General features: G+C 32.2%; 4 protein-coding genes and 1 pseudogene across 7 annotated transcripts; 2 read left to right on the plus strand and 3 right to left on the minus strand.

Annotated features, from left to right (window-relative positions):
- Positions 1-15595: 15595 nt before the first annotated feature.
- LOC115723089 (uncharacterized) lies at positions 15596-15943 on the minus strand. The gene has a single exon (XM_030652505.2). It carries the CDS (start codon positions 15941-15943, stop codon positions 15596-15598), a length of 348 nt encoding a protein of 115 aa, XP_030508365.2.
- Positions 15944-20217: 4274 nt separating this feature from the next.
- LOC115721842 (mitotic-spindle organizing protein 1B) lies at positions 20218-30808 on the minus strand. Of its 4 annotated transcripts, none has more exons than XM_061104291.1 (3): positions 30668-30808; positions 26340-26372; positions 20218-20747 (listed from the first exon to the last, which is right to left on the minus strand). In XM_061104291.1, exon 3 carries the CDS (start codon positions 20743-20745, stop codon positions 20545-20547), a length of 201 nt encoding a protein of 66 aa, XP_060960274.1. In that variant the 5' UTR covers positions 20746-20747; positions 26340-26372; positions 30668-30808; the 3' UTR covers positions 20218-20544. The 4 variants fall into 4 exon arrangements, with proteins under 4 accessions (XP_060960274.1, XP_060960275.1, XP_060960272.1 ...); XM_061104292.1 differs by lacking the exon at positions 30668-30808 and adding an exon at positions 30500-30639; XM_061104289.1 differs by lacking the exons at positions 26340-26372; positions 30668-30808 and adding exons at positions 21190-21238; positions 21350-21586 and having other exon boundaries at positions 20218-20776.
- LOC133029029 (mitotic-spindle organizing protein 1B-like) lies at positions 25816-30639 on the minus strand (annotated as a pseudogene).
- An 11354-nt stretch (positions 30809-42162) lies between the features above and the next one.
- On the plus strand, positions 42163-46096 carry LOC115721805 (receptor protein kinase TMK1). The gene is made up of 2 exons (XM_030650884.2): positions 42163-44904; positions 45202-46096. The coding sequence occupies exons 1-2, from the start codon at positions 42588-42590 to the stop codon at positions 45732-45734; spliced, it is 2850 nt and encodes a 949-aa protein (XP_030506744.2). The 5' UTR covers positions 42163-42587; the 3' UTR covers positions 45735-46096.
- Positions 46097-54124: 8028 nt separating this feature from the next.
- On the plus strand, positions 54125-57513 carry LOC115721816 (U-box domain-containing protein 21). Its single transcript, XM_030650896.2, has one exon. The coding sequence runs from the start codon at positions 55911-55913 to the stop codon at positions 57267-57269; it is 1359 nt and encodes a 452-aa protein (XP_030506756.2). The 5' UTR covers positions 54125-55910; the 3' UTR covers positions 57270-57513.
- Positions 57514-72089: the final 14576 nt, after the last annotated feature.

Consider the following 72089-nt stretch of genomic DNA (forward strand, 5'->3'; position numbering starts at 1 on the left):
TTTAAGGGGAAGTGCTGTCAAAATTTTGAAAAATCTTGAAAGTTAGAAAAAAAATTTGGGTGCTATGGGTCCAAAGAGGTCAAGGGTTAATGAAGAGGGAGCTTCATCATCCAACCCATCTAGGGGACGCCCTAATCTAGATAGAGTTAGGTTTACCAACATAGAGGCTCAAGAGCGGTTTTTGAAATTGAAAGATAGGGCATTCATTGAAGATAGAGGGATAGACATAGTCAACCTAAGCCAAACCGCCAACATTCCCCCTGCTTTTGCATCTATCAGGGATCAAATCCTACAGAGGCAGTGGACTAAGTTCGTCGATGTCACTGAGCGTGGTAATCAAACTCTAGCTTTGGAATTTTTAGCCAACTGGCCTGAAAGAGAAGAGGGCAAAGTTAGAGTTAGGGGGGTTAGAGTGCCTGCTACCGCAGACGCTATTCATGCCCTTTATGATCTCCAAACTTTCACTTATGAAGAACAACAATTGAAACAACAATTCTATGAGAGAAGTACGAATTATGTGGATATGGCTGAGACTCTAGGGTATCCTGGCCTTAGGTTCCATGAGCTTAGTGGAGTACCATACCAATTGTACCGATGTGAACTCAACCCAGTGGCCAAGGCTTGGCTTTACTTTGTTAGTGCAAGGATGCTCCCCAACAAGCATTTTTCTGATGCTCAAATGGACAGACTTAAATGGGTTTACGGTATTATGAAAGGGTATAATTTGAATGTGGGGGATATTGTTCGAACGACCTTTGACATTATGGTTGAGGGATCTTCCGGTGGAGGACTGGGGTTGGCTGGAATAATCACTGACCTCTGTGAGAAACATGGAGTACCACAGTACTCATATGATACAAAGGTACCGCCCCAGCGCCCTATTACTTTGGCGACTGTTCTGCGCTTCAAACCTCCTCATCCTCATGGTCAACCGCCAGTTCAAGGAGGTCCTCCGGCAAGAGAAGAAGAGGAACGTGAGGACATCGAACCACCACGTCTTGTCGGGCCTCTTGACCCTGCCATGCAGTACACTCACAATCAGCTGAATTATCTGATTCAGCAGAACATTCATATGCAAAATTACATGGCCCAGAGGAGTATCTTCGATGAGCAGCAGGTGGCTCAATTGAACACCCTTGTCACGAGGATGAACATCGGTGTGGATGATCCAAACTATTTTCCCATGCCACCCCGTTTCAACCCTTATGACCAGCTACCGCCGCCAAACCCCTTTTAAGGGGCTCAGGTAAGTTTCTCTCACCCTGGTTTATTTTCACACATTGGGGACAATGTGCATTTTAGTTTGGGGGGGGAAACTTAATTTATTTTTTCGCGTTTATTTGTTTTAGTTTAGTTTTTTTTTTAGTCTTGCGTGATAGCTAAATTGAAAAATGGATTGAATTGTTGTTATTCACTTGTGCAATGGATTGAAACATAACTGTGTGCTTGACTTGCAACTGTTTGAATTAAATTGGATGTGTGCTAGGAAGTGATTCATGTAGATTTAAAACATTTGCTATTCTCACATATCACTTGTGTTCTATTTGGATTGTGGAATGATTGATTGAACATGGAATAGAATTTGTTTGACATACTCTCTTGAAGCGAAATCCTTGATGATTTTTGTTTGGAAAGTGATTTAGGCAAGTTTTCTTTGGAACGATTGAGCCTTTCAAGCCTACTTAGAAAAGTTTTATCCATAGTATACCCAAAGTTGAGCCTTAGCCTGTTTTAAAAATTTTTCACCACTTCACGGAGCTGAATTCGTTATTCTAAACTCTTTTCACCCTGAACATATTTTATTATGCCATGAGCCTTGACGCAAGTTTGGGGGGGAATAAGTGCTGTAAGTGAAAAAAAAAAATATAAAGTGTAGGAATGAGAGATTGAAAAAAAAAAGGAAAAAAAAGAATAATATTGTGTGTTGTGCCTATAAGAAAAATGTGTCTTCTTGATGAAAAAAAGTTAAGAAAATTATGAGGCACACACATAAGGAAAAAAATTGCAATCTCTTATTTCTGTTTTTGGGATATATGGAAAGTAAGCAAAATAAATGTCTAGGCTTGCTTGGTTAATTGTGCTTATGGTATAGTATAGCCTAAATGACTTCTTACCTACCCATGTACCTAAGCCATGTGATTTTAACCGAAAAAGACCTATTGATTCCGAATAGAAATTTGTCAACATTAGTGGAGAGGAGTATGTCATTCAAACTTATTGATCATGTGTTAGTGGGAAGTTGGAGAGTTAGAACAGTTGTGATATTGATGGGAATTGCGGTGCTTTATGTTTGTATGAATTACTTACTTGTAAATTGCACATTCAACTTAGTTCTTAGAGTTGGCAAGTTGAAATTCTGGTTATTGATGGATTGAAGTTGTGCAGGTGGTGGTAACAATTTAATTGTTGGAAAGTTCAGCTATCATTGTCAGTTTTTTTTTTTTTCTTAGATTAGTCTTAGTTTACTCGGGGACGAGTAAAGAGTCAGTTTGGGGGAGTTTGTTAGGCTATTTTTAGCCTATGTTATGGATCCGATTTATGTGCATTCTTAGCTGTGTTGGGACGGAATTACGCTTGTTTTCTATGTTTTCAGGTTCTTTGGAGTAAAAGAGGTCTCGGGTGCAGAAATTCATTGAAAGACGTGCTGAGCCGAAGAAAAACTCAAAAATTGAGTTTTTCTATATCTGGCCGCGGCGATGAAGAGGCTCGCCGCGGCGAGATACGAGAAACAGAGAGAGGCTGAAATTGGCACATTCTCGCCGCGGCGAGAGGAAGCATGGCCGCGGCGAGATCCCGTACGGACCGGGGGTATTTTCGTCCATCGAACCCTAAATTTCAAGTATAAATAGAAAACTGCGATTGGAAGTCAGGGAGAGCGATTTGGAACCCTAAAACACAGCTGAGAGCGGCAGGAAGAGCGTAGAGATTCAAGTGAAGATCCAGAATTCACCCTCAAACAGTTCTTTTCTTTATTCCTCTTTAATTTATTTATGTTGAATATTGCTATAGGAATGGTTATGGATTTGTTTCTGAACTAAATTTCCCATTTAGGGAGGATGATGATTGTTGTTTAATGTTTTCCTAGTTAATGTTTAATTACCATTCCTCAATTCTTGTGTGTGTGAAATTATCTTAATTTGTGTTTAATTTCATGTTTAAGATTGATCACCTTGTGCATGCTCTATGATCTCAATTCAAAATCTGAAAAGTGAGAATTGAGAATGCTAAAATTAAGATAATCGATGTTCTATGTGAAACGAAAGTATTTACATGACTTATGTGACAAGTAGATTATTGCTTAATGCTGATTTCATGTTAGTTTAATTAAGGAATTAATTAGATAACATGTGATTTAGAATCTAGAAGATCTGAAAGGAGCTAGGTTATTTCATAATCTGTCATTCACTCCAAGAATAGGATAGTAATTAATCATTAACAATTTGGGTAAACAACAACAGGATTCTCCTCCCTATTGTCTCATCTTGCTCAACTTTAAACTGTGTTATTAAGTTTTCTGAATTTCTTTCAAATTTTACTGTTTTTAAACTGTAATTACTTTTGATTTACCGAATAGAATCATAAGTATAATTTAGTGGTACTTAATCCAATTCCCTGTGGGATCGACCTCACCTGTGTGAGATTTACTACTTGATTGCGTATACTTGCGTAGTGTTAAAAAAATATAGCAACAGCCCCTTCCTTGAAGGTTTCTTCCGGCGCCCCTCCCGAAACCATTGACTTAGTGGATGACGAGGAGGTGCTTCCGGGAGAAGGCCAGGGGAAAGGGTGGGACTTCTCGGAGGAAGCCGCCGAGGGTGCTGGAGAGCCTCAAGCCCTTCCAGTGGTAGCAGAGGAGGACGAGGAGGAGCCTGAAGTGGCTCTGATTCGCAAGCGTAAGGGCAAGATGATTGCCCAGGACGAGCCGAAGAGGCCTCGGAGGGCCGACACTCCCGCTCATGGCCTAGACGGCGGGGTTTCTCCGATGGAGGAAAATCCTGCTCCTCCTCACATTGAGCTTACCCCGATTCCGGGGGATGAGGCAAGGCAGGAGCTTCGCATAGCCAAACACAACTACGCTATGGATGAGTACTCCCGGGGATATGCCGAGGTGGAGGCTCTTAGGAGGATTCTGCGAGCGGAGGTTGAGGCGAGCATCAGCCATCCGGACTATCATGATCCGTGGAATCTCAACTTGGATCCTTTGGCAGACTGGTTCCGTCCCCTCCTAGGGCCCACTTTGGCTCCCTTTGCCGCGGAAATGACCGGTGAGTTCGCTTCTCAGCTTACACGCTGTGCGCCCAAGCGGTTTGCCACTTGCGCTTCCCTGAACTCCATCTTCCAGGTCCAGGACCTCAGCCATTCCCTCACAGTGGTAAGTACTTTGCAATTTCTTGCGTTTCCTTTTTTGGTGTTTGTATTTTGTTTTCTTCCTTTGAGAAATTTTTCCTTATACCCCGTTATGGTTCAGCTTGCAGCTGAGGCTGGTCGCCTCTCCAAGAACATTATAAGCCATGGCTTCGCTCTGTCCGATTTTGGGGACATGAACGACGTCAAGAAGGTCCTCCAAGACCTTACAGCGGAGAGGCAGATCTACCAGGAGGCTGCCGAGCGCCAGGAAGCAGCGGCCAAGGCCAAGGAAGAAAAAGCCAAGGCCAGGGAAGAGGAGGCCATCCGGAGGGAGGCTCAGGCGGAGGACATGATCCAGGCCGAGGCCCAGCGGAGAGGCAGGATGGAGGCCCACCATCAGGAGGAGCTAAGGGCTCAAACCGAGGCTGCCGAGAAGGCTAGGCGAGACCTTCGGGAGGCCAGGGAGGCTTTGGATGAAATGGCCGCCAAGGTGAGGTCTCTAGAGGAGACTCACCAGTCGGATATCGAATCCAAGGCCGCTCTAGCTGCGGAGTTGAAGGAGCTTCGGGACTACAAAGATCAGTCTATCAGGAAGGCCAAGAGGGCCGAGCTCCTTTCTCCTGTCTCCTGCGCCCGGTGCCCGAAGCGCTTTGATGATGGTGTCTACATGGCTTGGGCCACCAATGATCAGAGTATCAAGCTTTCTTTTTATCCCAAACCCGAGGACATGATTGCCAAATTTCGGGAAAAGAAGAAGAGACTTGATGCTGAGCTTGAGGCACGGATCGGATCTCGTCTTCCGCCGCGGGCTGACTGAGCTGCCATATTATTGACCCAGATTGTACCCGTTCTCTTTATAACTCTTTTTTTTTCTCTTTGTACATACTTGCTGCTGCCTTAGAACAATTTACATACAGGCAGCAGCTTTTATTTGAAGGGGAGACAATTTAAGGCCTGTCCCCGGGCCATTTATATGTGTATGACCTACCCTTCGGGTTAGGATATTTTATTATTTTTTTTTTATTTATATATATGTGCGATCTTTTTTCACACTTTATATATTTCCACCTGTCCTTTGGCTCAGGGTTTCATACTTACGCTCTTTATTTTTGCGCATGTTTTTTGACCTGCCCTTTGGGTCAGGATATTTTACTTAGCTTGACCTGCCCTTTGGGTCAGGATATTTTACTTAGCTTGACCTGCCCTTTGGGTCAGGATATTTTACTTAGCTTGACCTGCCCTTTGGGTCAGGATATTTTACTTAGCTTGTTTTTGTTTGTCCGTGCGGTATACCCTAGTACCCCCCTGAGTGGCATAGAAACTTTTTTTTTAAGGCACTCAGTTTTATTTAATACAGAGGAGGCATACATTTGGACGGTACAAACCCTTTGAACAAAAGCTAAGTTTAATTCGCTACTGGTAGTATTTTCTGAGGTGATCGGCATTCCAGGCTCTTGGGACAGTAGTTCCGTCCATTCTTTTCAATTTGTAAGTGCCAGAGCCGATTTCGTCCTCGATTTCATATGGTCCTTCCCAATTTGGTCCAAGTACCCCCACTCCGGGTTCTTGGGTGGCTGGGAAGACCCTTCTTAGGACCATGTCACCAATAGCGAATTTTCTGTTTTTAACCTTGGAGTTAAAATACTTGGTCACCTTCTTTTGATAAGCAGCCATCCGTATTTGGGACTCATCCCGGAGTTCTTCGACTTGATCCAAAGCTTCTTGGAGCAGGGCCTGATTAGTGGCCGGATCGTAGGTCGTTCTCCTGTGGGATGGGAATAATGTTTCCACCGGGACCATTGCTTCACAACCGTATGCCATTGAGAACGGCGAGTGACCGGTTGTGGTTCTGGGGGTCGTCCGGTAGGCCCACAATACCCTTGGCAATTCTTCAGGCCAGTTATTTTTACAAGCCAGCAGCTTCTTTTTCAAGGTGACCTTTAGGATTTTATTGACTGCCTCACTTTGGCCGTTTGTTTGAGGCCGGGCTACCGCGGAGAAGCTTTTCACTACTCCGTGTTGGTCGCAGAAGTCAGTAAATTCCTCGCAATCAAATTGCTTTCCATTGTCTGAGACTATTTTGTGAGGTAAGCCGTATCGACACACTATGTTTTTGATAACAAAGTCCAACGCCTTCTTAGCGGTTATTGTCTTCATAGGCTCAGCCTCTGTCCACTTAGTGAAGTAGTCTACTGCTACTATTGCATACTTTACTCCTCCTTTTCCCGTAGGTAGAGACCCGATGAGATCTATGCCCCAGACCGCGAAGGGCCAGGGGCTTGTCATCAGCGTGATCTCATTTGGAGGAGCTCTCGGTATGTTCGCGTACCTTTGGCACGAGTCACACTTTTGGACATAGTCTATACAATCTTTTTTCATTGTTGGCCAGAAGTATCCCTGCCTCAATATTTTCTTTGAGAGGCTGGGTCCTCCCGTATGATCTCCACAGAACCCTTCATGGACCTCCAGCATGATTTGTCTAGCTTCAGGGTCCGATACACACCTTAAATAAGGCATGCTGAGTCCTCTTCGGTAGAGAATTTGATCCATCATTACATAACGATGAGCCTGATACTGAATCTTTCGAGACAGTGCCCTCTCTTGGGGCAACTCACCTGTGGTTATGTATTTTATGATGGGGACCATCCAGCTGGGTTCTTGCCCAACCGTTTGTGTGGTCTCTCTTATTTTGATGCTTGGCTCTGCCAAGCGTTCCACTGGTACTACCCCCAGCTCTTCGATCTCACTGTCCGAGGCTAACTTAGCCAGACAGTCCGCGTGAGCGTTCTTTTCTCGGGGGATTCTTTCTATTTTGTAGTCGGTGAACTCGTGGAGCAGTTCTCGGACTATTGTTACGTACGCGGCCATCCTTTCGCCGCGGGTTTGGTATTCTCCGGATACTTGGTTTACGACCAGCTGAGAATCGCTGTAGACTTCCACCCTCTTGGCTCCTACAGCTTTAGCCAACCTTAGCCCTGCTATCAGGGCCTCGTATTCGGCTTCATTATTCGAAGCTGTGAAGTTGAATCAGAGTGCTGCCTGGAGCCGCAACCCAGTAGGTGATATCATGGCTACTCCGGCTCCTGAACCGTTTTCGTTTGAAGCTCCATCCACAAATACCCTCCAAGTGGGGATGGGTGGCTCCGGAGTATTGGCTGTTGCCTCGGCTTCATTACATTCGGTGATGAAGTCCGCCAAGGCTTGGCCTTTTACGGAAATCCGGGGCACGTAATGTAAGTCAAACTGACTCAGTTCCATTGCCCATTTGAGGAGTCTTCCGGAGGCTTCAGGTTTCTGGAGGACTTGCCGGAGTGGATGATTGGTCAAAATTCTGATCGGATGGGCTTGGAAGTATGGTCTCAACTTCCGTGATGCCATCAGGAGGCAGAATACTAGCTTTTCAATGACCGGGTACCTTGTCTCGGCCCCTATCATGCGTTTACTAACATAGTACACGGGGTGCTGGATCTTTTCTTCCTCCCGGACCAATGCAGCACTGACCGCATGTTCGGAGACGGCCAAGTAAAGGAACAAGTCTTCTCCAAGGACGGGCTTTGATAGGATAGGAGGTTTGGCCATATGGTCTTTTAACCTTTTGAATGCCTCCTCGCATTCATCCGTCCATTCGAACTTTTGGCACTTCTTCAGTATGTTGAAGAAGGGTATGCACTTGTCCGTGGATCGTGAGATAAAACGGCTCAGTGCGGCTACCTTTCCGGTCAAACTTTGCACGTCCTTGTGTTTCTTGGGGGATGGCATGTCCAAGAGAGCTTGGATTTTCTCCGGGTTTGCCTCGATCCCCCTTTGGCTGACTATGAAGCCCAGGAATTTTCCCGACTTGACCCCGAAGGTACACTTTTTCGGATTGAGCTTCATGCCGTATCTCCGGACGACTTCGAAACATTCTTCTAAGTCGTTTGCATGGCTATTGCATGCTTTGGATTTGACGAGCATGTCATCTACATATACTTCCATGTTTCGTCCCAGGAGGCTTTTAAACATCCGGTTAACCATTCTTTGATAGGTTGCTCCGGCGTTTTTCAGTCCGAAAGGCATGACTAGGTAACAGTATACCCCCTTATCGGTCCTGAAGCTAGTGCACTCCTGGTCTGCCGTATGCATCTTTATTTGATTGTACCCAGCATAGGCATCCATGAAAGATAGTAGTTTAAATCCGGATGTGGCGTCCACCATCTGGTCAATCCTGGGCAGCGGAAAACAGTCCTTTGGGCAGGCTTTGTTTAGATCTGTGAAATCTATGCAAACCCGCCAAGTCCCGTTTGGCTTGGGCACCAGGACCGGATTGGCCAGCCATTCCGGATAGTATACGTCGCGGATCATGCTATTGGACAAAAGTTTATCCACCTCTTTCTCTAAGGCCTCGGCTTTCGCCGAGTCGAGCGGGCGTCTCTTTTGCTGTATAGGAGGCATGTCCGGGTTGACGTTGAGGACATGGGTGATGACATGAGGGCTGATGCCGGTCATGTCCTCTTGGCGCCATGCAAAAATGTCAATGGCGCCCTTCAGTGTTTTTATTATTTTATCCTTTTCCTCCGGATCTAGGCCTCTCCCTATCCGGAGTACTTTGGTGGAGTCGTCGTTGCACACTGGTATTTCTTCGACGTCCTCCATTGGTTCTACGACCCTTTCGGATCCTATACGAGGATCCAACTCGTCTTCTTCAGCCTTCTCTGCTTCAGGGGGCCCCCGGACCATGAGCACTGGCAAGTGGGTGGCAACGTTGTAACATTGCCTGGCCTCTCCTTGATTTCCCCTCACCGTTCCGACTCCGGCTTCCTGGGTAGGAAATTTTAGGCGACTCCGGCTTCCTGGGTAGGAAATTTTAGGCATAGGTGTCGGATAGAAGTTATTGCACCAAAGTCGACGAGGGCCGGTCGGCCTAAGATTGCGTTGTAGGCTGTTGGACAGTCTACTACCACGAAGGTGCAATACTTAAACGTGCTCTGGGGAGTGTCCGGGCACAGGGTAACTGGAAGCCTGACTTTTCCCATCGGGATTAGAGTTGTCCCGTTAAACCCTGTGAGCTGCGATCCGCTAGGAGAGAGGTCCCGGTCGGTCAACCCTATCGCAGTGAAGGCCTCTTTGAAGAGCAAGTTCACGGAACTTCCATTATCAATCAGGACCCTGGCCACCACTTTATTTGCAATGGGGGTCTCTATGACCAGCGGGTCGTGATGAGGAAAGCGCACCGTCTTGGCGTCTTCTTCCGTGAACGTTATGGGCTGGTCCATTAGCCGAGGCCTTTGAGCTGGGAGTTGAGTGACCTCCCACACCTCACTGTGCCTTGCGGCCTCGGCATATCTCTTTCGCTCCTTTCGAGTGTTTCCTCCGATATGGGGACCTCCGGAGATCATGGCTACCCGTCCATTAGGCCGGGGCGGTAGTCCGGGTATATGCTGGGTGTCACCTGCGGGAGCAGCTGGAGGCAATACTCCTGCTGTACCCCCTGGTGTTCCCGAAGGCATGCCCCCTGCCACCTGCCCCGGGTTAAGGTGGGGTAACCTATTCTTGATCCACTCATAGAGGTGGCCCAACCGGATCAGATTCTCAATCTCATCTTTGAGATTTTTACACTCGTTGGTGCTGTGGCCAATGTCGTTGTGATATTCGCACCTTTTACTCGGATCTCTCCGGGAGCTGTCCCTGTACAATGGCTGGGGCCTCCGGTAATGCGTATTCTGCCTTGTGGCAAAATAGACACGTTCCTGAGAGTCCGTGAGCTCTGTGTACTGGGTGTATTGGGGTGTGTACCCCTTCTTTTGGCGCTTCTCCCCCGTTCGGGTGCTGCCCTTGGAAGATCTTTTGCTTCTAGACCCTTGGGTAGGGCCTGTTAAGCTAGCGGTTGGGGCAGCCTGTGAAGGAGCCCGTCCATTCACCCCGGACGGATTGCCGTAATGGGAAGATGCCGGGGGCAGAGCTTGGCCTTGGTTGTATCCGGGAGTAGCAGAAAACTGTATGCCACTAACCGGAGGGGTCGCGGTCGGGACAGTACCCGAGGGCGATACTCCTGGCATGTATCCTGCTATCCCGGTGGGATAATAGCCTCCGTAAGCCACGATCTGGGCTTCTTCGAGGTTAATATATTTTTGGACTCGCTTCTGGAAGTCTTGAAGGCTAGCAGCGCCTTCTTGCTGTAATTCGTTCCAGAAGGGAGTCCCAGTGCGGATTCCTGCTTGGAGAAGCGCAAGCTGTTGTCCGTCATCGACCTTCTTGGTCTTCGAGGCTTCCTCTCGGAACCTCTTGATGTAATTTTTCAAGGTCTCGGTGGGTAGTTGCTTGATGTTAGTCAAGGCACTAACTTCCAAATTGACCTTCCTGGCGGCGACAAATTGTCTCCGGAAGTTGGTTTGGAGTTTGTTCCAACATCCCACCGATCCTGGTTCTAGTTTCTTGAACCATTCCTCCGCCGAACCGCTCAGAGTGAGGGGGAAGCATAGGCATTTGGCGTCATTGCTGACCCGCATGACTGTCATGACTCGGTTGAATCGTGACAAGTGATCACTGGGGTCGGAGTTCCCAGTATATGCCGCCATTTCGGGCATTTTGAAGTTTTTAGGGAGCTCCGCCTCCAGGATATGCTTGGCACAGGGCTCCCGGTCCTCACTGTCCGAGTCGGAGTCATCTCCCTTCTGCCTCCGGGAGACTCGGGCAATATCTTTTCGAAGGATGGCAAGCTCTGCCATAATCCCTTCGTTTACAGTACCCGAGGAGACTTCGGGTCTGTATCTTTTTTGATCAAGATGATCCCGGAGGTCACCTTGATTCCCATTGATTTGATTTCTCAGATCAATGGGTGGACATCTCTGTCCTCCTCTTCCTCTACCCCCCGGTTCCTGGTGCACGGAAACGCTTTTCCGGTCCCCTCGATCCTGAGGGCCAAGACTCCCTCTTTGGGGCTTGCCCCTCTGCGGACCTTTCCCTTTAGGGAAATCTGAGCGGACCTTTCGCGGATCCTGCGCCTTTTTCTTTCGACCAGGGGCAGAAGTAGGGTTTTTTGCTTGGTTTTCCTAAGCAGGGTGCCTTATAGGGCTAGGTTCCCTAGGCCTTTCTTTGCTGGGAATTAGGCGAAGACGTAGCTGGCTCTCCGTCGAGTCCAGCGGCCATTGCCTTGGGATGCACGTGAATGCCAGCTGCCTCCATGGCTTTCTGCATGGCTAGCATCACCTCATGCATCTTTTGATTTTGCACTTTCTGAGCTTCGATCTCAGCTTCGTGATCGATAGCTTTTTGTCTGAGGAGCACCAGCTCTTGGTAGCTTCCATCATCGTAAGCGTACTCGTCGAGGTGTTCCTCGTGGTTTTCATCTGGAACTTCTTCCTCGGACTCCTCTGCTGCCCTTGAGGCTACATCCTCTTCATTGGGATCTTGAGCATCTTCTAGAGGGCGAGGGTGACGTGTAGCTCTTGTCTCCACCATTATTGTGAAGTTAAATGCTTGTTGTGAAGCAGCTTTCCTCAGCTCTCAATGAAAGCACCAAAATGTTGACCGAGGTTTTCGGCAACTAGTAAAATATGAATGTAACGATGAGCTGTAAGAAAGCGAGATGAAGACTTTTTACGTGGTTGGGGCGTTAATGAGCCTTAGTCCACGAGCCACTGCTATTTATGGATATCTTTAATACAGATTCTACACTTGGGAGAATGTTTCTCTCTTTAATACAAAGAATGTTCTTGGTGAGTTTTTTCTCTTCTTGCTCTTGAGCAGCCAAGATTCTCCGACCCCATTAAATGAGCTTTGAGGGGGTATTTATAGTGTTTTGGTGGGGTAATCCCTAGAATTGTTCTTACAGATGTGTCTGTAAGTATCCATAAAGTTGGGCATTTCCGATGAATATACCATGGGTGATGCATGGTCAAATCCCTAGGTGTTGTAGGGTTTTTATGGAGAATGTCCTTTTTGTCTTATGATTGACGTGACTCTTCGCAGAGTAGCCGTCGCTAGACTTAAATGATCATTACTGTAGCGCTGCTGTTTGGGGGTTGTGCCGTCAGACTTTATTGCGTGTTACAGTCCCAACACGCTTCCTCCCATGCAGCATTAAATGCGACTTGATTTCTCGGGAGAAACCTGACACCTCCCGGAGTGCCTTCAAGCTATGCTCGCTTCCGGAAGTACCTTATACTCCGGATACATCTTCCGGGACCCATGCGAATAGCGCTTCCTGGTGTCATGAAAAGACTTAGCAGTTCTTCTTAAGTAATTTGATCCACGTGTCCCTTCTTGACTGGTCCACGTATATTGGGCGAATTTAGGAGCAACAGTTACTATGAAGTTAATTTTCGTTATTTTTTAGTTGTATTCTTACTTTTTACTGAGAAAATGTATTTTTGTAATTTTAAAATTTTATTAACGTATTTTTATAAATAAAATATAAAAAAGAGTATTTTTAAAAATTATCATAAATAATGATATGAACTATCTAAGACATTTTATATCTATTCTATATAAAGTGTGCCTATATAACTGAAATTCTTGGTTTATGAGAAATTTATAGGTGACTTTTTATTTTTATTTAATAAAATAATAAAATATTATTTATATATAATAAAATAATAATAAAATAAATTCTATTAATATTTGAATTGATATTTAGCAATCCATTTTATTTATATTATTTAGAATAATTTATTGTGGTTCAAGATCATAATGAACAGAAAAAGTGGCAAAAACACAAATGTAGTTCAAAATCATAGTAAACTAAGAAAGAATGAAAAGAGATTATTAAGCATTAAATATTCTCAGTAAACACACTCAAAGAATCGCATTGAGATAGGAAAAAAAATACCAATTGTGATATATATAAATAAATAAAAGCGAAGAATATTATATAATTATTTATATTCTATATAAAGTATGCTTATATATCGGAACTCTTAGTTTATGAGAAATTGACTTTTTATTTATATTAAAAATAAAATGATTTATTAATAAAAATAAAATGGTTTATTAATTTTGAAAATACAATTTTAAAAATTAAAAAGTAAAAACAAAACCAAACCAAACAGATTTTTTAAAACTACCTACCAATCAAAAATTTTCGTGTGGACTCATCTTTTAAATTTTTAGAAACATTAAACTTTTTTAAATTTTAAACTAATCAAGCATTTGTATATATGTACAGTTTGATAATAGATATATATGGGGTGGATTTTTAAATAAATTTAATTTTGTAGGTGAAAAAAATGACAAAATTGGTTGTAAATCACAAAGAAATAATTGAGGTTGAAAGGATGAGTAGGGAACCGAATATAAAATAAAATGATTTATTAATAAAAATAAAATGGTTTATGAGAAATTCACGGTTTAAAATATTTAATTTGATATCTTAATTATTAATAAACAATACCATAAATATACATCTACGATCATATAAGAATTTTATTCTAAAACTATACGATCATAGTTTAAGTGGTCAAGGTCCAAAGAAAAATAATAATTTCTTATAATCTGAAATCAAGACACGAAAAACAGAAACTAATTGAATAGGACTCTATTCAATTGAGGTGTCGACCATGCATGGTAAGTAAAAAGCTATATATTAAATTTTATACCATGATACAATTAAAAATTAAATAAAAATTTACTACTATTTATATATTATATATATATTGCTAAAGATGCAAAAGTATTGCATTTATATATCCCACGATGTTTCAAAAATACTTTGAAAAGTTCATCTTGAATTAATTATTAATATGTAATAAAAAATATTAGTTATTATACTATTACGTACTTCAAACAAAGGAAAGTTCTAGTGGTGCTTCTACTTTCTAATCATAAACCTCAATTTTGGCTTCTTTAACCAGCTGCCACACACAACTTACTTACTCTGAATTTATAACCATTTACAATTTTTTAACACTCAAAAAGTTACTGAGTTTGTTTTCTATAGCTCTACTTATTAAGGTAGAAAAATATTTTTAGATTGACTCCATTCTGTTTATTAAATTAATTATTTTCAAGTTGACACATTAACTTAAAAATGACACAATAATAACCTACTACAAAGTATACACTTATATTCATTCTATTTATATTGAGAATCAAAACTTTAATCTTCTTCACTAGATTAGCCAGAGACACATAATATTTGGACATAAACACAGGACACAATATTATAACTCAAACTCAAAAACACTTAGTCGAAACTTGAATGAATAATGTCACTCTTTTAAGTTTTAAGACTGTATATGACTAGGCAATTTTAGTTATTGTATTATTATTCCTGCTACTTAGTTGATCATTTTTAGATTTTTGATGTGAAATTTCGTATTGTGAGCTTTTTAGAGTTTCTTATAGACTTCAATGAGTAATAGATTTATATAATTATACCTGGAATAAATTTTCATAATGTTGTTTGGTGGATTCCTATTTTGTTATTAGGTAACATAATATTATTATTCGTTAGGTCTGTCACAATTATTATTAAGTGAGAATGAATCAATTTAAAAATCTTTTACTATATTGAAAGGTGAGATTGATTTTAATATGAGCTTAGTTATATTTAATTTTATTTTGTATATCTATTGTTTTATTTGAAAACAGGTGAATAAATGACTATACTATATACAACAATTAAGGACATCACTCCAACTACAGAAAGTTGGAAGAATAAAATGAAAGTGTTAGAAAAATTTGAAAAGCGGACAAATAAGAGTTCACCACTCAAATATCAAAAGCTTAATGTTAGCAGACAAAAAAGTATACAATCAATTAATTTACTGTTGAAATTGTCAATACTCTACTAATAAATGCTATATTTTTCTGAATTTTGCTTGTACTCGCATTGCAATAAATTATTATTTCATAAATATTTTTTTTTTAAAAATGAACACAGGGTAATGATGTTGAACCTAATAACTAATAATATTTTTTTTAATTTTTAATTGTATCACTTTTTAATAACGTAGAAAAAAACTAGCATAAAATTTAGTATACGTGCCTCGCACGTAACTTTTTCCTAGTATATATAAACATATATAAAAGGCTAAAGCATGAGAATTGAGACTACTTTTGATCAAGATCATTATAAGGTTTAAACAGATTACACTGGAAGTAAATTACACAAGGACCATGAGCTCAGTGATTTATACATGGTTCAAAATTAACCCACCAAGTCTGACAAAATCGATCGGCTTTACTTTTCTCAAATCTATTCAAACTTTCTTAAAAAAAATATAATAATAAATTATCAAGAAGTGAGGACCCTTGTTTTGAACTCCCCAATTCACTCATTTGAAGGCTTTACAGGTGGTCGAACATTTTCGGTGGAGGAAGCACCTGGAGGGGTTGAGGTTGAGGTTGTTGAGGACTCCTCAGCTGCAACAATCTTGCGCAATCTTTCCTGAAGAACTCGAACTCTGTCTTCGGTCTTTCTTAGCTTCCTCCATCTATAAGCCATATAAAGAGTAAAACCCCCATAGACAACAATGTAGGAACCCCAAACATAAGGGTATGTTTCTGCATTCTCTTTAATTTTCCGATACTGATTCACCAACATTCCACTCCACCCCACATCATCAGTACTAGTTGCTTGTTTATCTTCTTCTCCTCCTTTATGCTCTGTAGTTTCCATTGCTTCTCCTATCGATCAACCTCTTTCTTCAAATTCTGTTTCACACAAATTTGTTGTACAAAGTTAGAACGCCTGAACAAGAACAGGAATTAGAGAGAAAAAGTAGTCCCTCAACACATGTTTGAATGGCATATTGTATTGAGTTGTATAGTACTACTTTTATACAATACTAAATTTGGTATTATAATGTCGTATTAAAATATTATAAAAAATTACAAATAAAAATAATATTTTTAAATCATATATCAAACGCCATATAAACCCCAACACATACTCATTCTCATTCTAACCCCAGCCAATTTCTAAAGGGAAATTTCATTTTTTGCCCTTAATAAAACTCCTAATATCAAAATTTAGACCTTTCACTAATTTGTACAAATTAATTCCATTGATTACATGAACTTCCCATTTTACCCTTTTATTAAAAAAAATAAAAAAAATTGTTAAAAACTAAAAAAACTTCCCTCTCTCTTCCCTCTCTCTCTTCCCTCTCTCTTCCTCTCTCTCTTCCCTCTCGTGCACCCCTCTCTCTCTCTAAAAAAAATTGAAAAAACTTCCCTCTCTCTTCCCTGTTGAATATTTATTTCTCTGTGGGCGGTGGTAGAAAACCGGAGCACACCCCAATCACTCAAGAATCTTACACCATTATAATGGATAAATTGTGTTTTAAGCATTTTGTTAGATTTTATGTAGTTTGCTTTCGTTATATGTGTCGTATTTATTGGAACTGGTATTTTTTGGTTTGAAATGGTAGAGATCTTGCAGATCTAGTTTTCTGTCGAAATTTGGGTTTTCCAGATATTATCGACAGTTTATCGATAGAATATCGATGCTATGTCGATATCCTGCTAAGAAAGGTCAGGGATGACCATTATCGACATGTTGTCGACAGTAGGGGTGTTCATAAAAACCGAAAAACCGAAACCGACCATCAAACCGACCAGACCGTAACCGAATTTTCGGTTCCACGTCATCACCGAATTTGGCGGTCGGTTTCGGTTTCGGTTTTTTTGACACGGCGGTCGGTTTCGGTTCTTGAAATAAAAAAATAGTTTAACCAAAAAACCGTCAAAACCGCCAAAAACCGCCTAAAACCGCCAAACCGAAAACCGCCAAAAACCGTACGGTCGGTTTTAAACGGTTATAATTTCTAAACGGTCGGTTACGGTTTTCGTAAAATAAAAACCGTAACCGACCGGTCGGTTATAAAATTTTAAAAACCGACCATAACCGACCGATTTTCACCCCTAGTCGACAGTTTGTCGATATCATATCGATTAAAAAGCAAATTAACCCTAAAATTGAAAGTAGTTTGACCAATAAAATTGTCTGTGTTGTTAATGTATATCGATGGGATGTCGTAGGTGTATCGATAGGATGTCGACACAATGAGAATAAAAACATTTTGACCTAAAATGTCTATAATTTGTTGACGGTATATCGATATTTTATCGACAATGTGATTTAATTGTTTTCTGTGTGATAATATCGACCTCATGTCGACATGATGTCGACATTGTGTCGACAATTTTGTTTGCTAAATAGGCGTGATCATACTTGGAATATCGATAGCATGTCGACAGTATGTCGATATGTTGGCGACAATGTGATGTAATTGCTTTCTGTGATTGCTAAGTGTGATATCGATTGATTGTCGACATCATGTCGATAGTGTGTCAACAATTTTGTGTCGACAAATTCTCAAATAAATTATGTATGTTAATTTGCTTTTTAATCGACATGATATCGACAAACTGTCGACAACATGTCGATAATGGTCATCCCTGACCTTTCTTAGCATGATATCGACATAGCATCGATATTCTATCGATAAACTGTCGATAACTTCTGGAAAACCCAGATTTCGACAGAAAACTATATCTGCAAGATATCTACCATTTCAAACCAAAAAAATACCAGTTTCAACAAATACGACACATATAACGAACACAAACTACAAAAAATCTAACAAAATGCTTAAAACACAACTTATCCATTATAATGGTGTAAGATTCTTGAGTGATTGGGGTGTGCTCCGGTTTTCTAACACTGCCCACCGAGAAATAAACATTCGACAGGGAAGAGAGAGAGGGAAGCTTTTCAGTTTTTTCTAGAGAGAGAGAGGTGCACGAGAGGGAAGAGAGAGAGGAAGAGAGAGGGAAGAGAGAGGGAAGTTTTTTTAGTTTTTAACAATTTTTTTTATTTTTTTAAAAAAAGGGTAAAGTGGGAAGTTCATGTAATCAATGGAATTAATTTGTACAAATTAGTGAAGGGTCTAAATTTTGATATTGGGGGTTTTATTAGGGGCAAAAAATGAAATTTCCCTTTGCTAAATAGGCGTGATCATACTTGGAATATCGATAGCATGTCGACAGTATGTCGATATGTTGGCGACAATGTGATGTAATTGCTTTCTGTGATTGCTAAGTGTGATATCGATTGATTGTCGACATCATGTCGATAGTGTGTCAACAATTTTGTGTCGACAAATTCTCAAATAAATTATGTATGTTAATTTGCTTTTTAATCGACATGATATCGACAAACTGTCGACAACATGTCGATAATGGTCATCCCTGACCTTTCTTAGCATGATATCGACATAGCATCGATATTTTATCGATAAATTGTCGATAACTTCTGGAAAACCCAGATTTCGACAGAAAACTATATCTGCAAGATATCTACCATTTCAAACCAAAAAATACCAGTTTCAACAAATACGACACATATAACGAACACAAACTACAAAAAATCTAACAAAATGCTTAAAACACAACTTATCCATTATAATGGTGTAAGATTCTTGAGTGATTGGGGTGTGCTCCGGTTTTCTAACACTGCCCACCGAGAAATAAACATTCGACAGGGAAGAGAGAGAGGGAAGCTTTTCAGTTTTTTCTAGAGAGAGAGAGAGGTGCACGAGAGGGAAGAGAGAGAGGAAGAGAGAGGGAAGAGAGAGGGAAGTTTTTTTAGTTTTTAACAATTTTTTTTTTATTTTTTTAAAAAAAGGGTAAAGTGGGAAGTTCATGTAATCAATGGAATTAATTTGTACAAATTAGTGAAGGGTCTAAATTTTGATATTGGGGGTTTTATTAGGGGCAAAAAATGAAATTTCCCTTACCTTTTCCTTTCATATTTTTAACCTCAATTTTTCCTACCAAATAACTTTTTTTTAAAAAAAAATCATATTATTGCACACATTGTATAAAAATCCATAAAATGTGTAATTTTCACTTTATTTTATCGTAAAATTTACAAAGTCTTGTATTTTGCTAGGCTTAGTTGTACTCTAACAATTTACAATTTGGCACTAGACTTAGTAAAATTTATGGTAATGCGGAGAGTTGCGCTATCTGTGGTGAAAATATTGATTCGTTTGTTCATCTCTTCTGCCTTTGCTAGTTGGCTAGAGCTCTTTGGTTCTCTAGTCCTTAGTCAGTTCATAGTGAGTCTCTCGGTTTCACTAATCCGCGGAAGCTGGTTTGTTGGCTGCTAGACCCCCTTCTTCCCCACGGTTCTTCTAATGACGACTCTCTTTCTTTTAGCAGATTCAGGATCTATCTTTGCTTCGAATTGTGGGAGGCTCATAACCATGCTTTCCATGACAAAGTGGTTCCCAATGCAATAGGTGTCTTGTGCAAGATTAAGAAGTGTCTTGCTTGTCTTTCAGCATTTGGAGGGGGAGTCCCCTGGGTCGCACAACATCAGGGAACAAAGTGTGAATTTGGTGGAGAGCGAGTTTCGAGGAAAATTGTGCATCGAGCGGCGACTGATATAGTGGTTAAAGATGCTAAAGGTCTTCTTGTGGTTGTGCAGTTCAACTGTCTTCCTCCGATCCTTTGGAGGCTGAAACTCTGGCACTTTCTCAGGTTGTGAGCTTGTGCATGTCTCGGGGCTGGCATGACTGTTTTGATTTCGATCCCACAAGGCACCAATTGGAGGCTTGCTCAAAGTTGTTAGAGCTTCTGGATGCGATCTCTGGTGTGAAGTTGCTGTGGGCAACTCGTGCCTTCAAATGGGGAAGCTCATAACTTGGCAGCTTGGGCATTTACTTCTGCTTCTTCTGGTTTTCTTTTTCGGCTGGGGAGTTGGCTCTTCTTGTAGCCAATTAATGTAGTGTTTGTTTTTTTTCTGGTCATGTTGTAAAATCCAATCAACAACATGATTCATTGTTCAATTAAGCTGTTTTTTTTTTTAATTTGGGGTTTTGTCAATCTTCATTTATATATGTACCAAATTATGTTTCTAACATTTATCCAAAATCACCAAAGTAGAACAAAGATAGTTGAAGATTAATAAATGACCAGATAATTTTTGCCTTGTTCAACTAGAAACTCTAAAAAGGGGTATACAATACAATGTAATTTTAATCAACACAACAACAAAGTTTAAACAGATTGACTCTAAAGAAAAACAATCCACACATCAAGTTTAATAAACTAAATAAATTCTTGTTTGTTTTTCAACCAATCTGACATTGATAAATTCTAATCAACACTCTCGAATTCATTTCCCTAGTTTCATTTAGCCATTAACACAAAAACCAAATGAGCTTCAGTAATCATTTTTTGACACAAGCAAAAGAGAACCTGTTGAATTCAAGTCTGAGATGAAGAGTTGAGGGTTTCTGTTCGGAGTTCCTTGACGAGAGCAGCTAATGCTTCAGGATTGAGACCCAAATCACAGAGAGCAATGAGAACAGAAAGGGTGTGACGATCAAGGCCGGTGTCAAGCATATTCGACATGTGAAATGCCAGGTCTAGAGATTCCCTAGCAGTTTTTGCAGCCTCAGCATCCATGTATGTATGTATTATGCTTTGTTCTCAAAACCTGAATGAAATACCAACAATTTTCATTCTGAATCAGATTAGAAAGTTCTCTAAATCAATGCAATTTTCCAACTTTAATGGGATTGATTAAACAAATAAACAAAATATGAAGATGTAAAAGAAAAGAGAAAAAACCAGTTTAACAACTTTGGTGAGAGTCTTCAAAATATGAAGAAATTCCCTTTGTATTTTGCTATTACAAAATAACTCAAATTGAACTATTTTTTCAAACTAGTAACACTTCATACAAAGCATAATCAATAAATTTAAGGGATAACGAAACCCTAATACTCTCCACCCTAACCTATCTTCCTCCTTCTTCTTCTTCTCCATTATCAACCACCACCACCACACTAGAACTAACTAAAATCATAAAAAAAAAAAAAAAAAAAAAAAAAAATTAGCACCACAAACCTCGACGATGCAACCTGTGGGACAAGTATGAAGGTCTAAGAATGGTGACCTGTAGAGAAAATAGAATAATAAGAGAAGAGAGACATATCTGAATTAGAAATAAAATGCAGAAAACGAGGGCTAGGCCATTCTCGACCGGCGATCGTGGAAGGAACCTCACCGTTAGCTTTGCAGCTCCCGAAATTTCTCGATCTCTCACGATTCTCTCTTGGCAGCTCCAATGGTGTGCAGTGTAGCAGATCTGACGAAGCAAAGATATATAGAGAAAGTGATCGAAAGAGAGGGTGCTCTTTGTTCGAACGAATGAGAGATTTGGGAGTCTAACTAAAAAAATTGGAGATTTTTTAATTTACAGTTTAGATTTGTAAGAGGTTGCAGTGCTAGTTGCAGATTTCTATACGATTTTTTATTGCGATTTAAGTTGAAATTCTTTGCAATAATAATTTCTATAGAATTTCATAAAAATACAAAAAAATATATATATATATTTAGAAGTATAAAAATAAAAAAGCTTAAAAAATTAATGATCATCTTAAGCCATCACTAGTTAATAAATTTTAATGATCATCTTTAATATATTAAATGAGTGATACATTTGTATTATTATTATTATAGTGCGTGGGTGAAGAATAGGATAAATATATAGGGAAATTTCATTTTTTGCTCTTAATAAAACTCCTAATATCAAAATTTAGACCTTCCACTAATTTGTACAAATTAATTCCATTGATTACATGAACTTCCCATTTTACCCTTTTATTAAAAAAAATAAAAAAAATTGTTAAAAACTAAAAAAACTTCCCTCTCTCTTCCCTCTCTCTCTTCCCTCTCTCTCTTCCCTCTCTCTTCCTCTCTCTCTTCCCTCTCGTGCACCCCTCTCTCTCTCTAAAAAAAATTGAAAAAACTTCCCTCTCTCTTCCCTGTTGAATATTTATTTCTCTGTGGGCGGTGGTAGAAAACCGGAGCACACCCCAATCACTCAAGAATCTTACACCATTATAATGGATAAATTGTGTTTTAAGCATTTTGTTAGATTTTATGTAGTTTGCTTTCGTTATATGTGTCGTATTTATTGGAACTGGTATTTTTTGGTTTGAAATGGTAGAGATCTTGCAGATCTAGTTTTCTGTCGAAATTTGGGTTTTCCAGATATTATCGACAGTTTATCGATAGAATATCGATGCTATGTCGATATCCTGCTAAGAAAGGTCAGGGATGACCATTATCGACATGTTGTCGACAGTAGGGGTGTTCATAAAAACCGAAAAACCGAAACCGACCATCAAACCGACCAGACCGTAACCGAATTTTCGGTTCCACGTCATCACCGAATTTGGCGGTCGGTTTCGGTTTCGGTTTTTTTGACACGGCGGTCGGTTTCGGTTCTTGAAATAAAAAAATAGTTTAACCAAAAAACCGTCAAAACCGCCAAAAACCGCCTAAAACCGCCAAACCGAAAACCGCCAAAAACCGTACGGTCGGTTTTAAACGGTTATAATTTCTAAACGGTCGGTTACGGTTTTCGTAAAATAAAAACCGTAACCGACCGGTCGGTTATAAAATTTTAAAAACCGACCATAACCGACCGATTTTCACCCCTAGTCGACAGTTTGTCGATATCATATCGATTAAAAAGCAAATTAACCCTAAAATTGAAAGTAGTTTGACCAATAAAATTGTCTGTGTTGTTAATGTATATCGATGGGATGTCGTAGGTGTATCGATAGGATGTCGACACAATGAGAATAAAAACATTTTGACCTAAAATGTCTATAATTTGTTGACGGTATATCGATATTTTATCGACAATGTGATTTAATTGTTTTCTGTGTGATAATATCGACCTCATGTCGACATGATGTCGACATTGTGTCGACAATTTTGTTTGCTAAATAGGCGTGATCATACTTGGAATATCGATAGCATGTCGACAGTATGTCGATATGTTGGCGAAAATGTGATGTAATTGCTTTCTGTGATTGCTAAGTCTGATATCGATTGATTGTCGACATCATGTCGATAGTGTGTCAACAATTTTGTGTCGACAAATTCTCAAATAAATTATGTATGTTATTTTGCTTTTTAATCGACATGATATCGACAAACTGTCGACAACATGTCGATAATGGTCATCCCTGACCTTTCTTAGCATGATATCGACATAGCATCGATATTCTATCGATAAACTGTCGATAACTTCTGGAAAACCCAGATTTCGACAGAAAACTATATCTGCAAGATATCTACCATTTCAAACCAAAAAATACCAGTTTCAACAAATACGACACATATAACGAACACAAACTACAAAAAATCTAACAAAATGCTTAAAACACAACTTATCCATTATAATGGTGTAAGATTCTTGAGTGATTGGGGTGTGCTCCGGTTTTCTAACACTGCCCACCGAGAAATAAACATTCAAACAGGGAAGAGAGAGAGGGAAGCTTTTCAGTTTTTTCTAGAGAGAGAGAGGTGCACGAGAGGGAAGAGAGAGAGGAAGAGAGAGGGAAGAGAGAGGGAAGTTTTTTTAGTTTTTAACAATTTTTTTTTATTTTTTTAAAAAAAGGGTAAAGTGGGAAGTTCATGTAATCAATGGAATTAATTTGTACAAATTAGTGAAGGGTCTAAATTTTGATATTGGGGGTTTTATTAGGGGCAAAAAATGAAATTTCCCTTTGCTAAATAGGCGTGATCATACTTGGAATATCGATAGCATGTCGACAGTATGTCGATATGTTGGCGACAATGTGATGTAATTGCTTTCTGTGATTGCTAACTGTGATATCGATTGATTGTCGACATCATGTCGATAGTGTGTCAACAATTTTGTGTCGACAAATTCTCAAATAAATTATGTATGTTAATTTGCTTTTTAATCGACATGATATCGACAAACTGTCGACAACATGTCGATAATGGTCATCCCTGACCTTTCTTAGCATGATATCGACATAGCATCGATATTCTATCGATAAATTGTCGATAACTTCTGGAAAACCCAGATTTCGACAGAAAACTATATCTGCAAGATATCTACCATTTCAAACCAAAAAATACCAGTTTCAACAAATACGACACATATAACGAACACAAACTACAAAAAATCTAACAAAATGCTTAAAACACAACTTATCCATTATAATGGTGTAAGATTCTTGAGTGATTGGGGTGTGCTCCGGTTTTCTAACACTGCCCACCGAGAAATAAACATTCGACAGGGAAGAGAGAGAGGGAAGCTTTTCAGTTTTTTCTAGAGAGAGAGAGAGGTGCACGAGAGGGAAGAGAGAGAGGAAGAGAGAGGGAAGAGAGAGGGAAGTTTTTTTAGTTTTTAACAATTTTTTTTTTATTTTTTTAAAAAAAGGGTAAAGTGGGAAGTTCATGTAATCAATGGAATTAATTTGTACAAATTAGGAAGTGGTCTAAATTTTGATATTGGGGGTTTTATTAGGGGCAAAAAATGAAATTTCCCTTACCTTTTCCTTTCATATTTTTAACCTCAATTTTTCCTACCAAATAACTTTTTTTTTAAAAAAAATCATATTATTGCACACATTGTATAAAAATCCATAAAATGTGTAATTTTCACTTTATTTTATCGTAAAATTTACAAAGTCTTGTATTTTGCTAGGCTTAGTTGTACTCTAACAATTTACAATTTGGCACTAGACTTAGTAAAATTTATGGTAATGCGGAGAGTTGCGCTATCTGTGGTGAAAATATTGATTCGTTTGTTCATCTCTTCTGCCTTTGCTAGTTGGCTAGAGCTCTTTGGTTCTCTAGTCCTTAGTCAGTTCATAGTGAGTCTCTCGGTTTCACTAATCCGCGGAAGCTGGTTTGTTGGCTGCTAGACCCCCTTCTTCCCCACGGTTCTTCTAATGACGACTCTCTTTCTTTTAGCAGATTCAGGATCTATCTTTGCTTCGAATTGTGGGAGGCTCATAACCATGCTTTCCATGACAAAGTGGTTCCCAATGCAATAGGTGTCTTGTGCAAGATTAAGAAGTGTCTTGCTTGTCTTTCAGCATTTGGAGGGGGAGTCCCCTGGGTCGCACAACATCAGGGAACAAAGTGTGAATTTGGTGGAGAGCGAGTTTCGAGGAAAATTGTGCATCGAGCGGCGACTGATATAGTGGTTAAAGATGCTAAAGGTCTTCTTGTGGTTGTGCAGTTCAACTGTCTTCCTCCGATCCTTTGGAGGCTGAAACTCTGGCACTTTCTCAGGTTGTGAGCTTGTGCATGTCTCGGGGCTGGCATGACTGTTTTGATTTCGAGCCCACAAGGCACCAATTGGAGGCTTGCTCAAAGTTGTTAGAGCTTCTGGATGCGATCTCTGGTGTGAAGTTGCTGTGGGCAACTCGTGCCTTCAAATGGGGAAGCTCATAACTTGGCAGCTTGGGCATTTACTTCTGCTTCTTCTGGTTTTCTTTTTCGGCTGGGGAGTTGGCTCTTCTTGTAGCCAATTAATGTAGTGTTTGTTTTTTTTCTGGTCATGTTGTAAAATCCAATCAACAACATGATTCATTGTTCAATTAAGCTGTTTTTTTTTTTAATTTGGGGTTTTGTCAATCTTCATTTATATATGTACCAAATTATGTTTCTAACATTTATCCAAAATCACCAAAGTAGAACAAAGATAGTTGAAGATTAATAAATGACCAGATAATTTTTGCCTTGTTCAACTAGAAACTCTAAAAAGGGGTATACAATACAATGTAATTTTAATCAACACAACAACAAAGTTTAAACAGATTGACTCTAAAGAAAAACAATCCACACATCAAGTTTAATAAACTAAATAAATTCTTGTTTGTTTTTCAACCAATCTGACATTGATAAATTCTAATCAACACTCTCGAATTCATTTCCCTAGTTTCATTTAGCCATTAACACAAAAACCAAATGAGCTTCAGTAATCATTTTTTGACACAAGCAAAAGAGAACCTGTTGAATTCAAGTCTGAGATGAAGAGTTGAGGGTTTCTGTTCGGAGTTCCTTGACGAGAGCAGCTAATGCTTCAGGATTGAGACCCAAATCACAGAGAGCAATGAGAACAGAAAGGGTGTGACGATCAAGGCCGGTGTCAAGCATATTCGACATGTGAAATGCCGTGCAGAGATTCCCTAGCAGTTTTTGCAGCCTCAGCATCCATGTATGTATGTATTATGCTTTGTTCTCAAAACCTGAATGAAATACCAACAATTTTCATTCTGAATCAGATTAGAAAGTTCTCTAAATCAATGCAATTTTCCAACTTTAATGGGATTGATTAAACAAATAAACAAAATATGAAGATGTAAAAGAAAAGAGAAAAAACCAGTTTAACTTTGGTGAGAGTCTTCAAAATATGAAGAAATTCCCTTTGTATTTTGCTATTACAAAATAACTCAAATTGAACTATTTTTTCAGACTAGTAACACTTCATACAAAGCATAATCAATAAATTTAAGGGATAACGAAACCCTAATACTCTCCACCCTAACCTATCTTCCTCCTTCTTCTTCTTCTCCATTATCAACCACCACCACCACACTAGAACTAACTAAAATCATAAAAAAAAAAAAAAAAAAAAATTAGCACCACAAACCTCGACGATGCAACCTGTGGGACAAGTATGAAGGTCTAAGAATGGTGACCTGTAGAGAAAATAGAATAATAAGAGAAGAGAGACATATCTGAATTAGAAATAAAATGCAGAAAACGAGGGCTAGGCCATTCTCGACCGGCGATCGTGGAAGGAACCTCACCGTTAGCTTTGCAGCTCCCGAAATTTCTCGATCTGTCACGATTCTCTCTTGGCAGCTCCAATGGTGTGCAGTGTAGCAGATCTGACGAAGCAAAGATATATAGAGAAAGTGATCGAAAGAGAGGGTGCTCTTTGTTCGAACGAATGAGAGATTTGGGAGTCTAACTAAAAAAATTGGAGATTTTTTAATTTACAGTTTAGATTTGTAAGAGGTTGCAGTGCTAGTTGCAGATTTCTATACGATTTTTTATTGCGATTTAAGTTGAAATTCTTTGCAATAATAATTTCTATAGAATTTCATAAAAATACAAAAAAAAATATATATATATATTTAGAAGTATAAAAATAAAAAAGCTTAAAAAATTAATGATCATCTTAAGCCATCACTAGTTAATAAATTTTAATGATCATCTTTAATATATTAAATGAGTGATACATTTGTATTATTATTATTATAGTGCGTGGGTGAAGAATAGGATAAATATATAGGGAAATTTCATTTTTTGCTCTTAATAAAACTCCTAATATCAAAATTTAGACCTTCCACTAATTTGTACAAATTAATTCCATTGATTACATGAACTTCCCATTTTACCCTTTTATTAAAAAAATAAAAAAAAATTGTTAAAAACTAAAAAAACTTCCCTCTCTCTTCCCTCTCTCTCTTCCCTCTCTCTTCCTCTCTCTCTTCCCTCTCGTGCACCCCTCTCTCTCTCTAAAAAAAATTGAAAAAACTTCCCTCTCTCTTCCCTGTTGAATATTTATTTCTCTGTGGGCGGTGGTAGAAAACCGGAGCACACCCCAATCACTCAAGAATCTTACACCATTATAATGGATAAATTGTGTTTTAAGCATTTTGTTAGATTTTATGTAGTTTGCTTTCGTTATATGTGTCGTATTTATTGGAACTGGTATTTTTTGGTTTGAAATGGTAGAGATCTTGCAGATCTAGTTTTCTGTCGAAATTTGGGTTTTCCAGATATTATCGACAGTTTATCGATAGAATATCGATGCTATGTCGATATCCTGCTAAGAAAGGTCAGGGATGACCATTATCGACATGTTGTCGACAGTAGGGGTGTTCATAAAAACCGAAAAACCGAAACCGACCATCAAACCGACCAGACCGTAACCGAATTTTCGGTTCCACGTCATCACCGAATTTGGCGGTCGGTTTCGGTTTCGGTTTTTTTGACATGGCGGTCGGTTTCGGTTCTTGAAATAAAAAAATAGTTTAACCAAAAAACCGCCAAAAACTGCCTAAAACCGCCAAACCGAAAACTGCCAAAAACCGTACGGTCGGTTTTATACGGTTATAATTTCTAAACGGTCGGTTACGGTTTTCGTAAAATAAAAACCGTAACCGACCGGTCGGTTATAAAATTTTAAAAACCGACCATAACCGACCGATTTTCACCCCTAGTCGACAGTTTGTCGATATCATATCGATTAAAAAGCAAATTAACCCTAAAATTGAAAGTAGTTTGACCAATAAAATTGTCTGTGTTGTTAATGTATATCGATGGGATGTCGTAGGTGTATCGATAGGATGTCGACACAATGAGAATAAAAACATTTTGACCTAAAATGTCTATAATTTGTTGACGGTATATCGATATTTTATCGACAATGTGATTTAATTGTTTTCTGTGTGATAATATCGACCTCATGTCGACATTGTGTCGACAATTTTGTTTGCTAAATAGGCGTGATCATACTTGGAATATCGATAGCATGTCGACAGTATGTCGATATGTTGGCGACAATGTGATGTAATTGCTTTCTGTGATTGCTAAGTGTGATATCGATTGATTGTCGACATCATGTCGATAGTGTGTCAACAATTTTGTGTCGACAAATTCTCAAATAAATTATGTATGTTAATTTGCTTTTTAATCGACATGATATCGACAAACTGTCGACAACATGTCGATAATGGTCATCCCTGACCTTTCTTAGCATGATATCGACATAGCATCGATATTCTATCGATAAACTGTCGATAACTTCTGGAAAACCCAGATTTCGACAGAAAACTATATCTGCAATATATCTACCATTTCAAACCAAAAAATACCAGTTTCAACAAATACGACACATATAACGAACACAAACTACAAAAAATCTAACAAAATGCTTAAAACACAACTTATCCATTATAATGGTGTAAGATTCTTGAGTGATTGGGGTGTGCTCCGGTTTTCTAACACTGCCCACCGAGAAATAAACATTCGACAGGGAAGAGAGAGAGGGAAGCTTTTCAGTTTTTTCTAGAGAGAGAGAGAGGTGCACGAGAGGGAAGAGAGAGAGGAAGAGAGAGGGAAGAGAGAGAAGTTTTTTTAGTTTTTAACAATTTTTTTTTTATTTTTTTAAAAAAAGGGTAAAGTGGGAAATTCATGTAATCAATGGAATTAATTTGTACAAATTAGTGAAGGGTCTAAATTTTGATATTGGGGGTTTTATTAGGGGCAAAAAATGAAATTTCCCTTTCTAAAATATCTGGCACATTGTTAGAAAAATTACAAAGTTCATGAAACCGAAAAAAAACACCTGATATACTATCAATCAGTAAGTTTTTCCATCGTGTAATCACTCACACACATAAAATTCACAACTCTGATCTGAACCAATATTGGGTATTTCTAAATTTTCATTGGATTTTTTAAGGACAGAGTCAGAATTGGAGCCTCTTGTAACGGTTTATTATGTTGACATGTTTGGTAACCTGTCAATGCCTTTTTTTAATTTCTGCAACTATACTTATTTTTATACGATGCGTGATGCCCTTGGAATAAGCAAGCCATTCTATATTACTCTTGGAATAAGCTTCTTCCCAAGAGTAGAGAGAGACTTATGACTAGATTTTATCCTGATGGTGAGGAAACTCTAGTGGGGTTGGCTTGTAATATATCAACTCACAAGTTTAATGTTGTTTTAGTTGGTTATATTTTGGTCATAGACCAGATGGGACAAATGTATGCTTAGTGTTTGATTCTGAATCAAACAAGTGGATGAATGTGTTTCTTATCAAGATGATCAATTTACACATAAGAATAAAACCTGGAAAGTGGAGAAACGACAGAAATGGCTTCCCCACTCAATGCAATTCCAGGTCGAGGCACTGGAGACAAGGTTCTTCTAACAGATGCCTTTTAACTATGATTAAAAAGAAAATCATTAAATGCCTTCTTACTCACTTCACAAACCCCCATACACTGGTCTTGAAAAGAAATAAATATCAGCTAGCTTCTTCCTCAATCTCCCATACACTGGTCTTGCAACTAAAGCTCAAACTAAATAATACAAGTCAAACAGAGCACAAAAGTTGGAAATGACATAGAGAAGAAAGAGTAATTACTCATACACAATTTTATAGTACCTAATAAAGATTTTAGCCTGTACCAATCAAATTGAATCACAACAACCTAATTCCTAATTTCTGAGCAAGAAAAATTTGATCATGACCCATGAACACACCCTTCACATCTCCCATGGAGACCGGGGTCTGTACGCGAGAGAGAGAGAGAGAGAGAGAGAGAGAGAGAGAGAGAGAGAGAGAGATACCTGGTTCTGCAGAAGTGAAGAGGAAGGAGGGGACGGCTAGGGCTTCACCAGACAGCCCTATGATTAGGTTAGACAAAGTTGTGCACCAAAAAGCCCCTTAAGACAAAGTTCACATCGTCTCTTCGTATTCGATCGTCATTAGCAGCCTCAAAATCGAAAGTAGAGTACCTATTGTGAGTGAAAGGGAATTCCTACTCCCCGATCTCCGATCTAAGGTTGATAATTTAAGTAGAGTAGGTGTTGTGAGTGAAATAATTGTTAATCCGGCAATGAGTGAAACGGAATTCCTCGTGTCCGCTCTCCGATCTCCGATCTGACGTTGATAATATTTCTAGGGTAAGGTGATGAAGAAAGCCAAAAGGGGAGATTGAGAGAAAGAGAGTTTGAGTAACAGTTTGAATTGGGCTATGACTTTATAATTGGGCTTCTCATATTGGGCTAACTCAATCACTACGCCATAGACCATACCCAACCTTTTATAATCTTTTTTTTTTTATTATTATTCATCACTTGTTTTTTTAAGAAAAATAAAAATTCAAACTTTTACTTAGGGGGTGTTCATAAAATACTCGATCCAATCTAATCTAATCTACACAGTGCAGATATCTGCACTTGTGCTGATTGGATTGGATTGGAAAATTCAAAATCCACACTTGTGCGGATAGTAACCGATTCAATCTAATCCACACATATTTATAAAAAAAAAATTATGTATATAATTAACATTTTAATGTAAAGAAAATAGTAATTTAAAAGTTTAATACATGTAATACAATTATATTTTAAAACTTAAAAGATCAAATGTATATTTCATTCTTATGTGTAATTTTTTTCAACATACAATTTAAAACAAAATTAAACATTTCTTTACACATACAATTTTTTTTTCATCATTTGAATTTGTTATTTCTTATTTAATTTATATTAATTTGTTGTTTGAGACTTAATATAACAATTATTTAATTTATTTTGTTGTTACTTATGTGAAAAAAAAATATTTTTTCATAAATATTAAAAAGTAACCAATTTAAAATAATCGATCCAATTCGTACTTTTGTAGATTGGATTGAATTTGAGCTATTACGCGAATTGGATTGGATTTGAGCTATTACGCGGATTGGATTGGATCCAAAATATGAAATCTGCACTTAGTGCGGATCGGATGCACTATGAGAAAAATAGTGCGGATTGGATTGGATGAACACCCCTACTTTTACTTAGATCAATTTTTACATGATTACATGAGCATGTTTGGTATTATTTATTTTTTGTCTTCAAAAAAGTATTTTTAGAAATGAGAACAAAAAATTGTTTTTGGAGTTTTCAAAATACAAGTCGCGTTTTGTTAGTGTTTTCTAAAAACAATATTAACCAAAAGTGAATTAGTTTTTAAAACAGAAAATAACATTTTGTTGTTATAAAAATTTTAATTTTTTGTAACTTTGTTTTCTAAAAACTGTTTTCAAAAAGCAAAGCCAAATAAGCCTAATTGTTTTCAAAAAATAATTTTCTGTTTTTAAAAACAAAAAATAATTTTTTAGTTATGATGCCAAACATGTACTAAGTCACTGGTTTTTGGGTTACGTTTAACTATGAAAAATGAAAAATAAGAGAAAGTTAAAAGACTTGAGTTGTTGCTCATTGGGAGGGAGGGGTTGTGTCGTCATTGGGGAGGGATGAGCTGTGTCGCTTCCATTGTTGGTGAAGATGTCGTCGGCGACTTAGGGAGGAGATGGTCTTCGTCGTCAGCGAGTAGGGGAGAAGATGTCGTCGTCTCCGTCGTCGTCAAATCGCTAAGCAGCGAATCACCGTCGTCGTCCACTCTCTGAGCAGTGGGCAGCGACTTTAAAGAGGGATGAGGTGAGAGAGAGAATACGATAGAGAGAGAGGGATCTTATGAGATTTAGGTTTTTGTTTTTTTCAAATGTCTTTTATATATGCTTTATTTTTTGGTTTTTTTTTCTTTATTTTGGTTTTTGAAATATAATATTTTTACGAAGTGATTAAAATCACTCATGAATTTACGATGCAGACATCCGCAGCGCTAGAACCTCCTCGAACAAGGATAGCTCATCGTCTAACCGTAGAGCATGCTTTGCCAAACCATGGGCTGCTAAATTCTCGGAGCGAGCCACATGGGACAAAACTGTCCCCAAAAATGTAGACAATAAAGTTATGACATCTTCAAGCAACGGTCCTAGCTCATTGAAATACATATTTCCACTATTAATAGTCGTCACCAAAGCTAACGAATCTGAATAAACTGTACGAATTGGGAGGCCACACAAGTGAGCCCAGTTGAGTCCAACAAACTGTGCTAAAGTTTCAACCTGTAAAACTGAAATGCCACCTGAAAATAGCAAAAAACCAGAATAAAGCTTTTATTAGAAATTTATCAAAATGACCAGAATCTACCAAACACCAAGAAATAAGCAACCAAAACTCCACTATAAAATTACTAGGACTAGCCAAAGGGATTATCCTTTGGCTAGAAGCAACTAAATTATAGTACTCTACTTCTTAACCTTCTTAAGGTCACTAACCTTTACTAAGACCCTATCACCTCATATAGATTTCAGTATGTAATCTAGTAAAAACATGAACCTAAACCCTACCTTATATGTATATTAAACTTACCACTTGGACCAATTCAAGGGGTTGGGAGGTTCTAGAATCAGAGATGGAATATGGTAGTTTGTGATTTTTACCCCTTTTACATGTCTCACAGAATTTTAGGTCTTTTATGTTAATTGGTATGTTCAGTCCAGCTAAGATTTTGGCAAGAACATTGGGGGCAGGATGACCTAACTTTTAATGTCACAAATTAATATTTGATTTTTCAGTAAGATAAAGAACTGAGCTAGTGACATCAGATTTAAAAGAAATCTCATTTTTATTAATAGGTAAACTATTACATGAGGAAGATGTTGTTGAAACAACACTTTTATTATAATGCTCAATAATACAAGATTTAACTTCTATGGGACTAGTAGGGACTGTAGTGTAAGACACTGCAGTAGACTTTGGCTTAGACTGTGCTGTGGCAAGGTGACAATCAAGCTAAAATTTAGATGATGGAAATGAACTGTGAGACAAAGTGTATAAGCCATTTTTAAGCCTCCCCTTGAGCAAGACTCTCCATGTTACTTTGTCCTTAACAGAACAACACTTGAAGTGAAATTCTAACAAAATATTATTATCCTATTATCCTCAGTAAGCTTAGACACACTAATTAGGTTCTTGGTAATTTGAGGAACTTTAAGGACATTTTTAAGGTGTAAAGAAACATGAGATGAAGGGAGAGAAGAGTTACCAATGTTACTGATGGGGAGACATTTTCTATTCCCAACATCAAGGGTGTTTGATCCTGAGTATGGGGTTTCAGATTCAAGATATTCAATGTCTTGAGCAATATGGTTCTTTGCTCCTGTGTCAGCATACCAATCGGGGTCACCTGCAAATTCTTGAATGGCAGAGCTGGAATAAGCTTGAGGATCTTCTTGATCATCAATTTCAGCAAGATAGGCACGTGACTCATTGATCTTGGGTGTCACAAAGCCTTTGTCAAATCTGTAATGACATATTGCTGTTGTATGTCTAGATTTGTGACAAACTTGACACATGAGGTGTGGAATAGAAGGGTTGCCACGACCATAAGATCGTCCTTGAGATCGATTATATGCAGAATTGCCACGACCTTGAGCAGCATAGGGACGATATCCATGGCCAGAATTGAACGAGAGTTATGGACAGTGAGATTGGCCATCATTTCAGATAACGAATCATTCAAGGTGTAATGTCTTTCCAGCCTTCTCTCATGGGTTAGTAACATAGATTGAATTGATTCTAAAGAGAAATTATCCACAAGACTTGTGACATGAACCACAATGGGATCATATTCAGGTCCCAAACCATTTAACATATGCATAATCAAGTCACTGTCATCAAGAGGATGACTAGAAGTGGATAAAGAATCGGCAAGAAGTTTCACTTTATCATAGTAATCAGTAATAAAAAGATTACCTTTCTGAATTGTGGAGAGTTGAGACTTTATTTGAAGCAATCTGGCCTTGGATTGACTGGAAAATCTCTGTTCCAGAGCACGCCAAGCATCATAGGATGAGTTGTATTGAGCTAACGATCCAAGAATCGTTTCAGACATGGAAGATCAGAGCCACCTAAGTAACAATTTATCTTTTCTTTTCCATGTAGTGCATTTTGGGTTGATGTTGCCATTAACAAGAGTGCGAACTGGAGCAACTCCGGTAAGAAGAATGTCATCGAGGCCGTGACCGATGACGGTAGGGATATTGACTTGCGATTTCCACGCAAGAAAGTTGGTTCGATCGAGTCGAACGGTGAGAGAGGAATTCAGAGAATTCTAGAATGGATTCCATTGATGAGTTGGTGAAGAAGCTGGAATCAGAGCAGCAGAGGGCTGAGCAGTGGGTTCGGGGTGGCAAGGATCCATAATCGACGTTGGTCAAAAGCTTCCTGATACTATGTAGAATGTGAGCTCATTTATGCAATCTAACAGGACTCAATCACAGAAAGAAATCACAAAACTTGCAAAAATTAAGCAAACCTTGAAAGAGATATGTTATTTATAGAGAGAGCCAAAGTTTGTTACAAGGTAAAAACGGAAAAACAGAGCAAAAGAAAACAGCCAAAACAAATTGTTACCATAGTAAAACAATAGTATTAACTAACTCATTAACTAACTCTAACTATGGTTAACATAGTCCATTGTTTTGTTTTTCGTCTCATTGTTTATTGGTTGAATTATTGTTCTTGCCGAGTTGTGTTTCACAACAATAGCTTCGGTAAAATTTGGTGAAAGTTTGAGCAACTACTCCAATAATTAAAGTTACCCAAAAGTTGTTTGTACTTATATTGGGCAAAATTGCCTAATTTTGATTAAAAGAAGTTGGTAGGGTCAAGTAAGTAACAAAATATATTACCCCAATGGAGTGGAGTTGCTCAAAGGTGTAGTGGGCATTTAATAATCTCACAAGCTTAAATTGCCTCAACTTGGGTTATTATAAGTCACCATCATTTAATTTCCATTTATTACTATATTTATATTTATGTGTATATACATGTATATATAGCTCTCAAGCACGAAGAATTAATGAATTAATTAATGGAAGAACTCAGTCATGACTCACATATTTTCTCCTTCATATATAACTATATCTATTGATCATTTTACAATTATATATTTTTCATTTATTTATTAAAACTAAATTATAGAGATGTATAAAAAAATGTAAGTTTTTCTTTTTGGTTACGAATTTTATACTACAAATAAAAACTAAAAAGGTATATAAAAAGAAAAACTAATTGTAATTTAATTTAAACATCATTAAGGGGGTTGATACACTACTAATATTAGAGAAAAATAGAAAATAATAATCAATTGGTTATGGCCCCCGTTAGTTGGGTTTTATAAGTTATTTTTCTGACTTTTGAAGTTAAATCTAAAAATATTTCTATTATTAGTTGGGTAACTAATAAATTTTAGTTTTTAATTTTAATTTTTTTAATAAAAATTAAATATAGTAACTTTCTTAGCAACAATTTTCTGAAAAGTTAATAGAAGAAAGCAGAAATATTATCTATATTAGTTTTATATTGGATAATGTGTATTAATTGCTCTTTAGTTTAGTAATTTATTAGTGTAAGAAGATATTTAGTTGTTACTTGTTAATTAGTGTGTGAAGAGTGATGACCTTGTTTTTTCCTTTTACTAAATTAATAATGAATAGGAGTATGTGAGAAAAAAAATTACAATTAATTAATTCAAACATCATTAAGGAGCCTTACCAAAAGAAAAATATATTATTAAAGAGTGCTTATATATATTTATAAATTTATACAGAACTACTCAAATTTATTATATTTTCATTTATGAATAAATGAATTATAATCACGGGTCCATTTATTTATTTTTTATTATTATTTTTGAATAAACACTACAAAAAATCTTACTTTTAGTCACAATAAAATTTGTGACTAAAAGTAAAAATGTTGTGACTAATTATAAATCATCATTCTTATGTTGTGAATAAAAGTTCAGTGGCTAAAAGTATTAGTCACAAAAATTACAATTTGTTGTGACTAAATGTAGTTTTAGTAACAATACTTGTTGTGACTCAAACTAAATTAGTAACAACTTGTATCTAAATATTATGCTTTAGTCACAAGTAACATTTTGTTGTGACTAAAAGTCACATTTAGTCACAAAAAAAAAAAATATGTTGTGACTAAATAGTTATCACTAAAAATGACAGTTTTTTGTAGTGAAATTACGGATCCATTTATTGATATAAACTCATATTAAACAAAATTTTCTTCAACTTAATTCAATTAAGAAAGAGTACTACGAAAACGTACACCATTATTAATAGTCTTAATATCATGCACATACATATTATTTTTTTTGGCAGAAATACATAAATTATAATGGGTACATATATATTGGGAAGAAACAAGCACAAAATATATGGCAAATTAAATAAAATTTTGAGTGTAGGTAGGTATTTAAAGTGTATAATTAAATGGATTAAATTGCAACAACAAAAAATTGGTAATAATGTAATTCTAAAGGCCCTTTGCCAAAGCCTATATCCCTTCATTGCCATATAATGATTAAATGAAAAAAATTATCTTCTTGTTTTTTTTTTTTTTTGAAATATATATACATATAATAAATAAATATATTTTTCTTAATAACTATAAAAGAGTAAAGAGAATAAATTATTATTCTTTTAAAAAAATTATATTATTATCTCTTTTTCTCTTTCCATTTACATATGATATATGTAAGGAAAATGACTATAGAAAAAGTTATATTATTCGTTTATAAATGGTAAGAATATTTTTTTAAGGAAAAAATAAATATAGGGAGGGTGGGAAACGAGATAATTAAGATTTCTAGTAAGAAAAAAATAAAATTAAAATGTACGATATTGGACAATATATATATTCATTTATTTATTTCAAAAATATTAATTTATTATCATTTGTTACCTTATAAAAAAAATCTTATTATTAGTCATACTGCTGTAATATATATAGATATATTAATTAGTGCTAATTAGGAATCAATTAATTAACGAACATTTTCATAATTTGACTTTCAACAAAATCAATTTATTTGTCTTTGTTTTTATTATTCTTTTTTTTAAAAAAATTATATATAGCCTACAACTTCTAAATCACAATAAAATAATTGATTTATTTACAATTTAAATTGTCTAATTCTAGTTTCAGATCATGTCTGGAACAACTAGTAATTAACTTATAAGAATGTTTTATAATTATTGGATTAAAGAGAGACAGGTGGTACGTTCTAATTATTCAACAAAATAATAATAACTAACTAATATATTTGTTATTAATAATAATTTTATTTTGTAAAGAATATTTATATATATATATGATTGTGATCTCTTTGAGAAGCTTGTAATAGGTATTTTTAATTTAATTGTACTTAGATGTTAATTAATTACTCTAAAAGTCAAAATTTTGACTGAAACACTCAAGGAGAACATGCTTCGGCTTAATTTCTGGGGATTTTGTGGACTATTTACAAGTCAATTCCAGAATTAATATTCCTAATTTTATGAATTATTTTTTACATTTAAAATTATTTTTATACAATTTTTTTGGAATGACTCACTCAATTTTATTATCATTTTCTAATAAAATATATATAATCATTTTAATTAGTACACAAATGACATTCTTGTGATGTAGCTGTGAAATATATATAAATTACTGTTATTTATACATAAAATAATTAATTAAAGATAGATAGAGATAAAATTAAGAATAATAAGTCCAAAATTGTGTCAGACACTAATTAATGATATTGTCAGAAACTGTTGTTTGTTTCATAAAAGGAAAGTAAATAGGAAGCCAAAACAAATCTTAACTCTCTGTTTTTTTCATGATTAAATTTAAATATTTAAATTAATACTAACATTACTTTTAATTTTTTATTAATTGAATATACATATAAAATTTGTTATGTGTAAATTTGAATCATCATGGTCGGCTATATTTAAGTAAGATTATTATATTTAATTACACTATAAAAATTTATATAAGAGCCCTAATGTTTTTTTTTGAAACAAATAAATTAAATATGAATAGCTGATTATATTAAGAGTAATTTTATTTATATTTTTATATTCTTTTGTGTTAAAGTTTGATAATTTTTTTTAATTTTGTTTTCATATATTTTTATTTTTATTCTAATAAAATTTTATATATTTTTTATTTTAATTATTTTATCTATGTAAAATATATCACATTTTATGCTACATACAAGAGTATGTTAAAAGTGATTTAATCTATGATTATACAATTGGCCTACTCCTCATCTTTTTTTTTTTTTTTGCAGCTAGAGTTCCACTAATTCATTTTGGGCCGTTGAGATTACGAAGCTACTGCATGAGTATTTTCTTGCTTGGTTGTCAGTTATAATTAGATTAGTCGGTTATTATTGAATTAGATCGATTTATGAATATTCCTATGACTAAATATGTGCTATAAATCATTCAAAAAAAAATATACGTTATAAATGAAGATTAAAATAGTATTTTAATGGAAATTAGAGATGTGTTCCAAGTATACTCATTTAGTTTGATATTTATTAGAATTTTTTAGATAATTTAAATTTTTTTTTCTATAATTATACAAATTGTAATTATTTAAAACTATTTGTAAGTTTTTAGAAATTTTTTATAATTTAGCGTGTTAAAAATAAAATTCAAATTATCTCAAAAAAAAAAAAAAATTCAAATATTTTATTGCTAATCTTAATTAGATTGAGACTTGAGAGGATTAATATTAATATTAATAATAATGAAACAAAAAACGTAGGTCAATCACTTTTTAATATTTATAGTTTACATATGAGAATTAGTGAATTAGTTGAGAAGAATCGTACAATTCTAACCAATAAAAAGTTGACATGTTGAAACTTTTTATTTTAAATTATTTATTTTTTATTTGTCAATCAAACCTTTTTTATTTATTATTTTTTTTTTTTTAGACGGTGAAAATGAAATATAAATAAATAATTAAGTAAATACACGTGGAAACTTAAGGAAGAATTTTGTGCATTTATTGTAAAATTTATTAGGACAGGTAAGGGCATGTTTGTCAACCAACAAATACTGTCTTTTTATTTATTTATTTATTTTGACAAAAAGAAAATACTATGTATTTAATGAATATTTTATAATTAAATTACAGAACGAATCTGCTCAATATTTCCTTTTCAAGAAAATACTTTCTTTTTTCCCTTCAAATTAGATTTCTTTTGTTTAAAAAAAAATTTAGACAGGATTATTTTTTTTTTACCAAATTTTGCAATAAAATCAGACACTTAAAAAATCTTGGAATAAATTTAAGTGAATCTAGATTATTACATACTTACCTTTTCTTTTTATATACCTGATTTGATCATTAATATTTTCTAAGTAACAAAACATTAAATAGTTTTTCATCAAAAAGAATTAAAAAAAAAAAAACTGAACAATTTTGTTTTAGAAAATCATTAAATAATTTAATTCAATTATTTTAGATAAGTTTAATAGATCAATATTATTTTCTCATCAATATATATCTTTCCAAATTAAAAAAGGTAAATATTATTTTAGACATTATATTTTGCAAAAATTATTAATTGAATTTTCTATTTTATGTATTTTTTAAATAGTATTAAATGGTACTTTGAATTATTCTTCTATTAAAATAAAACTTAATAATAATTTAATATAGATTTTTTTATGACAAAACTGATTATATTTTTTTTTATCTACTCATGTTAGAAATTATTTTTCAAATTAGTTATATTAGAAGACAAAATATAAAAAAAATTAAGGTGAGAGTCATATTTATATTATTTTAAAAAATATAGAATATATTTTATCATTTAACAAAATAAAAATAGTAATTTTTATAAAACACATTGTCTAAAATAATATTAACGAGTAATATATTAATATTTAATTGTCTTACTTAGTCATCTCTCAAGCAGGCCCGGCCCTGGGCATAGGCGAACTAGGCCTGTGTCTAGGGCCCACTTATCCCAGGGGCCAAAAAAAAAATATTTACCTTTTAAAATTATACCATTTTTTTTACTAATTTTGAAAAATACCATATTTTTTTCTAAATAAGGGTCCAAAATAATTTTTTTTTTTTTATGGCCCACTAAAAGCCAGGGCCGGCCGTGCTCTCAAGTCTTAACCTTTGCAAGTTTTAGGTTAATAATTTGGTTAAAATCAAAATTCCAATAAACTCATTTTCACTCAAAATTTGCAATTTTCCAATCCACACCACTACCCATGTGATCTTTATCAATATTATTATTATGACACGTAATTGGACATAATACTCATATATTTATATATTGATAATTTAGATTGATTGATAATCTAATTATATATTGTTTATATATAATATAATACAATTAAGAGTGCACATGGCATTAAAATCACAATAATTTTACGTATCATGTTGACCCATGATCCAATCTAAGTGTATCTTTTGAGCCATTAAGCATATAATATATACTATTTCCCTTTTTATATATAAATCAAATTATAAAAAATATATATAAGGTCATACAGCAAAGAGTGAGCTGTTTGAGTATGAAATATGAACATCCTCAACTGGTAAAAGATCTATACTAATAAAGCTGTGTTTGTCTCTTTCTCAAAAAATATGTTTAAAAATCAAAACTTTTTATTTTATACAATCAATTAAATTAATAATAATAATAATAATAATAATAATAATAATAATAATAAAAGACAATTATCCAAAATTCCAACATTATTAAAAACTTCAAACCCACCAAATACTAAAAGATATTTCTACTGTATCTTCTAAAAAGACCATTTTAGTACATCTATTACTTATTTTTTATTCATTCAAACTTATTAGTGAAATTATTTGTTATGATTGTAAATGTTATAATTATTTATGAATTACATGTAATTTTTATTTTTTTTATTTTTGTATACTTTACAATATTAAAAATAAAATGTAAATATACGTTGTGTAACTATTTTATAGTTAATTAAGATTTTTATTCCTCGAATTTTAATATGTATTAAATTTTACCCACAGAACTAATAAGATCGTTATAAATTCTCTCGAAATTATTAAAATTGATAAATTTAAAAAATTTTGTCTAATTTTATTAACAGAAGTTTAAAAGTTTAAATAATACGATTTGATACGTCAAAGTTAGAAGGTACGATTTTTTAAATATTAAAATTCGGGTCGTATAATTTAGTACATAAATAATCACTATATTAATAAAATTAAACAAAACTCCTTAAATTTAAAGATTAAAAAGAAAATTAACCTTTTTTAAATTTCAAGAATAAAAATTCTAATTAATGTAAGCTACTAAGCTAACCTAAACCTCTAAACCTTGTAATAAAATTTTAATAATTAAATAAATATTATATATATGATTAAAATTTATATAAAAACACAAAACAGTTAATTGAACAATATTTCAATTACTATAAATTATTTAATTTTTTGAAAAAAATTATAAATAAATACAAGATACCCAATTTGAACTATGCAATATATATTGCCAATACTAAATACCTATAATAAACAATTACGTGTATCATCATCAATACCATAGCTACTACGAATGGTCATAACTTTTTTGTCCAAAAGCCAAACCAATTTTCTTTTTGATTTTTTTCTTTCTTTTTAAATTTTCTTTCGTAACTTTCCTTTTTAGAATTCCCCACCACTAAACCTGCCAACTATAATATTTCTACAATTTTCTCTGTATCCAAACACAGTCCTTAATAGTCATAGAAACCCACGCCTTTGGGACCCTTTCACTTTCTTTCCCTCCATCACCGCCGCTTCTTCTCCAATTTTTCTCTCCCACCATTTTCGTGATGATCAGAACTCAATAATGTCCGACCCCAACTCTTAAGATAATCATAAACCCTTTCAAAAGAAAATAAAAATCTCACCTTTATTTTTCTGGGTAAATTTTTTTGATTGAAAAGAGTGAAAGAAAAAGTTGAGAATTATGAGAAAACCCCATCTGGGTTTCTGGGATTCTGTCGTTTTGAGTCTTTTTTATGTCGTTTTGTTCTTCTCTTTTGGAGTTGAGTCTCAGTCCAATGTCGACGGAAAAGCCATGGAAGCTCTTAAGAAGAGTATAGGTAAGAACAGTCTTGCTTGGGGTGACTCTGATTACTGTAAATGGGAAAAGGTTTCTTGTTCAAACGCTGGTCGAGTTCAGAAGATCCAACTCGGGAATCAGAACTTGGGTGGAACTCTCCCGCCGGAACTTTCTCAGTTGACGGAGTTACAGCATTTTGAGGTCCAAACTAACCAACTTACCGGTGAGTTTCCGAACTTTTCTGGGTTGGGTTCGTTACAGATTTTACTTGCTCATAACAACAATTTCAGTTCCATTCCCGAAGATTTCTTCAACGGCTTAACCTCTCTTGATACTATAAACATCGATTACATACCCTTTTCACCATGGTCGATTCCAGAGGGTATTCAAAACGCTTCTTTGCTTAGAGATTTCTCTGCCAACAGTGCTAATATCGTTGGAAAGATTCCACCTTTCTTTGGTGGAACCACTTTTCCTGGCTTGACTAATCTCCGTTTGGCTTTTAACAATCTTGAAGGAGAATTACCCAAGAGTTTCTCAGGTTCGAGTATTCAGTCACTTTGGTTGAATGGGCAAATGAGTACTAATAAGCTTAATGGAACTATTGATGTTTTACAAGGCATGGCTAATTTAAACGATGTTTGGCTTCATGGGAATCATTTCACTGGTCCTATACCAGACCTTTCTAATTTGACACAGTTAACAGCTTTGAGTTTGAGAGATAATCAATTTACAGGTATTGTTCCTTTGACTTTGATAAATCATAAGAGCCTTAAAGTTGTTAACTTTACAAATAATTTGCTTCAAGGACCAACTCCTAAGTTTCCTAGTGGGGTTACTGTTGATTTGAGAGCTGGGAGTAATAGTTTCTGTACTGATGTTCCTGGTGGTTCTTGTGATCCTCAAGTTAATACTATCCTCTCAATCTTGGAACCATTTGGTTACCCTGCAATTTTTGCTCAGAGTTGGACTGGTAATGATCCTTGTCATAATTGGAAAGGGGTTACATGTGTGGAAGGAAATATTACTGTTGTTAATTTTCATAATATGGGTCTTACTGGTACAATTTCACCAGACTTTTCTAAGCTTGTATCTTTGAAAAAACTTATACTGTCAGATAATCATTTGGGTGGTACTATACCAAATGAGTTGACTACTCTTTCCAATCTTGAACAATTGGATTTGTCTAATAATCAACTTTTTGGTAAAGTACCAAGCTTTAAACAAAATGTGATTCTGAGCATTAATGGGAATCCTGATATTGGGAAGGATCAAAGCAGTGTCCCTCCTTCTGGGAAAACTCCAGGTGGTTCATCTGAATCGCCAGATGGGTCTGGAGGGAATGGCGGTTCGGGAAGTGGTGGTAAGAAATCCAATACTGGGGTGGTTGTTGGAGCTGTAGTTGGAGGTGTTGGTGGGTTGGCTGTTGTTGGGGCTGTGGCGTTTTGTTTAGTGTCTAGAAAGCCTAAGCATTCTGGTAGAGTACAAAGCCCGAACACATTAGTATTACATCCCCGACACTCTGGAGATGATGACACTGTTAAGATTGCTGTTACAAACGCCGGGGCTAATGGCAGTGGGAGCCAAATCTATAGTCCGTCGAGCAGTGGATGCCATGATGTTCATATTGTTGAGACTGGAAGTATGATCATTTCAATTCAAGTCTTGAGAAATGTGACCAACAATTTCAGTGAAGATAATAGACTTGGACAGGGTGGATTTGGAACTGTTTACAAGGGAGAATTACACGACGGGACAAAGATCGCAGTGAAGAGGATGAACCCTGGTGTAGTGGCTGATAAAGGTTTGACTGAGTTTAAGTCTGAAATTGCTGTTCTTACTAAGGTTCGACATCGCCATTTGGTTGCTCTTCTCGGTTATTGTTTGGATGGAAATGAGAGGCTTCTTGTTTATGAATACATGCCTCAAGGAACTCTTAGTAGGTACATTTTCAATCGCGAGGAGGAAGATTTGAAACCGCTCGATTGGAAGAGAAGACTAACCATTGCCTTGGATGTGGCCAGAGGTGTTGAGTATCTACATGGTTTAGCCCACCAGAGTTTTATTCACAGAGATCTTAAACCGTCCAACATTCTTCTTGGAGATGATCTTCGGGCGAAAGTTGCAGACTTTGGACTTGTTCGTCTAGCCCCAGAAGGAAAAGCATCATTCGAGACAAGACTTGCTGGAACTTTTGGTTACCTTGCTCCTGAATATGCTGGTATGTGTTTCTAAATGCTTTTGGTTTTGAACTAAAAATTACATTTTTTTAACATGATGTTAGCTTAAGATTAACATAAACTTAAGAACAGAACACCCAACTTGTTAGCAGCAAGTCCTTTGATTTTCTTGTCTTTAATAAAGTTGTTCTGTTCTGAAGTTGACATCTTAAACTAAAGTCAACCCATCAATGAAGAAGTGAAATTTGAAAATGATTTCTGCTAGTGAGTTTAAAGAGGAATTGTCTCAAAATTTTGTGAATGTGATTTATGATAGTGACTTTTTATGTAATGAACAGTGACTGGAAAGATTACTACAAAGGTGGACGTATATAGCTTTGGAGTGATCCTAATGGAGCTAATCACGGGACGAAGAGCGATCGATGAAAGCCAACCCGAAGAAAGCCTGCATCTTGTCACTTGGTTCCGCAGAATGCATATGAACAAGGATATGTTTCAGAAGCTCATCGACCCTGCAATAGATCAGCAAGACGAAATTGTTGATAGTGTTAGAACCGTTGCAGAGCTAGCCATCCACTGCACCGCAAGAGAGCCTTACCAGAGGCCTGATATGGGCCATGCCGTGAATGTGCTTTCATCTCTCGTTGAGCTCTGGAAACCATCAGAACAAGAAGAATTCGACGATGGATTTGGCATCAACTACGATATGCCATTACCACAAGTGCTCAAGAAATGGCAAGCGTTCGAGGAAAACAGCACCAACGACTACTCATCTTCGTCGCTTTTCTCCAGTGGTGACAACACACAGACCAGCATACCTAACAGGCCACCCGGGTTTGCAGATTCCTTTGCATCACAAGATGCACGGTGAAAGCTTTAGGAAGAAAGAAACGATTGGATCTTCCAAAATCTTCAAAGTTAGCTTCTTTTTCTTTCTTTGTGTTTTGTGTTGTTGTTGTTAACTTTGGCCTTACTTGTCTATTCATTTTGCAAGGCTTGTGCTTGTTTTTCTATTATTATTACTTAGTTGAAGTAAATTTAGTTGTGAGTTTTTTCTGGTAATTTAGAAGTGGTGAAGTTAGAAAAAGACATTGATGAGTAAAAACAAAGATGTGTCTTTTCAACTCTTAATCCTTGTGGAGCTTGGATAAGGATTAAGTCAAGTCTTCTGTGTGTATCTATTTTCCCAAGCTTTTGGAACAAAATCTATCTTTTTGCAACAGCTTCTTAAAATAATCATAGCAACAACACTGGACTTGTGGAGTGTAATGAACTATTATATGGCCCAAATATTTTCCAAATATTATCAATTTTTTTTTTGGTCGAAAATAAGTGTTTTATAAAGATAGATTCTATTTGGTTAGGCTTCTAGATTTATTTTTATAATTTAGATAATTAGTATATGAGGATAATTTTTTAGTAAAAAAATATTTTTTAAAATGTTTGAATATCATTAAAAAGAAATTTTATGAGTAAATTATTTTAATTTAAAAAATAATTTTTGAATAGTTCTTTTGGAAAAAGTTGCAAATCTTAGAGCATGTTTGGGATTGTTTTCTGTTTTTTGTTTTAAAAAATTGCTTTTAGAAATGAGAACAAAAAATAGTTTTTGAAGTTTTTAAAACACAAGTCACGTTTGGTTAGTGATTTTTAAAAATAATATGGACCAAAAGTGAATTGGTTTTTAAAACAGAAAACAACATTTTGTTATTTTCAAAATTTTTGTTTTTTGTAACTTTGTTTTCTGAAAACTGTTTTTAAAAAACAAGGCCAAACAAGCGAAATTGTTTTTAAAAATAATTTTCTATTTTTAAAAACAAAAAACAATTTTTTAGTTATGATGCCAAACATGCACTTAGTTTTTTTGAAAAAAAAAATTAAATTAAAGAATGATTTTAAATTTTTTATTTAAACACTTTTAGAAGGGTTTTTTTTTTAAATTTTAAAAGCTAAAAAAGAATTTATAAAAGCTAATCTTTATATGGTTAAAATAAAATTAGACCTCTTGATCATTACAAATTATATTTGCTGGTACAGATGTAAACTTGATTATACCAGTTAATTGTTTGATAAAAGTTCATTTAACCACATTATGTATAAAAAATTACAAAGTTTAAAAATATTAGAAAAATTACAATCCAAAAACAGATTAGAAAATCTAGTACAATGACAAATATAATTATTAATACTACTACCTGAAAAAATTCTCTTTAGAGCGTTGATAATTATTTTCGAGTCGCTTTCTATTACTAAAAAATAATAACTCCTAAACACTGCAGTCTCAAGTGTCAATTACAAGCAATTGATTGGCCAATGAAAGGATTGAAAAACAAGAACTACTTAAAAATCGCCCGCACAACCTTCCCCTTAGCCAAAACAACACACATCAAGGGATCCAAACCATTGTAACAACAATAGTAGGAAATATTATCGAAGTGCTAGTTTTCTTTTTCTCCTTAATTACCCTTAACAAATAATCTTATTTGGCAAAGAATATAATTATTAGGTACCGCAGTTGAATATTATTTATAAGTGTCCTCTTTTAAATAGTTATTGATGTTTTATAATAATTTTTAAATTAAATTGTGTGTAACTCAATATTTAATTAAGCTCCATTTTGTTAAAACTCCAAATTTCATTTTCCAAAAGTTGAGAATATGAGACCATTGTTCTTTTTATTCTTTCTTCAAAATATATAAACTTAAAAGACAAGAATCTTAGAAAGTACATACACACTTGCATGTTTGGAGTAATAATGGGTATAATAAGGTAAGGTAATTAGTAAGGGGGTGAGATTTATTTGATTTGGATTTGGATGGGACAACAAAAAGGAAAGGAATCAGATACTATTTTGGAGAAGTTAGTTGTGGATTGACGCCCAAAATGAAGTGATTTTTTATTATTCGTATAATAATTTTGGATAATGTGATATGATCATTTTATGTAATGTAATAATCATTAAAAATAAAAATAAAAATATGAGAAAATGAGTGGCAGCCAGCTGCAAATTCATTTCTTTGTCTGAAATATTCTCTAACCTTATACTCTCACACTGGTCCCTGACATGTGTCATGTTCCTCTCTCTCTCTCTATCCAATCATCATCTCTGGATTTTGTTCCCATCTTTATTCATTTATTGTTTTATTAGCTTGGTTTTTTAATTATTATTATTATGATTATTTGTTATTAACGTAAAGTAGGAAAAAGTATAATAGCAAAATGAAGTCTTCTTTTTTATTTAAAATAAATAACTAAATAAATAATCATCATTTGGGAGGAAGAATTAAGCCATTTTCTTTTCTTACACCTATCATTTACTCATGTTGGATTTTGTTTATATTTTAATGTAATCATCATTTGAATTCATTTGCGAAAATTGGACAATAATTCTACATAAATCATGTTAGACTTGCTTTTTTTTTAGCATGCTTAAAGTTCACATATGCTTAAAAAAATTATATATATTTTTTTTCCTAATTCTTTAGTGATTTTAGAATAGACATTTATACGTATAAATCAAATCACAATATTATACACATTATTTACCCAATTACTATGACTAAACACAGAATCGACAAAACTTATTAATTGATCAAATTATTTATCTTTTTAGAAAAAAAAATATATATTTATTTTTCAATTATTTTAGATTGATTTAATAATATTGTTCAATATTATTAGTGATGGTATAGTACTATAGTATACTAAACTTAGAATGGTGAGTACAATTATTCACTATATATCGGGTAGCATCACATGGGATGAGTAATTGTATAACGTAGACATTACACATGACATATTGACATACATAGTTCAAAATTACACCTAACTCCCACATTTATTTAATATTTATTTTTATATAAATGATAGTATTTCTATTTCAAAAAAATTAAAAATAAATAAAGAGAACCATACATACACCACTGATAGATATTATTTAATTTTAACACATTCATGTAGTAAGTAATGTCAACCAAGTTTATTTATTTATTTTTTATATATAGCTTAGTATGAAATTATCAATAATAATGTTCCTTTTACCTAACTGTGATATTTTGATGGATATTGATTCTCATCAAGCCCAATCAAACCAAAGAAAAGAAAAAGCCCATTATAATAGAATCGTGTTGCCCAAGCCCCAGCCCGATTTTATTTTTTCTTTTCTCTCAATCAAATATTTACAACAAATAAACTTTTAATTTTTACTTCTCATATCACATTTGTGCTTTTTTTTTTTTCATACATCATATGTAAATGTGTTTTCTATATATTTTTTTTGGTGATTCTTGACCATTTTATTTTCCTTTTGTGGGGTTATTTCCTCTATATTTTGCTTCTTTATTCAATATTATTTCTTTTAATTTTCTAATAATGAGCTTTCTAGGGGTCTTTGGTATGTTATCTTGGGTTTTTTTGGGGTTACTATTATTTGGGGAAATCTCTCTCTGTATCCTTTCTTTGGACAAAAAGTTTTTTCTAGTTTTAGGATGATATTTATTCATTTATTCATTTTGTATGGAGGATGTTATTTATTTAAATATTGGGAAATTCTTAACTTGGTGAATGAAGGAAATTGACTTCAATGGTGTACAACAACAAAATTAGAAGAGGGACAAATTTAAGAGAACTACATATATTGGGACTAATATGCAAATAATGCACCAATGAATTAAGACTGAAACTACCGATAATCTATATATTAATATAAAGGAAAACACAAATGAGATGAAGTGTCATTCTATAATTATTTTTTGGCTATTTATCTATTTTATTAGGATTTTAGTAAATTTGTGTTTTCTTAATTTTGTGCATGTTGAATCATATGACTTCTTAATAATTTTGTTTTGGTAAAGTCCCACATGGATTACAAACTATATATAGTGGTTATACTATAGGTTATAAATAACATATTCTTCACTTACTTTAATATGTCCAAAAATTGTTTTTCTTTTTATTTGTATGGGTGATTGAATTAATACCTCAATCTTGCCCAATGAGTTCTTTTTGAATGAGTTATATATATTTTTTTAATTGGTCAAATTTATATAAATATTCAATAATTAGTATTTTGCATTTGAATATTTTTCTTAATTATTTATAATTTTTAAATTTTACTTTTTAATCTTATAATTACTTTCAATATATATATTTTTTAAAGCAACTTTTAATATATATTTAAATTAATGTATATGTTTGTTTAATTTTTGCATTATATATTTTTATATAAATTTAATTTGTCATATATTTTACATTTAAAAATAATCATGTTCAGTCCCACATGGATTACAAACTATATATAGTGGTTATATTAATATAAAGGAAAGCACAAATGAGATGAAGTGGCATTCTATAATTATTTTTTGGCTATTTATCTATTTTATTAGGATTTTAGTAAATTTGTGTTTTCTTAATTTTGTGCATGTTGAATCATATGACTTCTTAATAATTTTGTTTTGGTAAAGTCCCACATGGATTACAAACTATATATAGTGGTTATACTATAGGTTATAAATAACATATTCTTCATTTACTTTAATATGTCCAAAAATTGTTTTTCTTTTTATTTGTATGGGTGACTGAATTAATACCTCAATCTTGTCCAATGAGTTTTTTTTTGAATGAGTTATATATATTTTTTTAATTGGTCAAATTTATATAAATATTCAATAATTAGTATTTTGCATTTGAATATTTTTCTTAATTATTTATAATTTTTAAAATTTACTTTTTTATCTTATAATTACTTTCAATATATATATTTTTTAAAGCAACTTTTAATATATATTTTAATTAATGTATATGTTTGTTTAATTTTTGCATTATATATTTTTATATAAATTTAATTTGTCATATATTTTACATTTAAAAATAATCATGTTCAGTAACACATGAACAAATTCAATAAAAATAAATTTTTTACATAAATTAGTTTAACACTGAATCGACATTACACTTAATAGCATGAAGATATAGTAGGTTGGTACATGTTTTGTGTGCACATATAATTATTCTAATTATTACTAAAAAAACATATATTTTCTTAACACGTATTTAAACTTTTGATAACTAATTACAATTTAAATATCATTTTTATTTATAATCGTCCTAAGTTTGGACCAAAATTATTTATAGCAAAATTGAGATTAATTTTATAGAAGTTTTATTATATCTACAAACACATTTTTAAGTAATTTGACATCATAAAAAAATAACTTATACATATTTGTAAATTTTTACAAATTTGTAAATTCTTATACATGTTTACAAATAATATTAATAAACACAATCTATTATATTTGAAATTAATTATTTTTAATATAAATTAAAAAAAAAAACTAAACATGACTAAAAATGTAATGTTTCCTTATTGTAAAAAGTAATTATTATTAACACCTTATGTTTTACAAAATAAAACAGAATGATATCATGAACTTGATATTCATCGAACTATTTTAGTGTTAGAATTATATTAAAAATCAGATCAAAATTGTTAAAGATACATTTTAGAATTAAGATTGAAAACGTTGATCTATATAGGAAAACACAAACGAGATGAAGTGGCATCCTATAATCACTTTTTAGCTATTTATTTATTTTATTAAGATTTTAGTAAATTTGTGTTTTTTTAATAGTTTTGTGCATGTTGAATCATATGGCTTATTAATAGTTTTATTTTGGTAAAGTCCCACATGGATTTCAAACTATACATAGTGGTTATATTATAGGCTATAAATAACATATTTTTTATTTACTTTAATATGTCCAAAAATTGTCTCTTTTTATTTGTGTGGGCGATTGAATCTATACCTCAATGTTGCTCAATGAGTTATTTTTTTTCTTTTGAAAATAGTTATGTACATGATTTTTTCTGAATTGGTCAAATTTATATAAATATCCAATAATTAGTACTATTTCTATGTATTTGATCATTTTTCTTAATTATTTATAATTTTTATAATTTTCTTTTTTATCTTATAATTACATTCAATATATATTTTTTAAAATAATTTTCAATATATATTTTAATTAGTGTATATGTATGTTTAATTTTTGCATTATATATTTTTATAAGTTTAATTTATCATATATTTTACATATGAAGATAATCATGTTCAGTAACACGTGAATTCAGAATAATAAATCCTTTACATAAATTAGTTTAATACTGAATTGACATTACACCTAATAAGGTGAAAATAGTTAGATGTAGTAGGTTGGTGCATATTTTATGTGCACATATAATTATTCTAATTATTACTAAAAATTTGTATACTTTCTTAACATGGTATTTTAAATCTTAACAACTAATTTTAATTTAAATATTATTTCTATTTATAATCGTCCCAATTTTGGGCCAAAATTGTTTATAGCAAAATTGAGATTAATTCTATAGAAGTTATATTATATCTATAAAGACATATTTTAAAGTAATTTGACATCATAAAAAATTACTTATAAATATTTGTAAATTTTACAAATTTGTAAAATTTTTATACATATTTACAAATAATATTAGTAAAAAAATAATCTATTGTATTCGAAATTAATTACTTTTAATATAAATTAAAAAAAAAACTAAACATAGTTAAAAATATATTACAAAAGATAATTATCATTAACACCTTATGTTTCACAAAATAAAACAAAATGATATCATGAGCTTGATATTTATCAAACTATTTTAGTGTTAGAATTATATTAGAAATTAGACTAAAATTGTTAAAGATAAATTTTAGAATTAAGATTGAAAGCGTTTGTCTAAAATCAGACTCAAAATATCATTATGTTTTATTTTACAAGATATATGGTCTAAAATTATATTAACTCTAATACAAAACCGCGCGAAGCGCGGATATGTTACCTAGTGTAATCCTAAATATCAATTAATCAATGCAATAACAAAACAGAAATATCAAACCTGTTTTTCTATTCTTTTAATTTTTTGGACTAGTTTTTTTTTTTGGATGAATCTCAAATAAGGTTGTTTGGCTTTACAATTTAAAAACTGTTTTGTGTTTTTTAAAACTGAAAACAGTTTTTAAAAACTATTAGGAGTCATTTGACAAAAATTTTTAAAAACTGTTTTTTGAAATTGAGTTTTAAAAAACTAGAAAATAGAAAACATTAAAATGCTGTTTTCAATTTTCAAACACAATTTTTTTTTTTTTTTGTCTAACATATTATATTTTATATTTTGCTCACATACTTGGATCTTAGACCTGAAACCATATCCGAACCTAGACCCGGATGGATTAATGTCATGGTATGGTGCTACAATATTGATTTTTTTCGTAAGAAAAAATCTTAAAACAGTTTTTAAAAATTTGTGCCAAACACCATTAAATTTTTAAAATGACAAAAACTGTTTTTTATTCTCACTTTTAAAAACTGAAAACTGAAAACACAATCATACAAGAAACAAGAGTTTTTCTGGATTTTCAAAAATAACATTTTGGTTACTGATAGATTACCATCTCGTTACTTTTTTTATAAAAAAGTGTTTTGTTTTAATGAAAATAATGAGTTTATACTTCTTAGTGAAAAGTTTTAATGCAGTTTTTGGTTACTCATTTGTTGAAGTAGTACACTTGTAATGTATAGTAGGCATTGAATATGTATTTTCTTTTCTCATGTTGTTATCTTGATCTCTTTTCACTCAGTTTTCATATGCTAATAATCTCTTAAGTACTCTTTATTTTGATATTTTGAATATGAGCTTGTTACAACTCATAATTAAGATCTTTGGTTTTCCTGTCAATTTTGGGTGTTTCATTGCATTGCCTGTGTCTGATTCTCTTTTGGCTAATTATTTAAAGTTCAATTCTTGTCTTAGTATATTTCTTGAGCTTGTTTGATTTTATAACTTTGCTACTCGAATATTCAAACATTTCAAGATAATGATTTTACAAAATGTTACATGCAATTCGAAAATCAATCTCTAGAAAATTCACTTCTAGTATTATAAAACCTAAGACTTACTTAGAACACAAACTAAGTAATACAAATATGAGTTAATTCAAATTATTCATGATGCGGAAAAATTGTTCATAGAAATGAGAATTTTAATCACAAGTGATGTTTTTTTTTTTTATTTAAGCGTTTATATATTATTCTAAACAATTTTTTTTAATTTTTTTATTAAAGCATTTATATAGATATTACACTGCATAATTTAATATTTAATTTCATGATCACTTGAGCTATGGTTGAACAATCTTATTCATTAAAAGTTTCGAACTCCTTTCAAAGCTAAATTTGAACTCGCTATTTACTCATCAACAAATTTATTTGTTGTTCAAAAACTCTTTTTAACCAAGAAACAAGAACACAATACAAGAAAAATAGACTACAACGACAATTTTCTTTTACTGAAAAAGGGTTCATTTATTTACTTAATACAAGAGTATTTGTATACAAATTCTCAACAACTTTTAAAGCAAAACTAAACATAATAACAACATGACACATGACAGACACTAACATACTAACAACTCAGATAATACTACCTAATATACAGTTTTCCCAATCAATCACAATTTGGACAATAATAGTTCTTACAAATTGTATTTTATTTCTTGTTATCACTATAGTCCTTATTGTGATATATATTACTTGTAAAGAAGTATGTGGTAGGTAGTTCATGAGCTTCTTTTGTTTGCATTTTAGTCAAATTCTAATAACATACACAATAATTCATATTTATGGGTTTATTTAAATAAATCGCTTTTAATAGGTAAAACTTATTCTAAATAAGGATGGTTGTTTAAAATTACTTATGTGCATATATCATTACTCAATTATATTTCTTCATTCAACAATCAATCAAAAATGTCTATATGTACACACATTTAATGACTTAGTGTACAACTGGATTTTCAAAATTTACCAAATTTTATGTAATAATATTACTTTTTCAAATATATTATTAAAAGGAGCCAAACATGATGATGAGAGTATTTCATGCCTAGTCTTTAGCTTATTAACTCAATCAAAATCATCATTATTAGATAGAAAGAATTGGTCAATTCAATGCCTTAAAATCAAATGCAACCAAAAATATAGAGAACAAGAAATTAATGTAAACATTGGAATTACTTCAATTCAAATGTTCTTACGTAAAAAAAAATAGTGAGACACATACTTAAAAATCCATATAACCCCAATGGTTACGATCATAATATATACTTGACTAAAAACCAAACAAAAAAGAAAGACTCAAACCCCAAATTCATACGTAATAAAAAACCAAAAACATCTTATTTCTTGCGTGTAAGAATATTTCAAACATTAATTTCACATGATTCTAACCATTTTTATTCTTATAAAAAGAAAAAATAAAAATCCCTTTTACAATTATAACCCAAAAAAAAAAAAATAGTTCAAGAGTCAAGACGCGTTCATTAAAATTTTCATTTCATCAAACTTAACTACTTTAAAATAAAATAAAAGGTAGATATTAATTTAATTCATACCAATATGTAACAACAATAACACCGCGTTTGGTACGCGGCTAAGGTTTTGTTAATTAGGTCTAATAAGCCCAAACCGGTCCCACATTTCGTACTGAAACCAAAACGGTGTCGTTTTTAAGAGTGAGAGACAGAGTAAGTCAGTCAGTCCACCGACTTGCGTTGACCAGTTTAAGGTCAAATTTGAGGTTTGATCCATTCCATTCTGTAATTAATCAAACACCTTAAACTTAATTAAAGTCCCTCCCAGCGGTGCAGCCCTTACCCTTTCAAACTTTTTCAACGGTCAAATATTCAAAACTCATCACACCCTGTTGTTCTCTTCTTTCTACCATTTTTTTTAATTTATAAAAATAAAAAAAGCCTATTTTTTCTTTTTATTTATTTTCAAAGTCTAAACCCGTGTCCTATATATATGTGTATATATATATAATACAAACAATTAATCCAAACCCAAATACTTCTCATTATTCATTCAATTCAACTCAAAGCAAAGAAACCCATAAAGGAAATAACCAAAGCTTAAGCAAAAAAATTTCTTTTCTTTCTTAATTTTTTCTTAGTTACCAAACAGAATAATGATCTCTTCATGGAGACGCCGGAGATCTTGTAACCGTCGACCGGGAAAAGAGAATTACATGATTCAAATTGACAGTAATATGGAGATGGAGGAATTAACCGTACCTGGACATTTTCGGTGCCCGATTTCGCTAGATTTGATGAAAGATCCGGTGACTTTAGTGACCGGAATTACTTACGATCGCCAGAGCATCGAGACTTGGATCGAAGCAGGGAATATCACGTGTCCAATTACTAATCAAGAGCTTAAAAATCTCGAACCCATTCCCAATCACGCGATTCGGAAAATGATTCAAGATTGGTGCGTAGAGAATCGGTCACGCGGTGTTGAGAGAATCCCGACGCCGCGTATTCCGATTAGCTCTCATGAAGTGTCGGAGATTCTGACGAAGATGAGTTTGGCGATCGAGAGACGAGATTCGAACGGAATTAGGGATTTGATCGGTAAAGTGAAGAAATCGGCGAAAGAAAGCGAAAGGAATAAGAGGTGTTTCGTTAATAACGGAACAGGAAATATCTTATCTAAAGCTTTCGAAGCTTTTTCATCAAACGACGTCGTTTTGGAGGAAATATTGTCGTGTTTAACATTGGTTTTCCCATTAGACGACGAATCCAAGTGTCGTTTTATAAACTCACCTTCGGCTTTGAATTGTATGGTGAGATTTTTGGAGTCTGGTGACTTGGCGGGAAGAAGAAACTCTGTTTTGTTGATGAAACAACTTGTTTCATCAACTTCTGATCATCGTTCTATTGGAGCGGTGATCGAGATAAATGGGGTTTTGGAGGCTTTGGTTAAGCTTGTTAAGGAGCCAATTTGTCCTACAGTGACAAAATCGATCTTGATTATTGTTTATCGAATGTTGATTGGTTCTTTCGATGAGAAAATTGGCGAAAAGTTTGTTGAATTAGGGTTAGTTGAGTTACTAATCGAAATGCTTGTGGAGGGAGATAGAAGTGTGTGTGAAAAGGCTTTGGGAGTTCTCGATCGCCTTTGTGGAAGTAGGGTAGGGAGAGTGGCTGCACGTGGCCACTCTCTTACTATTCCAATTTTGGTTAAGAAGATTCTTCGAATTTCTGATTCTGCAACTGAGTTTTCGATTAATATGCTTTGGAAGTTATTAACCATGATTAAGAAGGATAGTAATGAGAATGATATTAATTATGAAGACGAGAAGAGTGTCATTATCGAAACTCTTCAAGTCGGGGCTTTTCAAAAGCTTTTGTTGCTCTTACAAGTGGGATGTGGAGAAAAGTTGAAGGAGAAGACTAGTGATTTGTTGAAGCTTTTGAATCTTCATAGAGGAAGGCTTGAGTGCATTGAGACTACCGATTTTAAGCAAATTAAAAGATCTTTTTGAATTAATTAATATCAAATCATCATTATTATTATTATTATTATTGTTATACTATTGATCACCCTTTGATTGGGATTAATTAAGTTAGTTAATTAATTAGCTCAATCTAGAAGAGAAATGGTGGAAAGAAAAAAAATAAGGGGGGTTGAGTTTTTGTTTCATTTTTATATTATTTAAATTGTACAAAATACAATCAAAGTTACGTTCATAAAATAATATTAATATGACACAATATATAGTTCTTGTATACAGATCAATTTTTTTTTTTTGAAGTGTTTATTTTATTTGATGGTGATTTGTGTGTTAATTATATATAGTATGTTAATTTTTATGTATAAGTTAATTTATTAATTATCTTTTAATTAATTATAGTTTGTTGATTATTTAGATATAGTATAAAATATATCGAAGTGGATAATAATTTTTATCAGTGATTAATTGTTGTTGTTACATAAAATTGAAGAAAAATAATTTCACAACAAAACTGATCCATCTGCAATTAATAACTTTGTTTTCATTGAAATTTAAAGATAATTTAATTATCTTATATCCTATATATTATTTTGCATATCAATTATTAAGCTTAATTAGTTTCATTTTCTCTCATGATTTATTATGAGACTTTTTTTTAGGAAATGATGAGATGTTTTTTTAAGACTATAATTATAAAAAAGTATTAAACCAATTGATATTCTTGTATTATATATTTCCGTTTAAACCTAATATAAATTTTTAGAACCAAATAAAAATAAAATTAAAATCAGGCAATTACATTATATTAAGAATTATAAGATTTTATCTTAAAATCATGTTAATAATAATAAGTATGTAGACTATATTTTTATATATAACTCAATATTATATCATTTATTTTATGTGAGACATTATCCCACAATAACATATTTTTATATCATATCAAGATTAGCTTAAATTTTTTAATAAGAACTATAGAATTAGATATATAATAAAATTAAATATATTTAATTATGTTAAAAGTGATTTTTATAAAATACATTTTATATAGTTTCATCTTACATACATAATTGTTAGGTAGTTCAAATTCCAATAATAATTAATATTTTAGTTTTACTTTTTTGAAAAATTTAAAAATTAAGGTATAAAGTTTTGAACTTGTATAACCCTTTTAAATTTTAAAAAATCTCTACCACCACACTAACTAACTCTACCTACTATTATTAATTTGGCTAGAAAAATATTTATATAAAAGGTTAAAAAGAAATTATTTAGATCATGGTCCTAATAATGATGCTTTTAATTAAGTATATAAGATATGACATTTTGTCTAATTAAGTAGTAATTTTTTGTCATTATTAGTAGCTAGTTTTGAGTATTAATTTAAGTACATATTAATATGTATATATAAAAAATAAATAATAATCATGCATAAGGATCAATCAACATTAATTGTTTGAATTCCAAGTTGGCTTTTATTCTTCAAGGGCTGGTCGGATCTGACGAAGAAATTAATTAAGAAAATATAGATGAAAACAGAAAAGTTGACTATAAGCCTCATGAATTGACTACTTATATATCTATATCTTAATACTACTAAAATATTAAATTTATTCGGCTGTAGTCTATATATATTTATACTTATATAACGTACGTACGATTATGGTACGTAAACTTATAGCTAAATGTGATTTTTGTAGCTTTATGAACATATTTATCTCTGAAATGACTTAATTATTATGTATCATCTAATCCTTCAGGTTTTAGAAATTATAATTAAGTGATTTTATATATAAATTTTAAATATATTATTTATACATGAGTTTTATGTGGTTAAACCTTTTTAATTATTATTTTGTTTGCACTTAACTTCTTAAGTTTAAATTTTAGAGGTAAAACACTCGAATTGTGTTAGCAAATTAAATGTGTTATCTATTTTTTACAGTTAACTACTAACATGGACTGATTATGTATACACGTGACACGTTTATATTGGTACACCTAATGTTGGATAAATCTCCATACTAACTGTCACATAAAAAAATACCTTAAACAAGTTACAAGGAAAATAAAGTAAGATTTTTTACAAGGCTCAACAGACCATTATAATTCTTTGAGTAGTCGGTTCTGTTTCACAGATAAAATCTTTTAGTTCTCTACAATACAAGAAAATAAATAACAATATTCAAGACTCCAACAAACTATCAACAACTCAAGGAAAACAAACAACAGTTTTATAACTGTTTCTCAACCAACTTTTTCTCAGCTCAACACAACATCAACAACAATATAAAAGGAGTATCAACCTGCCCATTTTCAGAGTGTGTTCGGTCCAACCCTAAAGTGTTGCTGAAGAAATAATTCTCAGTTCATGAGAAGAAAAACAGAGAGAGTTAGAGATATTAGTGTTGTATTATCAAAGCCAAAAATAGAGAGAAAAGAGAGAAAAGCTTGAGATTACCTGCTGACTTTTGTCGCTACGAATCTCCAACACCTTGTAACCGATTTTGACATGGATAGTGAAGAATCAAGCGTCTTTGAAGGAAGCTTGACGGAGATGTACCCTTGATTTTGAGGGGAACTCTGAAATCAATCTCTTTGTCTTATTGCTCTTATAATTCTGCCTTTATTTTTTGAGTTACACTCTATCACAACCAACAAAGATCATTTTAGATTTTTGTTGTTACTGTTTTGTGGTTGTTTATTTCTATGTGTAGGTTCGGTCATAGAAAACTCTTGTAGAGCTTGAAGAAGAAGAATAGAAGGGCTGAAGGAGGAATAAAAAAACCAACAGTAGGTTCAGCTTTTTGAGAGCTCTTACAGAGCTTGAAGAGGAAGCCAACAAAGAGAAAGAAGGAAGGAGAAATGGGGGACTAAGCTGTTGTTCGAAGGCTTGAAGGAGGAACAAGTTTTGGCTGCTAGGGTTTCAAGCAAGAAGAAGAGAAGAAGAAGGAGGAGTTCAGCTGCTAGGGTTAGATGAAGTAGTGATTTGTGTTGCTAGGGGTTTGCAGCTGAAAAGAGAAGTTTTATACTGCCAAAAACGGCAGTGTTTTGAGGGAAAAGTCTCTTGATCCGCACAAGATGGAAATGTCAAGTTTGACCCTTGGTTTTTGTGACTTTGGGGTATTGGTGTAGGGACATTTCAGGTAATACTTAATTTCCTACCCCTAATATTATTATTTAAAAGTTATAAAAAATTATTTCAAAACTTATAATATTTTTTATTTTTTAAAATATATATTTTTTTTTTATAATGTTATATAATTTTAAAATAAATTTTGAAATAATAATATTAGGTGTACCAATATAAACGTGTCATGTGTACACTCGTGTACACATAAACAGTCCATGGTGGCAATTAATCAGATGACACTTTAAATTTATTAATAGTTCAATAGTTTGGATGGTTTACCACCAAAAGTTAAGCTTGGAGGGTTAATTGAAAGTAAAATGATAATTGAAAGTATATATTTAGCTGCTAAAAACTCTTACTATATTATATATTAATTAATTATCAAAGGCGCCAATAATTAAAATTAGATAACATTTAGTTAGAGATAATAAAATGAAATAGAATGGAAATGAAACAATCTTCATTCTATTCTATTATTTGATTGCATATTAAAGTATTAGAATGTCATTTTTAATGAAATGATCTTTCTACTATTTTAGTGAAATGATTATTCCATTTTGAAATGAAAGTTAAGACTATTCTAATATAACATAAAAAAATTAAAATTAATGATTTTTTTCATAAATTTTAAATTTTATTCTATTTCATTTCTAATTTTATTTTTCTTTATTCTCATTCTTATTTTTATATTTTCATTCCAACCAACCTCCACCTTAATTAATTACTTTGGTTCAAATCTCAGGCCGAAAGGTCATAAGATCAGAAAAGTGGTCGATAGGGTCGGCTAACTTACTCTAATATAAAATATTAAAATACATAATATTATTAATAATAATAATAATAATAATAATAATAATAATAATAATAATAAAGACTCCCTCAAAAAAAATAATAATAATAAAGACATGACTAAGTTACATATAGGGGTCCACGTACACGTACGTAGGACATATAAGAACTAATAATATTAATGCTTAAATAGTCTAACTATGACTGCCAATGTTTAAACTAGCTACTATCCTCTCTTTTATACCCCAATTCTCTATACGAATTTGTAATTGATGAAATGAAAATGAATTAATTTTATTATAAAATATTGAAATGTCAAATATTACTACTCCTTTTCTAGTATTTTTTTTTTTTTTTTAAAGAATAGTACTATTTTGGTTAGTAGAATATAAAGACTCTTCTATTTTAAAAAAAAAAATTAGAAAAAATATATATTTTCTTTTTTAGATATTTTATTTCATTCTTATTCTTATATTTTCATTCTTTTTAACTAAACGTCACTTAAAATCCATATCATGGTCAAGGTGACTCCTCGTTGGGACCTGGCTATTTTTTTTATTTTTTTTTTTAAAGTTGTTACATTTAATTTTTTTTCTTTTCATTGAGATGTTGTTTGGATTTTTTGAGGAATTTTAATGATTCGGTTCATAATTTGGTTAAGTGGGGGATTGGATCACTCCATCCATGTAATGGTTTTCTTAGTTTTGGAAGATGAGTCTCTATGTACTCAACAAAATCACTTCTATTAAAGAATTTTTAGTGCTAATTGATTTTGAGAAATACACATGTATGCTCTAAATTATTTTCTCAACCATACACACTTTCTTGATAGATAGTGTAAATTAATTTTTAGCAAGTAATTGTTGAGATAAAGAACGTACAACTTTTTTAGTAGTGTGAATACATAATACTATACTACCTAATTATAACATTATGGTAAACATGATATATATACATGTGTCATGTTCCGGCCCATAAAGTATAGTACTTAATATAAGAAATCTCTTTAATTTTTTTTTGCCAACATTCATTATTTATTAATTGAAAAATAAAAAGAATGTCGAATATATATACATAAATAGATAATTAGAATTTTTGTTCTGAATTTTGACATGCATTAATTATGTTTCTTAAATTTTTCAGGTCGTTAAAAATTCTTTATGAATTATTAAAATTATTAAATTTAAGGATTTGTCTAATTTTATTTAATTTTGTTAATGTAACAATTGTCCATATACTAAATTATGTCTCTGAACTTTGATATCTACCAAATCATGCCTCATAAACTTTAATATGTACTAAATTGTGCTCCCGAAATTTTCATTCACATTAGACTTTCTTTAGTGAAATTGGACTAAAAGTTTTTAAATCCAACAAACTCAATAGTTCGAGAACAATTTTTAACGACCTGTTAAGTTTAAAAAACATGGTTTAGTATATGTTAAAGTTTATGAACCAAAAATCTAAATTAAACTAAATAAATTAATAAGAATCATGGATTTTCATTTCATTTAAAAACCAACGAATAGTACTATTTAGATATCGTGTAATTGACTAAATATTATCTAGAAAAAATGTGGATTGGAAGCTTATATATTCTACCTTAAAATTAATTGGTAATGAATTTAGTTTCCTATATTCTTGTATTCCCGTAAACTTATTTTGTAACGACCGAAAAGTTTAATTTTCTTTGAATGCTCTTATTTTCAAAAATAAAAGACTCAATAATTTTACATTTAATTTATATGAAATAATATTATTCAATATTCTCTCAAAATAATAGCTATTTTTACTCACTAATTTTAAACTATTATTGTCACAACCCGTGCCATTTGTAATGAGTACATATGATGTTCTTATTTTGTGCTCATTTCATTATTTATTAATTGAAAAATAAGAAGAAAGTCAAATATATATATATATATATCATCGTCAACCATGATCTAATGAGTACATATCTTTTTACAGAAATTTAGAAATAATTAGGAGTATAAGTTAATGTTGTTCTTATTGGAATTACTTTTTTAAATTTGTTGGGTGGAACTGTGTACCCGGGCGCTGTTGAATGGTTTTTTCTACAAAAGGAAACAGTATGAGAGTATATTTATTTATTTTGAAAATAGTTTAATTAGAATAGAAAATAATATGTATGAATTATGAATATATATATATAGGTGTAGAGTTGACCAAGTACTATTCCAATGTCCACTGTGGAATTTAGTTAGTCAACTTTTCACATGTGGCCGTCTACTAAAACATACCTCATCCCTCAGTGGACACTATCTCACCAAAACGTTTTTTTTTTATTTATTTGATCATTAAGAATTGTAATAAAATAATCAGTATTATATTATTATTATTATTGGTGTAATTAAATATTAATTTTTATATAATTTAAGAAAATAATTTTTAAAAATATTATTAATTAATTGTAAAATATTACCTATAAAAAATATTAAACACTGCGAATAAAAAAAATAAAACATTTTAATTTGTGTCTATTCTAATATATATTATTATTCAGATGGAGTGGAGTGGAGTGGGTCATTGTCAGCAAAGAAGATTATGCATGAATTACAAGCAATATTCTAAGGAATTCAGTACAGCTAATTAATGACTTATATTTCTTCAAAAATAAAGATATATAATTATTCCAAAAATAAATTTATATATGTGGAGTTGAGCCAATTTTATATATTTCTTCAAAAAACACATACCACAAAACAAAAGTCAAAAACAAAATCCAACAAATTAAGCAATTAAAACCCACTTTAATTACAAGATTTTTTATGAGCCGCAAAAATATATAGCATTATTAGTTCATAATGGTCACACTATTCTAGTTTGTTAAAATTGAATGTTGATCTATCTACTAAAAAAAACAACAACATAGGGTTTGACTTCATTATTACAAACACTTTTTATGGAATAGCGCAAGCTCTCTCCACAATGTTTTGCATAGCTCAAGGGTTCTTCAATATTAATTTGTAATAATAAATTATGTCGAGGTCGATTTTAAAATTTAATAAATCATAATAAAAAAAATTAACCCTATATTTAAAAATAAAATGTATAATTTTTAAAATTAGTAAAACTAACATGTAATAAAGGGAATTGTTTTTAGGCCTATGACTAAGTGGACCTTAATTATACACGTCTAGTCTGTTTAGGTTTAGAGTCTGACATGATTATATCTAGAATTTGAAATTTTATTCAGCAAGAAAAACTCTCTTAAAAAAAAAAATTAGTCATGTTTGTTATGAGAAATTATGTTTTTTCAAACAATTCTTTCCATAGTAATTAATTATCTTTCACGTTATTTTTTGTTACATTTTTATTTTCTTATCAAAATCCAATTTTAAAACTTAGCCTAAACTTTTTTGGTCTCACTTTCCTCAGTTGCACTTAACTTTGTTCCTAGAGAGGCAGTTAGTGGTCACCATGACTTAACTAATAAGTTGGCCTTAATTAATTAAGTTTAAATAGAGAAGAGATTTGGATCAAGGATGACTCATATATATACATAAATATATATATACTCTTGTATCATGCACATGTTATTTCATATTAATGGGACACCTTATTTAATTCCTACAAAGAAAAAACTCAGTATATCTTATCACTTTAGGATTTTTTCTATCCAAATCATATTACTAATTCACTATTGCTGAATCACATGTTGAAGGGGAAATTAATTAGTCAACCTTGTTGACTTAATTAATTTCCATAGCCATAGATTCATCTGCAAATGCATGTTATGTTATGTAATTAATAAAAACTCAACAACAACAACATTTCGGATAGTGACATATCCATTTTGGCAATATGGTTTTCGAGGTGTCCCTAGTTCCTATTTATGCTGTCAAATAGAAATAATTACTTTCAATATAAATATTTATATATAATATATAAATGTATTATGTATGTGCCTAATTCAACTCCATGAATTGTCAACAGTGGGTATTAATGGATAATAGAGAACAAACCACATTTATAATGGTTCACTCAATATGATGACCTGCGTTCAGTGGACAAAAGATCATAATTTAGCTTTTTAAAAAAAAGATTATATTTTTGGATTTTTTTTAAAGAAAATATGAGAGGATAAAATTAAGAAATAAAAAACTAAAATTAAGCTTTTTTATTATAAAATTTATCTTAAAACTCGTCTTTAATTTTAAGTAAATGTGAAAATTACTATTCAAATTTTCAGTTAATTTTATTACGTTATATACAATGTAATGTGATCTTACGTACTCAAAGAAAATAAATTTATTTAATATATGTTCATATATGTAAATAAATATTGTATTTGTAATAGCATGAATACGTGGATCGCATCTATACTTAAGAATACCTTTAAATATTTACTCAAAAAAAAAAAAAGAATACCTTTAAATATAAAATTGTATAAATATTATGTTTATATTTATCGTATTTAATTATAAATATATATTTTTTAAATAATAATTACAAGAATATATATATTATAACTAATCAAAAAATATAGATTTTTTTTTTGTTTTTATATTTTAAAATAATTTTTTTTTTATTTTTATTGAATTTCATAGAAACTCATATAGTAATTAAGGGAGCAACAAAAATCTACATAACAACTTACATAAAAATTATTGAAGAAACCAGCAAAGTAATCAAAACCGTAAATTCAAAAAAAAAATTAAAAAAATAATATATAGAGTAATTTTTTAAAAATATATATTTATTATTATTATTATTATTTTGCAACAACTCCACTTTGCTTCTATATGTGATTTTGCCTATACTTTTTATAACGTGAAGCTAATATTATTGATTCTGATAAATGAATATTTTATATTCATTGAATCTGGACAGAATCAATTACGTAATATTCTATATATGGTCAGATTTCTATATTCATTACCTGATTTGATTTTCTGAATTAATTGTCAAAATATTCTGTCAATTAATGTGGCACAGATACTGATGGAGTATCTCACCTATAAATATAGGGTCTCGGTCCCCGAGCTCCTCACTCATTCTGTTCATAACAGCAAAATCCATCTAAAGAGAGTTGAGAGAGCGAGGAAGCCCGATTACCCACATCAATCGGTTTCTTTTGCAGATCAAGCTTATGTGGGTTTGAAGCTCAAGAATCAATGGCTGGAGGTATTTCGATCCTTATTCATAGTGTATATATGTTTGATTAATTCCGCACTTAATACTTAAACATATACATTTCAGTTTATATATATAAATGCATAACAGTTGGTATCAGAGCGGTTTTTATCTCTGCCTTGATTTTAGTTTGAGTTTCATATATATATATATATATACTCGTATATACAGTGTTTATATATATATTTAATTCAGTGTTGATATATATATTTATTTTCGTTTGTGTATATATTTATATATTCATATTCATTCAATCCCAATTATATATACATATATATTTTCATACATATATACTTGTTTATTCATTCAGTTCATATATATATATTCATACATATATATATATATATTTTCTTCATTTCATTACGTATATATGTTGTATATATATATTATTTATATATCTAAATGCTATATACAAATATATACATATATACATTTCATGTTTATATATATACATACAGTATTTTTATTTTTCTGTATATATATATATGTATATATATTTATATATATATTGTATATGTATTAATACATTCATATATTAATATAGATTGTTCTAAGCATGAAAATCCACTTTGAAAAAACAAAGAAATCTCAAAATTATTTTTCAGAAAATTTTGGTGATTTTTAAAGTCTTTGTTTTATGTATTTTCGATGCATAAAATCTATATGAATGTCTTAATTTTTGCATTTAGATTCATTTGGAATTGATTTCATGATTTTTGGAAGTTTAAGGAAATTTTATCATGTCGTTTATGGCGATTGTATTTTTCAAAAAAAAAAAAAAAAAAGGGAAAAAATTTCGATTTTTTTTTTATATATATTTTTTATTTATTTAGAAATATAAATTATTCTCCTATTGTTAATTTAGTCAATAAATTACATTCATTAATTTCCATTTTTAATTTAATACATATATTTAGAATTAATATGTTATTTAGTATAAACTGAAAATGGAAATTTGTTTTAATATGGTAATTAATTACATGATTTATTTAGGCATGTAATAATTGTGCAATTTGTATAATTGTGCATTTAATTATTTATTACCAAATTTATGTAATTTATTGTTTAAATTAATAAAATTTGAAAAAATCTGCCATTAAGTATAGTCTTTAATTTTGCATTTAATTCATTCCATATAATTAATTGTACTAATTTGTATAATTACCTTATTTATACAAATTAATTATTAGTATAAATATTTAAGATATTATATGGTCATAAATGCATAATTAATTATATATTATGGAATTAAGCATTTAATTTATTATCATACAATAATTGTATTAATTTGTATTTATTTGGCAAATTTATGTTTAATGCAATTAATTTAGATTTGTATGATTTAAATGCTATACATAAATTCTTTTTATAGTGCTAGATATATTTAGAAATATTCAAACATTAAGATAGGTTGAATATTTTATATAGCACATTAAGTTTCATAAAACTTCATAAAATATTCATAAAACTTCCTAAAATGAATAAAATATGAATAAAATGTAAGTAATTTTGTGGTTTGACATAAGAAAACATGAATTTGGGACAAATGCTCATATCTAGAACGGTTTTTAATGATCTTCGGACGACCACACTAGGAGCATTAATCTCAGTGATTGTCTACTATGTTAATAACGAAATTACTTTTAGGTAGAGCCCAATACCTAATGTCAAAGTGAAAATATAATTTTATATAATTAGGGAGTAGCCACAGCATCCTTATTTGTATAAAATTATATATTAATTAAAATTCACCTTAATGGACATAACTTGTAATTAATTATATAGGTATAATAATTTTACCCCACCGGGATTTTATTATATTTGTATAATTAATTAGGATAATATGTTAAATTAAATTCTCTTAATTTACCCCACGGTGGAGTTATGGGGATTTAATTTAATAGTGTTATCACAAATTTAATTAAAGATAGATAATAAACCTTCATTTTCCAAAACTAATTGTTTAATTAAATCTATCATAAAGTTCATCTAATTTTATTAAATTTAAAATTTAGCCCACAGGCAATTTTGGATTTAGTAAAATTTTAATCTTCCGTTTATACTTTGGTGTCTAGTGAACCACATAATTTTAAATAATTAGGGAGTAGCCACGGCATCCTTAATTATATAAAATTATATATATTAAGTGGATTAAGATCACATAATGGACATGAATTATGTGAACATAATAATCTTACCCTACAAGTGGATTTTATTATATTCACATGATTAATATGTTAAATTAAATTCTCTTAATTTATCCCACAGGAAATTATGTAGATTTAATTTAATAATTTTATCATAAAGTATAAAATTTTGAAACATTTATAAATAATTAAGTGTTTCATACCTTTCATTAAGATAGAAATATTAAACTTTAAGTTTTTCATAAATTGTGTAAATCTATCATAATCTACATCTAAATCTAATCTTATTAAATTAAAAATTTAGCCCACAGCAATTTTTGTTTAATAAGATTTCATATTTAAGCATGTTTATTCATTGGTAAAAACATGATTCATTTAAACCTCAAAACTATATATGTAATTTTATTACATCACTATTCATAAATTTCTTCCATACTAGTAGAAAATTTCTTCCATAACGTAGAAATTTTCAAAATTTATTACGATAATTTCATCTAGCATATACAAGCTTTTTACTGTATAATTAAGAAAAATAAATCACACTTTATTATCACCAATAAATTTTAATTTATTGTGTATGAATTCATTCTAATATAGTTAATGTGATTATTAACACATAGTGGATTATTTTAGATTGTTATTCCACATTCATAATTTCTTGCAAGGTTTACAAATAAACCTAAGAAAGTCAGTAACTGTGAGCAAATCTTATCCACAGACAAGATAACTTCTCACATTTAGAAGTTTAAGGAACAAGCAATATAGTAGTGGCTTTGTTTTAAAATTGGCAAAGATCTTTATGTTCCAAGATTCTATTGAAACTTGATTTAGACACATTTAGAGGTCTTTACTACAAATGATGTCACTCATAAAGATATGCAAGTTCAATCTGACAATAAGAAATGTCTTATTAATAAGAATTCTTCTACATTATAGCACCAAAAATTATGGAACATATCTCCATAAATAGAATAAATGTTAGTAAATGGTGGGGATCTTCATTACACTTGATTTTACTAACTTTATTTAGAACTTGTGTGAATTTCATTAAGAATATGTATTCCAACAAGTCAAAATCGGTGCATACTAGAATTCTATCATATTAGAAATCATACAAGTCAATTAATTTTGAAGACATGGACTCAAATTTTGCATCTCCTTTTTAACGATTACTCACATAAATAATTTTTCTACAAAAGTATAGATTTATATGTTTCAAAGACATTTAAATCTTAAGTAGAGAAATGGTGCATTTTGCATATTAAGATAGTGAGATCAAATATAAAATGGAGAATAATACATTAAAATTCGTGAGTATGGATAAACTCCCAGTCTATTTGTAAAGTTTCTTTAAAAGCATGGATTCATTGCCCGATACATATGCTTGGTACACCCAAATTATAGTGTGTAACAGATTTAAGAAACTAAGCTTTTTTTGGACATGGGGTGGAGCCTACATAGCAAACTCCAATCTTTCTTAAATCTTTGTCTATTGATACTCAACAATGGGGTGTACATATCGAATCGTGTTCTAACCAAAGTTGTTTCTCAAACATATTTTGAGTTGTGATAAGGTTGAAAACCGACTTGATGACATGTACACATTTTATAAATACCCATATATAGTTAGAGTACAATTGTCAAAGAAAAGATCTGGGCCCTAAACCATAAATGAGCATATTTCATTTGAAAAGCTATAAGGTTTAAGGGTTACATATTTTATTATCCATCTCACAACACTAGAATTGTGGAATTAAGAATTGACTTGATCAGTGGGAGTGATCAATCTAGGAACCTAGTTTCCGAGAAAGATCATTCATATTTTCTCAAACTTTCACCTCAAGTGTTAGATTAATTATGATTCACAACAACCCTTAAGATTAATGGTTATTGAGAATTCATAACTAATCATTAATAATCTACAAGTCATTGATAAAATTCTAATAAGTTATGTTATTTAGTAATTGCTAACAATTTCTAAAATAACATGCATATTGAACCATTTGCTCTTTTAAGAGTTTGTTGGTCCATCCTTAAGATGACTTATTAGAATAGTAAGATCAATGTTTTCTAGTGATTACATTTTGTACAATAAGAGTTCAACTACAATATTAATTTGAGACACAAATTAAATTATAGGATGATAAAGAATTGAAGTTGTAGTACAACATGACACGAATGAAGAAATGAATATCTTAAAGAGCAATAAAGTTTATCTTTAGTAAAGTTGCCTAATGGGGTGGAGAACATTAATTAAGCATAAGTTTTTTCACCAATAATATTCATTAGGCAACATTAAGAAACATAAAGATATAAAAGAATATTCATTGCTAAGAAGTTCATTTTGAAATAAGAATCAATAACAAAGGAGATTTACATTCTCACTTGTTTTTATAAATGATTCTATTATAGACCTTGGCATTTGTTGCTCGTTTCAATTTATTAATCAATTCCATACAGTGAACTAGAGGAGAAGGTATACAAACTGCCATAAAAATTTTCCTCTAATAGTGGTGAACATATACCTGTAGATTAAAACCAACATCTCACAAATTGGTATTAAATTATCTTTTCCTTTAGGTTTGAAAAGAGAATTATGAAAATAATTATATATCAGAAGGTTAGTGGGAGTAATGTTTGTTTTATACGTAGACAATATGTTACTTGCAAATGATGATAAAAGTTTTCTATATAAGTTGAAATAATTCATATCTCAAATTATTATTTTGAGATAAGGAATATAAATAATATATATAATTTTAATTAATTAGAGAGTAGCCACAACATCTCTGATTAAATAAAATTATGTATTATTCATCTGATATAACTTTTATCTTTAAGTGTGATAAATTCAACTCGAACCAGCATCTGAAAAATGATCTGGAGTGAGAATAAATTAAGAACATTCATTTGCTTCTATTTTAGAAGCCTAATGTATGCCTAAGAGTCTGAATAAGACTTTGCATTACATTTGTTTCAGGATCGTTAAGTAGTATCAGAATAACTAAAGTTAAGACCACTTTATTTTTCATACAAAGTGATGAGGTATCTTTAAGATACTAAAAATTATATTCATACATATTTTAAGATGAATTGACCATCTGGAAATATAGTTAACCAATTAGATTCTAACATACTTCACTGGTTGTATTTATTAACGTAAATCAATATTTTATTACGTCCTTAAGATTACCAGTAAGTTATATTGTAGAGAATCTTGATTGTTATTTCACTATAGAAGTCAGATTCATTTATTGTTTTGAGGATACATCTCGTATGATGTATTATAGAGTTTCATAGTAGGCCTAGAGTTCAGAATTACAGTTTCATTAGGCCATTAAGAAAATTTTGCGATAAATTCAGCTACAATATTTATGGCTAATAACTCTAAGAGTACTGGTCGAAGCTAGCATATCGACATTAAGTATTTAGCCATAAAAAGGCGTGATAAGTGGTCATTAATCACGCAAACTGAAGTGGGTGATCGCATAGATCCTTGACTAAAGGCATGCCGCAACACAAATTCAAGGATCATAAAGTAAATATGGGATTCAGTTAACCCATATGCAGTTTTTTTATTTGTACAACCAAAAATTATTTAATGAAACTCTAATTTCGATATTT

The sequence above is a fragment of the Cannabis sativa genome, chromosome 9, assembly GCF_029168945.1.
Source record: "Cannabis sativa cultivar Pink pepper isolate KNU-18-1 chromosome 9, ASM2916894v1, whole genome shotgun sequence".
Lineage (NCBI taxonomy): Eukaryota > Viridiplantae > Streptophyta > Magnoliopsida > Rosales > Cannabaceae > Cannabis > Cannabis sativa.

What these genes read in the sequence shown, in the direction of transcription:
- LOC115723089 (XM_030652505.2), bottom strand. Translation starts at nt 15,943, where the DNA reads ATGGAAACTACAGAGCATAAAGGAGGAGAAGAAGATAAACAAGCAACT.
- LOC115721842 (XM_061104291.1), bottom strand. Translation starts at nt 20,745, where the DNA reads ATGGATGCTGAGGCTGCAAAAACTGCTAGGGAATCTCTAGACCTGGCA.
- LOC115721805 (XM_030650884.2), top strand. Translation starts at nt 42,588, where the DNA reads ATGAGAAAACCCCATCTGGGTTTCTGGGATTCTGTCGTTTTGAGTCTT. An exon ending in CCTTGCTCCTGAATATGCTG is followed by an intron (nt 44,905 to 45,201) that starts GTATGTGTTTCT and finishes TGTAATGAACAG; the next exon opens with TGACTGGAAAGATTACTACA.
- LOC115721816 (XM_030650896.2), top strand. Translation starts at nt 55,911, where the DNA reads ATGATCTCTTCATGGAGACGCCGGAGATCTTGTAACCGTCGACCGGGA.